The sequence below is a fragment of the Homarus americanus genome, unplaced genomic scaffold (assembly GCF_018991925.1).
Source record: "Homarus americanus isolate GMGI-L3 unplaced genomic scaffold, GMGI_Hamer_2.0 scaffold56333, whole genome shotgun sequence".
In the NCBI taxonomy this organism is placed as follows: domain Eukaryota; kingdom Metazoa; phylum Arthropoda; class Malacostraca; order Decapoda; family Nephropidae; genus Homarus; species Homarus americanus.
The window spans coordinates 11,541,839-11,613,927 of record NW_024734940.1 but is presented as its reverse complement, the minus strand read 5'-3'; the positions used below and the strand labels follow the sequence as shown (position 1 = coordinate 11,613,927).

Sequence of the window (72,089 nt, the reverse complement as noted above, 5' to 3'; positions counted from 1 at the left end):
GCATAATAGTGTTAACCCACTCCCTCCCTCCCCCCCTCCCTCCCCTCCCCTCCCTCTCTCCCCTCCTCCTCCCTCTCTCCCCTTTCCTTCCCCCTTCCTCCATCCTCCTCCTTTCTCCAATCACCTAAATAATCGTGTCATAATTGAGGTAAAATAATCGTGTCATAATTTATTGGTAAGACGACAGGTGAACGATGCGGTAATTACTGTGAGGGAGGTGAGCCAGACAGGTGAGCCAGGTAGGTGAGCCAGGTAGGTGAGCCAGGCAGGTGAGCCAGGCAGGTGAAACAGACAGGTGAGCCAGGTAGGTGGAGCCAGGGCAGGTGAGCCAGGCAGGTGAGACAGACAGGTGAGCCAGGTAGGTGAGCCAGGTAGGTGAGCCAGGCAGGTGAGACAGACAGGTGAGCCAGGTAGGTGAGCCAGGCAGGTGAGCCAGACAGGTAAGGTGACGCTGATAACCTCTCACGTGCCTCTATGACATACACTCATACATACATTAACCCGCACACATTAACACACACGTACAGACATAAACATACACACGTACATACATTAACATACACATATACATACACACATTCACATACACACATACATATACAATATCATACATACAGAGAGAGAGGAGAGAGAGAGAGAGAGAGAGAGAGAGAGAGAGAGAGAGGATGAGAGCAAGAGATAATTTGACACGAGAAAATTAATAAGGGGAGAGAGGAAGAGGGAAGGAGGAGGAAGAAGAGGAAGAGCGGTGGGCGGCAGGAGGAGGGCAGCAGCGGGAGGGAGAGTGGCAGTGGCGGCAGGAGGAGCAGCACGCTGCAGCAGGAGGAGCAGCAGGCTGCAGAGAGGAGCAGCAGGCTGCAGGGAGGAGCAGCATGCTGCAGCAGGAGGGGAGCGGCAGGCTGCGGCAGGAGGAGCGGCAGGCTGCGGCAGGAGGAGCGGCAGGGCGGCAGGAGGAGGGCAGTGGTGGCAGGAGGAGCAGCACGCTGCAGCAGGAGGAGCGCAGGCTGTGGCAGAGGAGCAGCAGGCTGCGGTGGGAGGGAGCAGCACGCTGCAGCAGGAGGAGCGGCAGGCTGCTGCGAGGAGGAGCGGGCTGCGGCAGGAGGAGCGGCAGGCTGCGGCAGGAGGAGCGGCACGCCGGCAGGAGGAGCAGCAGGCTGCAGGAGGAGCAGCAGGCTGCAGGAGGGAGCAGCAGGCTGCGGCAGGAGGAGCGGCAGGCTGCGGCAGGAGGAGCGGCAGGCTGCGGCAGGAGGAGCGGCAGGCTGCGGCAGGAGGAGCGGCAGGCTGCGGCAGGATCCTGGATCATGACCCTGGACGGTCCTCCGCTCTGAACGATAAAGCTTCCAGCACCTGGAGGACGCTGTTGGTCGGCCCGACTGACCGACTTGTAGCCGCCTTTGTGTCTCCCGCCGGTGCTGGACGAGCCTGCTGGGGCCGGCCTACAGGCTCTTACAGGCTCCTACAGGCTCTGACAGGCCAACTAGGGGCAGCCACGTAGAATGGCGACTCAAGTTGGGTCTAGGTTTTGTGCAAGTGAGCGATGCGCTGTGGGAGTGTGAGGGGGAGGAGGAGGAGGAGGAGGAGGAGGAGGAGGAGGAGGAGGAGGAGGAGGAGGAGGAGGAAGAGGAGGAGGAGGAGGAGGAAGAAGAGGAGGAGACAGGATAGCTTCGTCCAGTGATCGGTGATAGCGAGGTATCTGTGACCTCGCTCGTTCAGACATAACACCTCATGTGAATACCATCAAGGTGTTCACACGTACACACACATACACACGCACACACACACACACACACACACACACACACACACATTGATTGATATTATAATACCTTTTCTTATAATCTAATCTATATATATATATATATATATATATATATATATATATATATATATATATATATATATATATATATATATATATATATATATATATATATATATATATATATATACCTGTATATATATTCGCCTCAAGAATTAATGAAATAAATACCCCCCTTCAACACCTGGTTCAGGGCACGTGCTTCAAGACACCTCACCTCACCTCACCTCACCTCACCTCACCACCAGCCTTAACATATCTCTTCTCCTCTTATCGACGACATTTATTCCCTAAAACTCTCCAATTTAGGGGAAAAAATTAGTAAAATCTAGGGAATTTCTACTTATCTGGCCGTCGTTTTCCCCCACCCATAAGAGAAGGGATAGGAAGGTCCATATATCAGAGTGTAGCAACTGAGAGAAGGAGGTTAGGAAGGAGGAGGAGGAGGAGTGAGAGAGAGGAGAGAGGAGGAGTGTGAAGGAGTGGTGAGGGGGGGGCGGGGTGTTAGTTCATCCTGCCTGTAACATCCTGCCCTCTGGTGGCCAAACACAACAACTTTACCCCTGGACTCGTTCCCCGCCGACACCTCTTAATATTTTTACCAACGATTTATCCTGATTCTACCTAACATATATACATACATTGGTTCCTTATCTCCCTACCTACACGCACGGACCATCACAAACCATCACAAACAATCACAAACAATCACAAACCATCAGGAATCAACCGCAAATTACCACGAACCATCACAAACCAATCACGTAACATCACAAACCACCACACACCACCACGAACCACCACAAACAGAAAATTATCTCACGGGAACGAAGAAAGACAATCGTATGTGAGATAATTTATGAAGACAGCGAAAGGACGTGGATTACCTACACAGCCAACTTGATAATCTGCCCACACTATCATGTCTCAGGGATGGGGTTAGCGGCCCTGCCCACACTATCATGTCTCAGGGATGGGGTTAGCAGCCCTGCCCACACTATCATGTCTCAGGGATGGGGTTAGCGGCCCTGCCCATACTATCATGTCTCAGGGATGGGGTAAGCTGCCCTGCCCACACTATCATGTCTCAGGGATGGGGTTAGCGGCCCTGCCCATACTATCATGTCTCAGGGATGGGGTAAGCTGCCCTGCCCACACTATCATGTCTCAGGGATGGGGTTAGCGGCCCTGCCCACACTATCATGTCTCAGGGATGGGGTTAGCGGCCCTGCCCACACTATCATGTGTCTCAGGGATGGGGATAGCGGCCTGCCCACACTATCATCTCAGGATGGGATTGCGGCCCTGCCACACTATCATGTCTCAGGGATGAGGGGTTGGCCCTGCCCACACTATCATGTCTCAGGATGGGGTTAGCGGCCCTGCCCACACACTATCATGTCTCAGGGATGGGGGTTGCTGGCCCTGCCCACACTATCATGTCTCAGGGATGGGGTTAGCGGCCCTGCCCACACTATCATGTCTCAGGGGATGGGGATAGCTGGCCCCTGCCCACACTATCATGTGTCTCAGGGATGGGGTTAGCGGCCTGCCCACACTATCATGTCTCAGGGATGGGGTTAGCGGCCCTGCCCACACTATCATGTCTCAAGGATAGGGTTAGCGGCTGCCCACTATCATGTCTCAGGGGATGGGGTTAGCGGCCCTGCCCACACTATCATGTCTCGGGATGGGAAGTTAGCGGCCTGCCCACACTATCATGTCTCAGGGATGGGGATAGCGGCCCTGCCCACTATCATGTCTCAGGGATGGGGTTAGCGGCCTGCCCACACTATCATGTCTCAGGGATGGGGATAGCGGCCCACCCACACTATCATGTCTCAGGGATGGGTTGGCAGCCTGCCCACACTATCTGTCTCAGGGATGGGGTAGCTGCCCTGCCCACACTATCATGTCTCAGGGATGGGGTTAGCTTGGCCCTGCCCACTATCATGTCTCAGGGATGGGGTTAGCGGCCCTGCCCACACTATCATGTCTCAGGGATGGGGTTAGCGGCCCTGCCCACACTATCATGTCTCAGGGATGGGGTTAGCGGCCCTGCCCACACTATCATGTCTCAGGGATGGGGTTAACGGCCCTGACCCTCAATCATGTCAAGTATTTCCGTTCGAGTTTATTCACATCTGGTAAACAAAAACCAGATCTTTATTATTAACCTTAAACCATCCAACTGGGTTTAAAAATGTCTGAAAAATCCTAGTACCCGGAAAAGCTTATTAAACAAAGATTCGTAATGAAAATAAGCTTTGGACAGTTTTTGAGGGATATGTATGTATGTATGTATGTATGTATGTATGTATGTATGTATGTGTGAATCACCCCAGAAAAACTAAAAAAATATGCCTTGACTAAAATGCGAACAAAAATACAGAAAAAGATAAACTATAAATAAAATCGACTCAAATTATGACAAAATAAACAAAAATATTTCATTAAAAATCTAAAAAAAGAAATTGTTAAAAATTGTGACCCCCAAAAATGTCAACGAAGGAAAAAAAATCTCGAAAATTAACAAAAACGATCGAAATTAAAAAAAATAATCACAATCACTAGAAGTATATATAAAATAATTAACAGCAACGAAAAAAATCACAAGAAAAAAATTAAATCACGGACCAAAATCTTAACAGAAAAAATTATAATTCTATAAAAAATAATCGGAAAGAATAAACTTTTCTTCTGTTAAAATTTCAGTCGATTTTATTTATATTCTTAATATTTATGTAATTTTGTTGTTGATTTTGTGAGAAAATTAAGAATTTTTTTATGTCAGCCAAGTCATCGTACTCAAGGGGTTAAATAATCGTACTCAAGGGGTTAAATAATCGTACTCAAGGGGTTAAATAATCGTACTCAAGGGGTTAAGTTATCGTACTCAAGGGGTTAAATAATCGTACTCAAGGGTTAAGTTATCGTACTCGGGGGTTAAGCTATCGTACTCAAGGGGTTAAATCATCATACTCAAGGGGTTAAATCATCATACTCAAGGTGTTAAATCATCATACTCAAGGGGTTAAATCATCATACTCAAGGGGTTAAATCATCATACTCAAGGGGTTAAATCATCGTACTCAAGGGTTAAATCATCGTACTCAGGGTTAAATCATCATACTCAGGGGGTTAAATCATCGTACTCAAGGGGTTAAATCATCATACTCAAGGGGTTAAATCATGTACTCAAGGGGTTAAAATCATCATACTCAAGGGTTAAATCATCATACTCAAGGGGTTAAATCATCATACTCAAGGGGTTAAATCATCATACTCAAGGGGTTAAATCATCATACTCAAGGGGTTAAATCATCATACTCAAGGGGTTAAATCATCATACTCAAGGGGTTAAATCATCGTACTCCAATAACGTCATCCACCCCACTATCTTACGCACCCAACCCACACCACACCCAAGCCCACACCACACCCAAGCCCACACTCGCCCACGATAACAACCCCTTCCTTCAGTAAGCTTCAACTCAATTTACCCTCAGTAAATCTTCTCATGAGAGAGAGATTGAGCAGACTGTCAAGGGAGGCGTCTGATTGTGTGATTCTCGTAGGGAAGCCGTCTGATTGTGTGTCTATCGTAGGGAAGCCGTCTGATTGTGCGATTCTCGTAGGGAAGGCGTCTGATTGTGTGATTCTCGTAGGGAAGGCGTCTGATTGTGTGTCTATCGTAGGGAAGGCGTCTGATTGTGTGTATTGTAGAAGGCGTCTGATTGTGTGTCTATTGTATGAGGAAGGCGTCTGATTGTGTGTTTATCGTAGAGGCGTCTGATTGTGTGATTCTCGTAGGGAAGGCGTCTGATTGTGATTCTCGTAGGGAAGGCGTCTGATTGTGTGTCTATCGTAGGGAAGGCGTCTGATTGTGTGTCTATCGTAGGGAAGCCGTCTGATTGTGCGATTCTCGTAGGGAAGGCGTCTGATTGTGTGATTCTCGTAGGGAAGGCGTCTGATTGTGTGTCTATCGTAGGGAAGCCGTCTGATTGTGCGATTCTCGTAGGGAAGGCGTCTGATTGTGTGATTCTCGTAGGGAAGCCGTCTGATTGTGTGATTCTCGTAGGGAAGACGTCTGATTGTGTGATTCTCGTAGGGAAGGCGTCTGATTGTGCGATTCTCGCAGGGAAGGCGTCTGATTTTGTGTGTCTAAGGTGTATGATATTCACAGCTGGATGGCCCTATTTGTAAGCGTCGGTGGTAAGGTCTGTGTGTACTGTCGGAGTCACAGTACGGGGCCATGCCTTCGTCAGGGTGGTGTTGAGAGGAGAGGTGATGCAGGGAGAGAAACGGGGAGGGAAGTAAGAAGAGGGTGGGAGGGTGGGAGGGAGGAAGGGAGAAAGGGAGAGGAAAGAAGGAGACAAGAGAGAGAATGGGGAGAGGAAGGGAGAGAGGGAGGGAGGGAAAAGGGGAGAAGGAGGGGGAGGGAGAAGAGGAGAGAGAAGGAAGAAAGGGGAAAGAAAGGGCGGAGAGAGACAGAGAGAGGGAGAAAGTAGAGGTTATTGTGGAGGTAGAGGGTGGAGGAAGTCTGGCCTCAACCTAACCTCCGACCTCATGTTAGTTGCTCTGTGTCTGGGACCTCAGTTTTTTGGCCTCCTCGTGGGCGTGAAAGGTCGTGGACTTGAGACGTCATGGGCGTGAAATAGCGAGGTTTACGGGCGGCGTGGGTGAGATATCGTGTTTGTTGCGGCCAGCGTCCAGGGCCGCCCTCACGACTCATTCAACTTGACCAGGTGGGCGTGGGCGTGGCTTATAAGGGTGTATAGCGTATGGGGGGCGTGGCTTATGGGGTTGTAGCTTATGGAGGCGTGGTTTATTAGGATGTATAGTGTATGGGGGCGTGGCTTAATAGAGTGTATAGTGTATGGGGGCGTGGCTTATGGGGTTGTAGCTTATGGGGGCGTAGCTTAGGGAGGGTCATGGTTTATATGGGGGCGTTGCTATTAAGGGGCGTGGCTTAGGGGGGGTCGTGGTTTATGGAGGGGCGTGATTTATGGGGGAATGGCGTGGCTAAGGGGGCGTGGCTTACGGTGGGCGTGGCTTATAAATACGTGTATTATTAAGTTTCAATAACAAACACATAATCTTTATGTCGTTAAGCTTAAGACAAATAAAAATGTTTGTCTGTTTGTTTCTGTTAACGGACTTGAAGGAAACGGCTGTAAATATTCTCTCTCTCCTGTTGTTCAGTAAACGTCTATGATGATCTCTCCTGTTACCGTTGACTAACAGAAATCTATAACTATTATCTCTTCCTGTTGTTTACTGTTGTATGAGGTAGTGTAGGGTGTGTGGGTGGGAGGGTGTGTGGGTAGGTGGGTGGGTGGGTGTGTGGGTGGGTAGGTGTGTGTGTGTGGGTGGGAGGGTGGGTGTGTGGGTGGTGGGTGTGTGGGTGGGTGGGTGGGTGGGAGGTGGGAGAGTGGGTATGTGGGTGTGTGGGTGGTGGGATGGGTTGAGGTTGTGGGTGTATGATGGTAATAAGACGGGGTGGGAGGAATGGGGGTGTAAATATGGGTGGGGGTTAATGTGGGGTTAATGTCCACGAAACCATTAATAACCCTTAATAAACACCTTAACCCCTTGAGTACTACACCCCCCTGAGTACCAAGGCATCGTACTCAAGAGGTTGAAATTTCTGATTAACTGGGCTAATTCACCGTACTCATGAGGTTAGTACCGCATTAAGGGTTGGCACCATATTCCAGGGGTTGGCACCATATTCCAGGGGTTGGCACCATATTCCAGGGGTTGGCACCATATTCCAGGGGTTGGCACCATATTCCAGGGGTTGGCACCATATTCCAGGGATTTGCACCATAATCACAGACTACAGAGCCCTGGCGACCGTCTCCTGCCCAACGCACTACTTCAGGAGACTCAGGCCCATAGTTCTCGTATAATAAGGCGATCAAGACCCAACGTCAGGAGGAAAACCCGTAGATGATTTGTTAATGATAAAATGAATGAAGGATATTGAGGAATTTAGGTTAAAATGTATAAGGACAAAATATGGCGTTCTTACCGCTTGTTTTGATGTCCAATGGTGTCTATAGTTAACGAGCTGGCGGTGTGTGAGGTAATGTGAGGCGGTGTCAGGCGGTGTCAGGCGGTATCAGGCGGTGTCAGGCACAGACCAAACGTTCACAAACACTAACATAAACACACTGACACCTACTTCTCTAAACCTCGACCTATATACCTCGCAAACTAGGAACTGCACAATCCTTAACGACCCAACAGGTAGTTCGCCAGCACAAACCATCACACTAGCTTGTTAACACGAGAGACAAACACCACCACAGTGTGACTGTTTCAATAACAACATTTATACCCACTTGTTGATGTATGGGGTCTCCTACAGCCTCCTAGGAGACCTCATACGTCTCCTACAGCCTCCTAGGAGACCTCATACGTCTCCTACAGCCTCCTAGGAGACCTCATATGTCTTCTATAACCTCCTAGGAGACCTCACACGTCTCCTATAACCTCCTAGGAGACCTCACACGTCTCCTATAACCTCCTAGGAGACCTCATACGTCTCCTACAGCCTCCTAGGAGACCTCATATGTCTTCTATAACCTCCTAGGAGACCTCACACGTCTCCTATAACCTCCTAGGAGACCTCACACGTCTCCTATAACCTCCTAGGAGACCTCACACGTCTCCTATAGCCTCCTAGGAGACCTCACACGTCTCCTTTAGCCTCCTAGGAGACGTCATAATAAAAAAGTTGCTGATGTTACAGAGTCATTCACAAGGATCACCACAACATGTTTCTGAGACACCCTGTAGAAAGCCTTTATTTTTGTTTCCTCTTCCTCCTCTTCCTTCACTTCCTCCTTTTCCTCTTCCTCCTCTTCTTCTTCTTACTCTTCCTCCTCCTCTTCTTACTCCTCCTCCTCTTTTTCTTACTCCTCTTCCTCCTCTTCCTCCTCTTCTTACTCCTCCTCTTCCTCCTCTTCCTCTCTTCTTCTTACTCCTCTTCCTCCTCTTCCTCCTCTTCCTTCTCCTCCTCTTCCTCCTCTTCCTTCACTTCCTCCTTTCCTCCTCCTCCTCTTCTTCTTCTTACTCCTCCCTCCTGCTTTTCTTACTCTTCCTCCTCTTCCTCTTCTCCTTTCCTCCTCCTCCTCCTCTTTTCTTACTCTTCCTCCTCTTCCTCTTCCTCCTCTTCTTCTCCTCCTCCTCCTCTTCTCACTCCTCCTCCTCTTTTTCCTCCTCCTCCTCCTCCTCTTCTTACTCCTCCTCCTCCTCCTCTTCTTACTCCTCCTCCTCTTCCTCTTCTCACTCCTCTTCCTCCTCTTCCTCCTCTAAAGCTGTTTGTTTACCTTTGAGGAATTCGTCCAAAATTATTACGTCAATTTATCCATCTTGTCAAGCTCTCCTGGCTTCTGATTGGTCATTTGGTGTCTATGATCAACGCTAAAGGACCAATCACAGTCGCTTTGCCATTTTCCCTCCCAAGTTAGATCATTCCTGTTCTCTGATTGGTTGTTTAGTGTCTAAGATCAACGTTATAGGACCAATCACCATCGTTGTATCATTCCGCTGTGTTTACTTTAAAGGAATCTGTATAACGAAGGACTTTCTCAACCTTCGTTAATTTATTCACTTTTCTCTGCATTATCTGTCCATATTTATCGTATTATCTGTTTATTCCCCTCTCTCTCTCTCTCTCTCTCTCTCTCTCTCTCTCTCTCTCCTTTCTTTCACGTCCTATTCTTCTCTCACTCTCTCTCTCTCTCTCTCTCCCTCTCTCTCTCTCTCTCCTTTCTTTCACGTCTATTCTTCTCTCCCTTCTCCTCCCTTCTCTCTCTCTCCCTCTCTCTCTCTCTCTCTTTCTCTCTCTCTCTCTCCTTCCGCCCCCTCTCCCTCCTTCCCTCGTAGCCACTCCCTCCATTACTCCTGGCCACTTCCTGGCCATTCTCTGCTCACCCTTCCTTGGCCATTACCTCCCTGGCCACCCTCCCTGGCCACCCTCCCTGGCCACCCCACCCTGGCTACTCCACCACTCCTGGCCACCCCCCTGGCCGCCCGTGCTGGTGGGCGGGCCACGGGTCGGTCTGAGCCACCCAGATAACATCAGCATCACGACACCGCCCCGGGCGCCCACAACACCCGCGAAATTACCTCCAGCCCACCGTCACCCAGCCTGCGTGGGCGTCACAAGGCGTGGGCGTCTAAGGCGTGGACGTCACAAGGCGTGGGTGTCACAAGGCGTGGTTACGTCACAAGGCGTGGGCGTCACAAGGCGTGGTGTCACAAGGCGTGGACGTCACAAGGCGTGGGCGTCACAGGCGTGGACGTCTGGGGCGTGGGCGTCACAGGCGTGGGCGTCACAAGGCGTGGGTGCCACAAGGCGTGGGCGTCACAAGGCGTGGGCGTCACAAGGCGCGTGGACGTCACAAGGCGTGGGTGCCACAAGGCGTGGGCGTCTGAGGCATGGGCGTCACAAGGCGTGGGCGTCACAAGGCGTGGGTGTCACAAGGCGTGGGTGCCACAAGGCGTGGACGTCTGAGGCGTGGAGTTGCCACAAGGCGTGGGCGTCACAAGGCGTGGGCGGTGTCATCATCATCATCGATCCAGTAGAGTAGGCTGATAGCGGCTCTCCTGTGATCTTGGTCTCAAACGACAGTTGATGAAGAGGATGACAGCTGGTAGTGATGACTGGTGGTGGTGGTGGTGATGATAGTGGTGGTGGTGTGGTGGTGATGGTGGTGATGGTGGTGGTGATAGTGGTAGTGATGATGGATATGGTGGTGTTAATTGATGGTGGTGGTGGTGGTGGTGGTGATGATAGTTATGGTGGTGGTGATGGTGATGGTGGTGGTGGTGGTGGTGATGGTGGTGGTGATGGTGGTGGTGATGGTGTGGTGGTGATGGTGATGGTGGTGGTGGTGGTGGTGATGGTGGTGGTGATGGTGGTGGTGATGGTGGTGATGGTGGTGATGGTGATGGTAGTGGTGATAGTGGTAATGTTAGTAGTGTTAGTAGTGATGATAGTAGTAGTGGTTGTGTTGCTGGCCTCGCCTCGTCCTCGTGGAGATAAGAGTGGTGAGCTCAGGTTATCCGGCAAGCATGCAGGCAGTGTTAGCGAATGGGGTAACGTGTGTGGTGAGGAGGGCGGGAGGAGGAGGTGCGAGAGGAGGACGGCAAATGGGGCAATGCATGCGGTGAGGAGGGCGGAAGGAGGGCGAGAGGAGAGCGAGAGGAGAGGAGGATGGGAGGAGGTGCAAGAAGAGAGGTGGACGGGAGGAGGTGCGAGAGGAGAGGAGGGCGGGAGGAGGTCGGTGGAGCTCAGACTGTTAGCGACGATCTGATGGTATCGCACCTCACGATCTAGCTATACTGCACCTACAGAGGCTTGGAGGCCACGGGGCGTACCTCTCCTCCCGTCAACACACAGGTACTTCCTCCCGTCAACACAATCAGAGGGAGTACCTCTCCTCCCGTCAACACCGTCAGTCTCACACCAGCGGGATTTACATAAAAACATCGGGCAGCAGAAGGCGCTGTAGTAGGGTACCCTTGGGGCTGCGTCTTCCGTCAAAGGAATACAGTATGAGAGAGCGGTGGGTCTGATCCCCGTGTGGGCTGGCCTCTTGTGCCCCTGCCTAACCCACGCCTCACCAATCACCCACACACACACACACACACACACACACACACACACAATATACCGACACACATGAATTAAGATTAACTACCACAATATTATTCTAACCTAACACTAACTTAACCTAACCTAACCTAACACTAACCCAGCACTAACTGAGCCTAATCTAATCCGTGTACAGTTATATGATGTACAACTGTCCGTGTACAACCTTCCCTGTACAGTTATCATGTACAACTTGCCGTGTACAGCGTGATGATGTACATGGCCACAACAGGTGCAAGACACAACAGGTGGAGGACGTGAAGGATGTTCCTCTAATTAGCGACAGGTGCACAAGAGGTGGAGGGAGGGGGGCGTCCCGGGGCGTTCACACCTGCGCGGTGAGGATCTCTGGCGCAGGTGTATCGTGAACAGGTGTTGGTTCCTTACAGGTGTAGACAAAAAATATAATCTCGCTTACAGGTGTTATCATGGACAGGTGTGTTTCCTTACAGGTGTAGAAGAGAGAGAGAGATATATCAGGTGTCATGTATTCTCAGAGCTTAACTAGGAGAGTAATTAAGAGCGACAGGTGAGTGTGTTCGACCTGTTCTTGTGTTCACCTGAGTTATGCTGTTGATGAGAGAGAGAGAGCTAATTAGTCTTATTGTATTTCTTCTACCGTCTCTTTCTCTCTCTCTATCTCTATCTATCTTCTTGAACGGACTAACAAACGCATAGACAAACGCTTTAACGGACGCATACACGGACGCAATTAAGGACAGACGCATAAACGGACGCATGGATAACCACTTCAGGTCAAGGGAACATCAGGCAAGTCGGTAGAGCCCGTGGACGACCCTTCTGTCCCCTGCCCCTGTCCTACCCCTGCTTCTGTGTGCCTCTTCCCCTGCCCCTACTGTGCCTCTTCCCTGCCCTGTCCTACCCCTGCCCCTACTGTGCCTCTTCCTGCCCTGTCCTACCCCTGCCCCCTACTGTGCCTCTTCCCTGCCCCTGTCCCTGCCCCCTGCCCCTAGGGGTGCTTCTTCACCCCTGTCCTACCCCTGCCCCTACTGTGCACTCTTCCCCTGCCCCTGTGTCCTGCCCCTGCCCCTACTGTGCCCTTCCCCTGCCCCATGTCCTACCCCCACTCTTGCTGTGCCTCTTCCCCTGCCCCTGTCCTGCCTCATGCTCTACCCCTGCCCCACACCCTGCCCCTGCTCTACCCCCACCTTGACCCACCTCAAGCTAGAGACCTTAAGGGCATAGTAAGATCCCTCGATGCTCATTTGTCTGTTGTAGTGTAGAACAAGGCGCTGATGCATATAAGACCTGAGGAGACCTGGAGTAACCCCGAGAAACCTAGAGGAACCCTGAAAGCCCCCCGGAGAGCCCTGAAGAACCCTGGAGAACCCTAAGAAATCCTGAAGAAGCCCTAGAGAACCTTGAAGAACTCTGAAAAACCCTAACGAACCCCCAAGAGCCCTGAAGAGCCCTAGAGAGCCCCGAGGGACGCAATAAGAGCCCCCCGATGCTCATTTGTCTGGTGTAGTGTAAGACAAGGCAGTAATATATAAGAACAGGGTTGGCAGGCTGCTCAACATGGCCGGCCTCGAGGTGCTGACTTGAGGCTGATGAAGAACCCGGCCCTCTTGGTCTCTATTAAGTGGTGAGGGTGGTGAGGGTGGTGAGGGTGGTGAAGGTGGTGAGGGTGGTGAGGGGTGGTGATGGTGGTGATGGTGGTGGTGAGGGGGGTGAGGGTGGTGATGGTGAGGAAGGTGGAGGGGGTGGTGAGGGTGGTGAAGGTGAGGGTGGGGTGAGGGGTGAGGGGTGAAGGGTGAAGGAGAGGGAGTGGTGGTGGGAGAGGTGAGGGAGTGGGAGAGAGAGGTGTGATGGGGTGGTGAGGGTGTGGTGAGGGTAGTGAGGGAGGAGGGAGAGAGTGTGATGAGGGTAATGGTGAAGGTGATGAGGTAAAGGTGGTGAGGGTGATGGTAGTGGTGCTTGATCAGGGATTCTGAAGACTCCTCGGGATTTTCCAGGGTTCCTTATTGCTCAGAGAGAGAGAGAGAGAGAGAGAGAGAGAGAGAGAGAAGCTTGTGTACATAAGTGCGTTGGAGAAAATGGCTGCTGTGGTCTCTTGTCTCTTTATGTAATTTGGTCTCTCTGTCTCTCTCACTTCTCTCTACATTTCCACACACTCCGACACATCTCCACACTCACTCATCCCCTCCACACACACATACCTACATTCCCCAATACTTCCACATACGACCACCCCTTCCACCAACACCTCCACACTGACGCACCAACACGTACACCCACCCCTTCCACACCAACACGTACACCCACCCCTTCCACACCAACACGTACACCCACCCCTACACACACCCTGGGCGTCACACTTCAGTCACCCGTCACCGCACCACCACCGTCTCGTCTATACACTGTACAAAAACCATTTAGTCGCTCCAGCTGGCCTTTTAAGTCAATGTATCTGGCCTATAAGTCAATGTATCTGGCCTATAAGTCAATGTATCTGGCCTATAAGTCAATATATCTGGTCTATAAGTCAATATACCTGGCGATGATATTCCTGTGTAAACAAAGATGGCCGCTTCCCACACGATTTTAATGATTTATACCACAATATATATCGTAGTTCGTCTCTTATAATAATTATAAAATATTAAAAAAGAACCTTAGTGAATGAAAAATATCAATAAAATGCTTGAAATTATTTTAAAAAAGAGAAAGAACAGGGAGAGAAGCCGAGCGTGTAGCATGCGTGAGTTGATGACGGGGAGGGCGGATGTTGATGCTACGGTACACTGGGTGTGTCTGAACGATGCTGCAACTACACTGAGAGAGAGAGAGAGATGTGTTACTTGGCTCTATGCAACGTTGGGTACGCGTGAACATTGACGTACCATGAAAGGAAGAAGAGAGAGAGAGAGAGAGAGAGAGAGAGAGAGAGAGAGAGAGAGAGAGAGAGAGAGAGACATCACACAGACATTCCAAACATTAATAGACTCCCACACAACAATACAATCACACACACACACACAAAACATATCCTTCACATACACACACACACAAAACACTCCACACAAAAGCCTCTTCTCATCACACCAAGTGCTCACCCGGCCTCCCTTCACAACAAAAAAGTAAAGTACCTTTCTTTCATAAACAGCAAAAGGACTTTTTTTTTAACAATATAAATTCGTTTCCTTTCCTAAATAACTACAAATTCTTTCTACTATTTGGAGTTTTCATTTAAACTTGTATTAAATTTTTTTCATTATTTTTTTTTTCGTTTCCTTTTTAACACAAATGAAAAAAAATGTGTCAAGGATTATAAATTCCTTTTACAATACTGTAGATGGATTTTTTTTCCTTTTACTAACATGTAAATTATTTTTTGGGGGTAAAAATTTCACTATAAGAAATTATTTGTTATTATTTAACTTCATCTCAAAGTTTTTATTTATTTTTTTTATTAATTTCGTTTTAAATATAAGTAAAAATAAATCCCTCAAAACCCTTAATATATTTATGTTTGATTAATATTAAAAAAATTGACATTAATATTTTTTAAGTACAGATGAAATATTTCTTCAGGACACGTACAGCTAAAGGACACGTACAGCTAAAGGACACGTACAGCTAAAGGAGACGTACAGCTAAAGGACACGTACAGCTAAAGGACACGTACAGCTAAAGGACACGTACAGCTAAAGGACACGTACAGCTAAAGGACACGTACAGCTAAAGGACACGTACAGCTAAAGAACACGTACAGCTAAAGGACACGTACAGCTAAAGGACACGTACAGCTAAAGGACACGTACAGCTAATTATCCACATAACAAATTTAATATAAACAAACCAATTATTATATTACTTTAAACACAAGTAAAACAAACACCCCAATTACTTACACTTAAAGACTACTTATAAAACCTTAAGTAACCTCTAACAACTTTTTTCCATTAGGTTTATAAAGAAAAAAATACAAAAGTTTTATTATTGTATTTTAAGTCCAGGTGAATTATGGCTCAGTGCTTACGGTGTGGACTGTTCAATGATTATTTTTATTTTTATTTTTTTACAGCTAAGACCACTCAAGGAGCTACGTGTTCCTTGTAAGACCACTCCAGTAAAGACCTAGTATTCCCTACAAGACCACTCAAGGAGCTACGTGTTCCTTGTAAGACCACTCCAGTAAAGACCTCGTATCCCCTACAAGACCACTCAAGGAGCTACGTGTTCCTTGTAAGACCACTCCAGTAAAGACCTCTCCGTGTTTTCTATAAGACCGCCGCCCTCTTTTTTTTATGAATGCTCAAGATTAAGAAAATGTCGGCGCGTCTTGAAATTGGTGTAATCCTCTTCTGTACCTCGGCCGACACCCCCCATGCCCCCATCCCGACATCCCGATAGTCCGATAGTCCGATAGACCGATAGACAGATACCCTGACCCCCCCCACACCCTGACCCGCCAACACACGATCCCCAACACACCCCAACACACCCCAACACACTCTCCAAGGCTTTCTACACACTTTCTTAGGGCCGTCTTGACCAACGCCTCACAAGACACTCACAAAGGCTTCTCGGTAAGTCCTGGCCACATGGTCTGATTTTAAGTGGTTGGCGGAGACGGTAAGGCGTTGGGGTGTGTACTGGGTGTAGAGGTGTGTACTGGGTGTAGAGGTGTGTACTGGGTGTAGAGGTGTGTACTGGGTGTAGAGGTGTGTACTGGGTGTAGAGGTGTGTACTGGGTGTAGAGGTGTGTACTGGGTGTAGAGGTGTGTATACTGGGTGTAGAGGTGTGTACTGGATGTAGAGATGTGTACTGGGTGTAGAAATGTGCACTGGAGTGTTTTAAAGACAGGGAAAGTAAACATGAAAATGCACACATACTAACCACCTCGTCTACAAGCTCACATAATAAACATCAACACCTTTCTACGACACATACCTCACCTACAACACTAATATTAAACATTAACAAACTTCTACATCAAATACCTTACCTACGAGATGAGATGATGAAGCTGTCACCTGTAGAACTGTGTGGGTTAAGAAAAAACACCTCTGGAATGAGTCTATGTAAACACAAGGTCGGTTACTTCTACAGCACTATGGTTACTTCTACAGCACTATGGTTACTTCTACAGCACTATGGTTACTTCTACAGCACTATGGTTACTTCTACAGCACTATGGTTACTTCTACAGCACTATGGTTACTTCTACAGCACTATGGTTACTTCTACAGCACTAGCACTATGGTGGTTACTTCTACAGCACTATGGTTACTTCTACAGCACTATGGTTACTTCTACAGCACTATGGTTACTTCTACAGCACTATGGTTACTTCTACAGCACTATGGTTACTTCTACAGCACTATGGTTACTTCTACAGCACTATGGTTACTTCTACAGCACTATGGTTACTTCTACAGCACTATGGTTACTTCTACAGCACTATGGTTACTTCTACAGCACTATGGTTACTTCTATAGCACTAGGTCGGTTACTCTTACAACACCTAACGTGAGATCCACCAACGACAAACGAAGTGAATGTTGGTGAAAAAAAAATCGTTCTGTTTGTGAGAAGTTGAATGTTTGTGTTTATAAAATAATATATAGTATTATTATAGAGTTTTGATTAGATTATAGAGATTGACGTTGTTATAGATATAATGAATAAGGTGTTAGGAGAGAGGCTTTTAATATAATGTCCCTGTGTCCCTAAAATCTATATAATTCTCCTATAATAAAGAGAAAGATCCTTAATATGTAAAGGATATATAATGCGGAAGAAAACACACCATGTGGACCTTCAGGAGTATGGAGAGGCATGCCAACCAGGAAACACCAATCAGTAAATTGCAATCAGAAAACTCCAATCAGGAAACACCAATAAAGTAACCCCAATCTGGAACACCAATCAGATAACCTCAATCTGGACCACCAAACCACCAATCAGGACGACCAATCAGGACCACCAAACCACCAATCAGGACGACCAATCAGGACCACCAATTAAAGGGTCTAGGGGCCCGGGACAGGACAGAACCAGGAACAAGAATCAGGGGATAACCATCAAATCTCTCCCGTGGCCGCAAGTTTTCCTCTCCGTCAGGTCCTTGAACTAAGCTCCCTCTCTTGGCGAAGAAGGGAGGAGGAGGAGGGGTGAGAGGGGAAGGAGGGGTGAGGGGGGAGGGAGGGGTGAGGGGGGAGGGAGGGGTGAGGGAGAGGGGGGGAGACTAAAGCACGCCATCACCGCCTTTGGAACGCCCCAATTTCTGTATGTAATAGCCCCCTCCCACACACACACCATCCCAGCCCCCTTCCTTTCCACTCTCTTCTCTCGCCCCCCTTTCTAACACCCTCCCTCTTCCACAAAGCCCTCCTCTTCTTCCCTACCCTCCTCTTCTTCCTCAGTCCCCTCCTCTCCCCTTCTCTACCCCTCTCCCCTTTCTCAGTCACCCCTCCTTCCCCCTCCCTAACCCCCTACCCCTCTCCCCCCTGCTTCCCTCACCTAATGTTTACACCAAAGACACTTGACATAATGTACTCGGGGCGCAACACTTTATGAATCGCTTCACCACTTAATACAATCCAGAAGAATGAAATAAGAGTCAGTTGGACCCGGAGCTCCTATAAGCATCCATCTTACATGTGGCAGAGATGAATCAGCTCTCGGGGTGGTTACTAAACTGTCAAGAACCGAAGAGATAAGAGAATAGGTCGAGTTGAGAAGGTGAAGAGTGACCCCATGCATTCCCTGTGTTCACTCGTCCCGATCCATGACAATAACCTTGACTTGGTCTTCGTTAAACTACCAAAACAAACAGATTTTTACTTCATATTCCTATAACAACCTTTTATAATCCTCTATAATTAATTCCTCTCTAGAAATAATTAAATTAGGATCACTCTAATGACTATAATTGAAGTTAATGGTTTGTTTACACGAATTTAAGCCTCTAGAGAGGGTTTCGGACGAAGTGTTTTGAGTGTGTGGGAGGCAATTTCGGGACAGTGTTGAGGTCTCCATAACACAGAGAGGCGAAGGATCACAAAGGATTCAACCACAGGACTCCTCATGGACGCATCCTACGTAATTCTCTGCCTTTCATCCTCAGCGCCACTGCTCTCGTCTGCCACACCTTCCTTCTATCTGCTCCTTGTCTGCCATTTTAGTCCTTCACCCTTCTCTTAAATCGTGCTTTATCCTGTCTGCCACTCCTACTCCTTACGTCTGCCATGATTCCATTCCTTCTGCATCTCCTGTCTGTCATTCTTATCCTGTCTGCCACTCTTACTATTTATGTCTGCCACTTCTACTCGTTATCTTGTCTGCCCTTATTAATCCCGTCTACCTCTCTTTCTCACTTCACCTGTCTGCCACTCTCACTCTTCCTGTCTGCCACCTTACTCTTGACTGTCTGCCACTCTCACTCCTCCTGTCTGCCACCTTACTCTTGACTGTCTGCCACTCTCACTCCTCCTGTCTGCCACCTTACTCTTTACTGTCTGCCACTAATAAAACTCCCAATATATAAACATTTTCCTTCCTAATTAAAAATAAATAAATACCAAAATAAAATTCTCTTGTTGGGATTTTCTTGATTTTAATTATTTTTTCTGATGTAAAATTAATTTGACATACATACATATATAAATACATAACATACATACATACATACATACATACATACATACATACATACATACATACATACATACATACATAAAATACATATATACATACATACATAAAATACATACATACATACATACATACATAACATACAGTACATACATACATACATAAACTACATACATACATACACCTGCGCCCTTCACCTTGCATGTCCATTCACATTTCTTAGTATCCACGTGTCCAGGGTAAGGGGGGTGTTGGGGCGGGGCGGGGCGGGGCGGGGCGGGGCGGGGTGGCCACATCTCCATTAACCCCTCTCACCCCTTCCATCTCGTTCTATCTCGTCATATCTCGTTCCTATCCCTTTCTATCCAGTTCCTATCCCGCCCCATCTCGTGGTAGCTCCTCCTTCTCTCCACCACGTGAAGACACCCGTCACTACACGAGGCTTCACGCTGCTTCACGCTCACCAAGAAGATCCCGCTGGTGATAATAAGACAGTCAAGCCTCACCAAGCGCTACACAGCCTTCCCTTGGTGACATGAGGGCCCAGGACCGTCACCATTCACCAAAACAAACTTCTATTGTCTTATTTCCAGTTGTCTTGGTGCTTCAAACTCTCGTGGTGAAGCTTCGAACTGACGACCCCAACTGTGGCAGCTCAACCGGTCACTGAGGCAATAGGATTTACATGTTCGTCAGTGCTGGCAGAGGAGGATTTATCTGTTCGTCAGTGCTGGCAGAAGAAGGCTGGATGGTGGATTATTGTCGGGGTAATGGTAAACGCCAGGTGATGTTAATTGCTTGTGGTGACGCTATCATGCAGAGGATGTTGAGGTGTGGGGGGAGGGAGGTGGGAGGTGGTGGGAGGGTGGGGGAGAGGGAGGTGGAGAGGGGAGGGAGGAAGGTGTGAGAGAGGGGGAGGTGAGAGGGAGGGGGGAGGTGAGAGAGAGGTGAGAGGAGGGAAGAGGGTGGGAGGTGAGGAGGGGAGGTGAGAGAGGGGTGAGAGGTGAGGGAGGTGAGAGGGAGGTAAGAGAGGGAGGAGATGAGGGAGGGTGAGAGGGGGGGGAGAGGAGGTGAGAGGGAAGGAGGAGATGACAGAGGGGAGGTGAGAGAGGGAGAGAGGGGGAGAGGAGAGGTGAGAGAGGAGGGAGAGAGGGGAGGTGGGGGGGCGAGAGAGGGGGTGAGAGGGAGGTGAGAGGGGAAGGGTGAGGAGGAGGAAGTGAGAGAGGAGGTGAGAGAGGGGGTGAGAGGGGAGGTGAGAGAGGGAGGTTGAGAGGTGAGAGGGGAGAGAGGGAGGGAGAGCTGTGAGACATGAGCAATTAAGCTTCAAGGACGCAGGGAGTGGCAGCCTTCATGCTCCGACCCTTCCCGGGGAGGAGAGGAGAGGGAGAGGGAGAGGGAGAGAGGAAGAAGAGAGGGAGAAGAAGAGACGGAGAGGGAGGAAGAGGGACAAGAGTGAGGGAGAGAGGTGATTGAGAGAGTGGGAGAGAGAGAGAGAGTCCAACCCTTACTCTCTCTCTGTCTCTCTCTCTCTTTCCCACCTTTCACATGGAGACGGTGGAAGGGTTAGGCAGGAACACACCACACACCCTGGAACAGTATCTCCCCGTCTCGTGTTTTATGTTCCATTGAAGTGCCCGAGAAAACTACTGTGTTTGTTGAGTCACCACCCACGGCGCAGCCCATTACCACGTGTGGGTGAGAGAGAGAGAGAGAGAGAGAGAGAGAGAGAGAGAGAGAGAGAGCAACAACTGAGACACACCTTGGCCACAACTATAAGAAATACTTTGGCCACAGTCACTAACACCGTGGCTACAACTGAGAGAACACCCTGGCCACAGTCACTAACACCTTGGCCACAGTTACCTTACACCCTGGACATGGCCACACACACACACACACAATGGCCGCTTGGGTTACACTGGACCACCAAGACTCACGGTAGCAAAAAACAAACAAACACACACAGACAGATACTGAGAAACGTAATAGATACTCTGTCTATCTATCTATCTATCTATCTATCTATCTATCTATCTATCTATCTGTTTGTCCCCTCTCCTGCCGTCCCTCCTCCACCCCTTCCCACCTTCCCTCCCACCCTCCCTCACCAAGCACACTTCACCACTAACAATCACTTTAACAGGATCCTTTCACCAATGACAAGTTTATCGGCACACACAATATACTTGAGCCATTATACGGGATCCTTCGTGCCTTTAAACCTCCTAAGTTGCTTTTAGATAAATAAGAAGCAGCGGGAAGTGCTTTTACGGCCCATCAAAGATAATAGGAACAGGTGGGTTAATAGGAGGGAGGGAGAGGGAGGGAGGGGAGGAGGAGAGAGGAGGGAGGGAGGGAGGAGGGGAGGGAGGGAGAGAGGGGAACGTTTACATGATATGTAAACAAAGGCACGTGACTAAACGTTTGTGGTCTGCTGATGTGATGGAGGGAGTGAGGGAGTGAGGGAGGGAAGGAGGGAGGGAGGGAGGGAAGGAGGGAAGGAGGGAAGGAAGGAGGGAAGGAGGGAGGAATAACCGCCATTAATGGTTTATGATCTTAGTGTTCGCGCAATATGATTGTTTCCTTTACCTCACTCTTCACCTGTCTTTCCTCACTCCTCACCTCTCCTCACTCTTCACCCACCTCTCCTCACCTCACCCACCTGTACGTGGGTAAGCTCAGGTAAGTCTCAATGATCACTTCCTGGAGGTCAGGGGAGGAGGGGCGTGCCTGGTGACCCCTGGAGGTTGACCCTTACACACACACACACACACACACACACACACACACACACACACACACACACACACAACACACACACACACACACACACACACACACACACACATCTTCCACTCAAACAACCAACTCAAATCACATTAAAAACACCCCCCCCCCTCTTCCTCTTACAAAAAATACCATGTGAAATTACAGACACTTGGTCTCTACCGGTCACTATGGTCTCGTAGTGGTCTTAAATTGGTCCCTGTGGTCAAGGTGGTGGTCCGGTGGTCAGTCTTAGGGTCATGCCCCCAATTGGTCAGTTTTCTTAATGGACTGACTTGATGGGTGTGTGTGTGTGTGTGTGTGTGTGTGTGTGTGTGTTTATGGCGAGAGAGAGAGAGAGAGAGAGAGAGAGAGAGAGAGGTGACTAGTCATTGATTAAGGCAACAAATCAATAAAATTTTCTTCGATTTTACAGATGTGTCTTTGCATGTCTGTCTGTCTGTCTGTCTGTCTGTCTGTCTGTCTGTTTCCTCACCATCACCAAAGACAGACACTCCCAGCGCCGTACATTAACTTAGAGAAACACATAAGCGAGAATCTTAATCCCAGACACAAAAATGTTCCTGTCACCCACTAGTGTTATCCCTGACGAGCCGAGGACAGCCACACATTACACCATCCTACACTGCCTTAGGATGTCCCACGGGCACCCCACAGTGTCCCGAGAGATCCCACGGGCTCCCCATAGTGTCCAGATTATCCCAGCACCACTCCATAACACTCTTGCGGCCACGATAATAAATATTTTGGTCAGGGAGAGGAAGAGACTGGCGGGCAGGCTTGTGTTAACATGTGTGGGAACCATTTTCACCTCATACCCGTGTGGGGCCTCGGCTGTCTCCCGGAGTTTACTGCTTCACTAACTGACAACTTTGGCTGATAGATTACTAACTGACAGACGACTGACAGTTGTGTGTGTGTCTCTGTCTCGTGTCTGTCTGTCTTGTCTGTCAGTTGTACAGTAGTGACGAGTGTTGGATTCAATCACTGAACATCAATTTGGAGACAAAATTACTCCGATATTCTCACAAAAACTAACAAAAACTCACAAAAACCCACAAATACCCATACAATCTCACAAAAAAATCACAAAAAACTAACAAACTCACAAATACTCAGAAAAACTCACACATACTCAGAAAAACACACATATACTCACACAAATACTCAGAAATACTCAGACATACTCACAAAACCCCACAAATACTCACAAAAAATCACACAAAAACAAACAAAAACTCACAATAAACTCACAAAACTCACACAAAAACCAACAAATCCTCACAAAAACTCAGAAAAACCAACAAACTCACACAAAAACCTACAAATACTCACAAAAAGTCACAAATACTCACAAAAAATGTTCCATGTCTTATGTAAATACAGAGGAAATAAATTACTATTATTGAAGGAAAAATTGATGAGTCATGGCGGCTGGTGGACTGACTCACGAACATTTGTATTATTCATGACAACTTCTGACATCATGACCCGCCAGGTGACTCCCCCCCCCACTCTCACACAGGTAACCCAACCCCCCCAACCAGGTGACCCCCCACCCTCACACAGGTAACCCAACCCCCCTAGCCAGGTAACCCCCCACAGGTGACCCCCGCCAGGTGCTACAGCAATGGGTGATGTCATTACCAATCTGTATACTTCTTTGTATTACATATGCTATTTTTCTGTCCGTATGTATGTATGTATGTATGTATGTATGTATGTATGTATTGTTACGACCGTGTCGTATTTTTTCTTTTTTTATATATATAACATGCTCCCATGTTGTTCCATATTATTCCTGTAATGATGTGTTAAATTTACTATTATATATTCTAGTCACCTTACCCTGTGCTGTTAAGGTTTTAACTGTCATTATTTGTTCAAGTCCATCTTATTTATAGGACCCACCAACTGACTTGAGTTAGTTCAGTCCTCTTGTCATACAGTTCACATCCTTTGTGTGTCACTTGTTACTTAAACTTAATTTATTTGTGTTGTTCCTGTCGCCACCAATGTGGTATATCTATGTGAGTACCTATTTATGTCTCTGTTTGTGTCCATCAGTATTTGCTTAGTTGTATTCAAGTAATTCAGTGTTGTTTCACGTTAGTTAATTTCAGTGATAGTTTTTACATGTTTATGCAGTGTTAACGTAATCCAATGCTTTATTTTTATTCTTTCGATGTTTAGTATCATTTGTGTCTTAAAAGTTTCGATGGTGAATCAATTTGTTGTGACAGCCTACGAGGCTCTTTATTGTGTTAATATTTAATTAATTAAATTCTTAAAGGTTTACTTTATTTTTATTCTCTTTTAATTTACTTCACTTTTTGTTTGGTTACGTCTAGAACCTGGATATTTAAGTAAATTAAGAGACGGCGTAACAGTATGTATGTGTATTCAGCAATGGGGTTGTTACGTGGAAAGCGTAGTTTCATAACGAAGAGGAGAAACAGAGGGCCTCACAAACTTGTTGACTAAGTTGAGTTTCTTTAATTAATAACGTTTCGGAAAATCGTGTTCCACCATCAGAGCCAACTGTAGATAACAGACCTAAAGTTTAACAAAAATTTACAGGTAATATACAATAAAAACGGAACATTATTCTAAAATTTACCTTCGGCCAATTTCTTAAAAAGAGCATTATAAATTAAAACCAATAATAATGATGGGAGACCTACAGGTTCATACAAAACTGAAAAAATAAATATATACAGAGGATTATTACCTTGAGTTGAGCCTTAGTGAGTAAGACAACAGTTCACAGGAAGTTATAACACAAATGGATGACTTTACTTTATACTGACGCAAGGTTTCCATAATGAGGAGGTCCGTCTCACAGTTGCTCCTGCCAAGAACTGAGAAAACAGACTGCAAAACGGATGGTCATGTTGGTGGTAGTGGTTAAAAAAAGCTGAATGAGGTCGTTGTGTGATTAATTGAACTGTTCGAACTAAACGACCCAAGTGGTTATCAATTGTCTTTGTGTTTGACCTATATGAGTCCTGCCGCCCTGCAACTACCTCACGTAAATTGGTAAACATCTGAGGACTGTGGATGTGGTGTCTTTAGTTTTATTGAATTCTTTAACTGAACTTTGAGCTTTGAAGAGAAATTTGTGGATAGAATTCATAGATAAGTTACTTAAGTTTTTTTCTTAGGGTGAAACTGAGTGGACCTGTGTACGGGATGGTGAAACAGAGAGAATATAAGGAACGGTGTGGGTTTGAGGCTGTGTGAGTTCTGCCTATATGGATGTAAAACTGGTGGTAGCGAGCCCTGTTCACACGCAGAGGTCCAGGGTTCGATTCCCGACTAGTGAGGTATTTTTTGTTTGGAAGTCCGTCTGCTATATGGACTGATGAGATGTATGTATGTATGTATGTATGTTATGAGTACCTATTTGTACAAGATGTGTAATTTTTGTGTAATCTCATGTGTACCATGTACGTAGAATCTATGTTCACTGTATGTAAGTTAATTTTATGTACACATCTTGTACATTTTGTGATTTAATTTATGTGTGCACCTCATGTACACCCACAACACATTAACTAAACCTTGTATACACTTATTAGTACATTAGCTCTACTTAGTACACATCTGATGTACATATTTTCCATTGATGAGTAGAATTAGAGCTAAAACACACACAGGGAGTAGGGGTCACCTCATCAGTCAGGTACAGTGGTTAAGTGAGACGGTGGTTAAAACTGTGTGTGTGTGTGTGCGTGTGTGTGTGTGTGTGTGTGTGTGTGTGTGCGTGTGTGTGTGTGGACTCATTTGTCCTCATGTGACTTACAGTGAGTCAGTATTTAACTTCAAGTGACTCATCTGACTCAAGAAACCTTCCATTACCCCAACTGATTCTCTCTGACTCTAGCAGCTCCTTCGGGAAACCTGATGACTCATTATGGCTCAGTAACCTACCCACCGTCTCCAGATGACTCGCACTGACTCAGGCAGTTGACTTGGGATTCCAGGTGATTCAGGCAGACTCAGGTGACTCATAATGACCTCACGTGATTCATTCTGATTCAAATATCTCCTGAATGACCCAAATATGACTCATTGTGACTCAGATACTCACATCACAGGTAAGTTAGATCATAACAGGTAAGTTAATTAAGGAACTCAGGTGAATAAATCAGTGTATTTTCTTTATTGGAACTTGTTTATATAGAAATTTGTATACCTGTGTGTGTGTGTGTGTGCGTGTGCGTGTGTGTGTGTGTGCGTGTGTGTGTGTGTGTGTGTGTGCGTGTGTGTGTGTATGGTGTCACACTTTATATAACAAACAGATAAATTTAAGGACAGGAATGAAAATATGGTGAATAAGCCAAGCAATTTATTCAATATAAGATCAATATAAAGGAGTGTGAACAGAGGTACTGGCACACTAAAGAACTCCGCCTACACACACCTTGGCACTGTAAGAGTTCACGATAGCCCAGCCTACACACACGTACTTAACCATACTACTATATAGTCTACTTACACTATATAATTTTATAATATAAATCATTATAAAGCTTTACTGGGATTTTCCAATATAACAGAGGCAGACAAAGTGCTATAGGAGTTATAATGTATTTTTGTTAATGGTTTTTTGGGGGGGCGAAATGATTTTTTGTGACGTAAAGGGATTAATTTATTTATTAATGTTTGTTTATGGTGATTTATGGTGCCTTGTCTGCCCCTCATCTTAAACAATAAACACTATATACTTATAACATATAACGCAAGCTATTACAACCGCTGACGTCAGGAGGAGCAAGTATGACATCATTCCACAAGTGTTTTGACATCAGCCAATCATAACACTCGGATTTACACAACTACAGTTACTATTGGTTGATTGGCTGGTTGGGTATGTTGGAGATTGTTCTGAAAGTTGATGAAATTTCGACCTAATGGGTATTACACTTGTGGTGGGATGTCACTGTCTTGCTCCCTCATGCTTCCATCTTGGTAACCCTCCTGACCACATATTTCTCCATCACATAAATTTTATCTTAATTCATAATAAAAAAAAATAAAAATTTACAATCAAGGTAAAAAAAATCTTAATTAATTCTCTATCATAAAACTTTCAACTTAATTCTTAAAAAAAAAAAAACTAAAATTTACAATCAAATTAAAAGTCTCACAAAACTCAAATTTCAATAAAATAAATTAAAATCAAATAAAAAATTCTTGATTAAATCTCTATCACAAATTTCAACTTAAATCACAAAATAAAAAAAATATAAATTTTTATCACATTACACTGAAGTGATTTTCTCGTCTCATGACTAAAATAATAACAAGAGTGAGTGTTTTATTTGTTGTTTACACCACTCAGGCAATGTTGGGGGTCTATACACATCACATGGTTGGTTGGTTTACTCCAGGCGAGGGGTGGGGGGGGGAGGAAGAGGAAGAGAGGAGGGGGATGGAGGAGAACTGTGAGGGGGGGATGGGGGAGGGAGGGGGGGTAGATGGTGAATAAATGGAGGGAATGTGGAGGTAAGGGAGGAAGGCGTGATGCAAGCTTGGGGAAGACAATGGGGAGTAACTCAACGAGGCAGCGAAGCATCATCAGCAGCTTTAGAAGAATGGAAGAATGACAACAAAACCTCGTACTAACACCAGACACTTTCCATACACAATAAAAACGAAGAAAAAACACAAAAAAACAAGAAAAAACACAGAAACTAGTGCAGAAGGAGAGACAGCTGCTGGAGGAGGAGGAGGTGGCGGCAGTAGTAGGAAGTTCTTGTGATGGTGGGCTAGGACGAGGAGACTTTATCGATGACTGGAGATCTTGTAGGTGTTGGGAGGGGCGGGCGGGCGGGCGGGCGGTCAGAGAGCTTCAGTACACAGCCTCTTCACCACAGTTTATAAGTCAGCGTTGCATAGTTGTAATTTTTTAATTCCTGTCGAGATAAAGAAAAAAATAAATTAAGTCAAATTTCTCTGCCAAAGTTAATGATATAAATGTTAGCTCTTTGTTTTTGTCGCATCAGAACAGAATAATGATGATTTTATAAACAAACAAACATTTGAGAGCGTCGCAGCAAAAGCGTTGGCCATTTTGCTAAGTCACACCATAACAAGAACACAAAAGCAACATTAATAAGCCAGCCAGCCATTGCCCGTAAAGCGCTGTAATCGTAGTCATAATAACAAAAGCATTCAGAAGCCACTATAGAGAAAGGTATCGGTGTTTACCTGCATCTACATATTAGTGCTTCATGACATTCCATACACCTGCAAGAAGAAACTACTATAAGAAAATATGATGAATGCTACTCAGGAGGAGGTGCCGACAACAACTGTGACGTCATGCTACACAGGGATGACGTAGAGTTGGTCAACAAGACGCACACACACACACAACGTGACGCAACGTGACGTAACGTGACCACAACAGCTGATCGCTTAAGTTCTTAGTATTAACTTATATAATATCAATATAACATGACAACAATTATATAACATTAATAACTAATATAATAATTAATTCATATTATACACATGAAATAAAATATATAAACAAACAAACACATAAATGTCAAAAAAGTTATGAAACACAACAAAGAAACAAGTAAAAACAACAACAACAATAACACAAGAGAGGCGTAAGCCACAGTGTATGACGTCATCAACACTACGGGTTAGAGTAGCACCGACCCCACCTGAGTCTCATTGTTTCTGGTTGTTATTGTTAGATAATCAATTAGGTAATAATAAATTATTCGTTGTTATTTAAGATCATGAGGTTCTAAATATTAGTATATTTGTTTAAATAATGAAGAAAATTTGGTCTGAGACTCTTGTGGCAGTCCTCATTCCTGGTTGTAGTTGAGCTGCCAATTCATTAATATATTTTCTTCATTATTTAAACAAATATACTAATATTTAGAAACTTCTCATGATCTTAAATAACAACGAATAGTTTATTATTATAACAATTCTACCTTTGGATTGTTTAATATTTATCCTAACAGTAATACAGCCGGAAACAGACCCACTAATGACCTGTACTTCACCAGGTATTGCCAGGTAAGAGACTCAGGTGGGGTCGGTGGCTGACTGTACACTGTTGGCACTGGTCAAGGGTCATGTAGTGTATGTATGTATGTATGTATGTATGTATGTATGTATGTATGTATGTATGTATGTATGTATGTATGTACCAAATATTACAAATAACTCAAATAACTATTAATTTACTCATTAATTATCTCTTATGTTTTATTCTTCACGTTTATGTTTTTCTATAAATTTTTATTTTTTGTGAGTATTTTTATTGTTGATTCTTACGCTTCTCTCTGTTATTATTCTGACTTTATTTCCCCCCCCCTCTCTCTCTCTCTCTCTCTTCCCCATCTCTCTCTCTCTCTCTCTCACCTTCTAACACAACCATCTCTCTCTCCCCACACACACCCCATCAACACACACAACACATCCCCTACACACCCTCACCCACACGCACATCCCCACACCCCACCACCTCACACACCCCACACACACCCCACATCCCCACACACCCCACCACACATACCCCACACCCCAACACACACCCCACACCCACACAAACACACACCCCACACACCCCACACCCACACACACACACACCCCACACACCCACACATCCCCAACACACCCCACCCACTCACACACCCCACACACCCCACACCCACACAAACACACCTCACACACCCCACACCCACACAACACACACACCCCCACACACCCACACATCCCCAACACACACCCTCACCCACTCTCACACACCCCACACACCCCACACCCACACACACACATCACACACCCCACACCCACACACACACACACCACACACCCACACATCCCCAACACACCCCACACCACTCACACACACCCCACACACCCCACACCCACACAACACACACCTCACACACCCCACACCACACAACACACACCCCACACACCCACACATCCCCAACACACACCCCACACCCACTCTCACACACTCACACACCCCACAACACACCACACACCCCACAACACACACCACACACACCCCACAACACAAACTGAACTCTCACCTGCAGACTTGATCGAACTCGGAACACATCGTAGTGACACTTGGCGTGGTCCTCGTGTGAACGTTCGTGGATGAGCAGATTGTAACTCTTGCGGAAGACCCTCTGGCAGTAGCGGCACACGAAGGAGTTCTCTGTGCCTGACTTCCTGCCCTCACACAGCACCTGGGACTTGCCATTCTCCCAATCTCCTTCAGGCATCTTGATGGTGTGCTGAAGGTAATCAAACAGGTGTGGATTAGGTTAATGAGTGTTTTACGGGGATTATGGGATTTAATACGTTTTGTTGTGTTGTTACTGTTGTTGTTGTGTTGATTGTTGTTGTTTTATTATTATTATTATTAAATATTTTTACTGTGACGTTAGTATCATTAAAATTATAACTAAGATCTTCATTAAGACAAAAACGACTTCTAACAACCAACAACAACAACAACAACAACTACAACAATAATTCATCAACAAGAAAAAAACAACAGTAATACTAATAATAAAAAAAATAACAACAACAGCGATAATAACGACAACACCAACAACCTGGGTAATACAGCCTCCACAACTTCATTAATTAGAGAACATCACAACAGGTATGTCCACCTGGCCTAAATCCCCCCAAATATTTATCCCTCACACGAGAACCCTGACCCACCCCTGACCCACCCACGACCCACCGAGGGCATCACAACACTCTTGACTCCAACAGACTGTCGTAAGGAATCCCTAATGTATCATAGGACCCCAAACAACCATAATAGGAACCTTAAAGTATCGTAGGACCCAAGGAGAACAAAAGTCCTATGACAGTTCCCCACCAGGTAACTGAGGCGATGTGACGTCACCATTACCACCATGAGTGACGTAGGAGACGATGGAGGTATGTACATTCCATCCGTGTTATCTGGAGGTGATGAGCCGATGGTCATGAGTACTGCTATCTGTAGGCATCTGTCCACGGGGGAGGAGGAGGAGGAAGAGAAGGAGGTGGGGAGGAGGGCGAGGAAGAGGAAGAACCAAAAAGAAGAATAGGGGAGCACAAGACGCCCACCAGCCCTCCCACACGCCCACCAACCCACACGCCCACAAGACCTCCACCAAACCTCCCACACGCCCATAAAACCTTCACCATGTCCACAAACCCCCCCACGCCCACCAAACCCCACCACGCCCACAGCACCTCCAGGAGTCAAACTCGACCACCTCCCAGTCCTTAAATCTATTATAATCGAGGGCTGAGGAATCCTACGGCAGGATTCTTCTCCCGCTGTGTTCTGACGGCGGCACTGCTGGGGACCTGCTCTTGACGGCCCCGCCCCCAGAGCTCAGGTGAGAACACAAGTAAGGTGATCATTATCAGTGTGTGTATTAACCATTGTTTACAGTCAGGTTAATGTACACAAGAGAGAGAGAGAGAGAGAAGAGAGAGAGAGAGAGAGAGAGAGAGAGAGAGAGAGAGAGAGAGAGAGAGAGAGACACCCTCGCCGTCCTCTACACACAGCAGCTTAACCCAACCATTTAGCCTACCAGTCAATTGATACCAGGTAGCTATTATCAACTCCTCCCCACTCCTTCCTCCTCCTCCTCCTTCGTCCCCCTTTACTCCCTTTAACCCAACATCTCTCTTCTCCCAACAACACAACAAAGGGATTCTCTCTCTCTCTCTCTCTCTCTCTCTCAACACTAGACTATTAATCAAACACAAACCAGCGAACACAAATCCATCTTAGAGTGATGAAATATGAGCCAGCCTCCTGACGTCTGGTAACTACGCCCTCACCTAAACAAACCCCAGTTAAAATAATGCTCTTGGAATTTCAAATAAGGTGCAGAGGAGGAAGAGGAGGAGGAGGAGGAGGAGGGGGAGGGAGAGGAAGAGGAGGAGAGGAAGAGGAGGAGGAGAGGAGGAAAAGGAAGAGGAGAGGAAGAGAAGGAGGAGGTAAGAATGAGGAGGAAGGAGGAATAAGAAGGAAGGAGGAAGAAGAAGATTGAGGAGGAGGAGATAAAAGAAGGAGGAGGGAGGAGGAGGAGGAGGAGGAGGAGGAGGAGGAGGAGGAGTAGAGAGGACGTGTAGTAATAAGGTGACAGACTTCACTATTTTAGATTGGTGGGACTCCTGTGGGGCCACTACTGCTGCCTCTTCTCTCTCATTTCTCCCTACTCTCTCTCCTCTTCTCCTCTCATCCCTACTCCACTACAATTCTCTCTCCTCCTCTAAATGACGACCGCCACAGCTCAAGTGGCGTCCGTGATTGAAGAAAAACGCAGCTGTCAGTAACTCTTGACGCGGCGCCGATTGTGGCTACATGGGGAGGGAGAGAGAGGGGAGGAGGAGAGAGGAAGGGGGGGAGAGACAGAAGGGGAAGGGAGGAAGTGAAGGGAGATAGAGCGGCAGGCAGGTAATGGAGGGTGAGAAGGAAGGAAAGGAAGGAGTGAGGGAGAGAAGGAAGGGAAGGAAGGAGTGAGGGAGAGAAGGAGGAGGCTGTCAGCTCCGGTTACCGTGTGTGGTTTATCGCTAATTGGCACAATAGTTTATCTGAAGTGAATGTTAACTGGACGTTATAATCGGTTCCTGACGAGCTACCGGTGTGTGTGTGTGTGTTGGACCACCTGAAGATTAGACACCCTAATGTTAACCAAACCCACATAACGTCTCCAACGTAACCTACCTAAGCGATATAAGGAAGGCATGGTGGTGAGGCATGGTGAGGCATGTGTGGAGGCATGGTGGGAGGCATGTGGTGGAGGCGGTGGTGAGGCATGGTGTGTGAGGGCGGTGGTGAGGCATGGTGTGGTGGAGGCATGGTGGTGGAGGCATGGTGGTGAGGCATGGTGTGAGGCATGTGGTGGAGGCATGTGCAGAGATGGCCTAATAACAGAGGAGGAGAAAAGACCACCTTATACCAGGCCTACTGCCTCACCTGCCACCCACCTCACCTCCTGCCCACCTACTTCCTGCCCACTCACTGCCACCCACTGTCACCACCCACCTCACCTCCTGCCCACCTCACCTCCTGCCCACCTCACTCCCACTCCACTCACCTGCTCACTCCATCACCACACTCCACCACCACTACCTTCTCCCACTACCACCTCACTCTTTCCTACCCACCTCACACTCCAGCCACTTCTACCCACCTCAACACCCACATGCTGCCACTCACCACCTCTCATCTGCCGCCCACCTCACCATGGTGGTCCAGTGGCCATTGTTTATCAACTTACGCTAAACATACTTTAATTGAATCATGGGCAGGTGAGCACCTGAGTGGCTGAGGGTCTAGTGGTGGTGGTGGTGGTGGGTGGTGGTGGGAGGGGTAGTGAGTGGTGGTGAGGGGTGGTGGGAGGGTGGTGAGGGGTGTGGTGAGGGTGGTGAGGGGTGGTAGTAGGATGGTGGTGGTGGTGTGGGTGTGGTGTGGATGGTGGTGGTGGGTGAGGTGGTGGTAGTGATGGTGGTGGTGGTGGTGAGGGTGGTGAGGGTGATGGTGAGGGTGGTGGTGGTGGTGGTGGTGTGATGGTGGTTGGTGGTGGTGGTGATGGTGGGAGGTGGGTGGTAGTGATGGTGGTGGTGGTGAGGGTAGGTAGTAGTGATTGGTGGTGGTGGTGGTGGTGGTGGTGATGGTGGTGGTGGTGAGGTGGTGAGTAGTGATGTGGTGGGTGGTGAGGGTGGTGAGGGTGATGGGTGGATGGGTGGTGGTGGTGGTGGGAGGGTGATGGTGGGAGGGTGGTGGTGGGGGGGGTGTGGTGGTGGTGGTGGTATGGTGTGGTGGATGGTGAGGGTGGTGGTGGTGGGGGTGGTAGTGGTGGTGGTGGTGGTGGTGGTGGGTGAGGGTGGTGGTGGTGGGGTGATGGTGAGGGTGATGGTGGTGAGGTGATGGTGAGGGGGGGGTGGTGGTGAGGGTGATGGGTGAGGTGGTGGTGGTGGTGGTATTGGTGGTGATAGTGGGAGTAGTGTAAGTGTGGGGTGGGTGGAGGTGGGGGTGTGTGGGGTAATTATTTACATTCACTCTACACCTAGCTTAGATGCAGGCTAGTGCCACATTCTACCTTGTCTACCACCCCACCTGTCTGCCACCTACCCTCTGCACCTTAACTTGTCTGCCACCCCTTACTCCTGTCTGCCACCCTCACCTTGTCTGCCACCCCACCTTGTTCACCCCTTACCCCGTGCCACCCCTTAACTTGTCTGCCACCCCTACCCTGTCTGCCACCCTCACCCTTGTCTGCCACCCCTACCTTGTTGCCACCCCCACCTGTCTGCCACCCCTTCTTGTCTGCCACCCTACCAAGTCTGCCACCTTACCTTGTGTGCCACCTCTTACCCTGTCTGCCACTGCCTAACTTGTCTCACCCCACTCTCAGCTACCCCCACCTTGCCAGCCACCTTAACTTGTCTGCCACCCCTACCTTGTCTGCCACCCCCAACTTGTTCATACCCTAACTTGTCTGCCACCCCTTACCTTGTCTGCCACCCCTACCCTGTCTGCCACCCCCTAACTTGTCTGCCACCCTCACTACGTCTGCCACCCTTATCTTGTTCACACCCCTTACCTTGTCTGCCACCCCTTACCCTGTCTGCCACCCCTTAACTTGTTCTAGCCATTTCACTCCTGTCTGCCACCCCTTAACTTGTCCGCCACCTCTACCCTGTCTGCCACCCCCTTAACTTGTCTGCCACCCCTACCCTTGTCTGCCACCCCTTAACTTGTCTGCTACCTCTTAACTTGTCTGCCACCCTTAACTTGTCTGCTACTTCCCCACTCTGTCTGCCACCCCTAACTTGTCTGCCACCCCCTTACCCCCTGTCTGCCACCCCTACCCTGTTCACACTCCTTAACTTGTCTGCCACCCCTTACCCTGTTCACACTCTTAACTTGTCTGCCACCCCACCCTGTTCAACCCTTTAACTTGTCTGCCACCCCTTACCCTGTCTGCCACCCCTTAACTTGTCTGCTACCCCTTAACTTGTCTGCCAACTTTAACTTGTTCCCACCCCTTACCCTGTCTGCCACCCCTTAACTTGTTCAAGCACTTACCCTGTCTGCCACCTCTACCCTGTCTGCCACCCTTTCTAACTTGTCTGCCACCCCCCACCCTGTCTGCCACCCTAACTTGTCTGCCACCCCTTACCCTGTCTGCCACCCCTAACTTGTCTGCCACCCTGTCTGCCACCCCTTAACTTGTCTGCCACCCCATTCTGTCTGCCACCTCTACCTTGTCAGCCATCCTTGCCTGCCTGACACCCTTTCTTCATTATCACAATTATTCAACTTCTTCATTTCAGGAGAATGGAAAGTAAAAATAGTGTGATAATTGAGAGAGAGAGAGAGAGAGAGAGAGAGAGAGAGAGAAAATACACCTGGTTAAGAGGTATGTCCTTGTAGCCTGGAGACACCTGGACAGGTAATTATCATATTATGACTCGTGACACCTGGGTAATGACACCCTCCCTCCTCCCTTTACCTTGACCCTCTCCCTCCTCTTAACTCCCTTCTCTCCCATCTGTCCCTCATCCCTCATCCCTCCCTCCCTTACCTCATTCACCCTCCCTCCGCCTATCCGACCTGCCCATCATCCCTCCTCCCACCTATCCATCACTCTACCCCACCACCCCGCCCTCATCACCACCAGAGAAGTGAGTAAAAATGCATATATTCATTCGTAATCCAGATGTTTAACTCTACTCACACTTCCCAACAGCTGTCACCACTACACAAAAAACGTGCTGTATGAAGTTAATAATGGAAGGACAATTTGGTTAGGTTAGGTTAGGTTAGGTTAGGTTAGGTAATAAATCACATCAGAAAAAACAAAAATCAATGTATACCCAACAGATATACAGATCCATATGTATAATCACTGTATGTATGATGTATATATACCTAAAAATAACAAGAATATGTAAAAAAAATATATATGAAATGAAGAAATAAGTTGACGGACGATGATAAATGACGGACAAACACAATAATTAGTGGACAGCGGAACAGACGGTAATAATAATAACTGATGATGAGAGAGACAGAGAGAGAGAGAGAGAGAGGTTGTTTAGTTTCGCTTGTTCCTGACAAACACAGTATCTCGGCTCTCTCTCTCTCTCTCTTCATTTTCTGACTCACTCGCTTTGTTTCAATCTTTCTCTCTCTCTCCTCTGTTTTTCCCTCACTCATTAAGCGTGTGTGTGTGTGTGTGTGTGTGTGTGTGTGTCAACAGGAACATCCCGTCAGTGTGTATCAAACAAGTGCAACTTCAAACCTTGTGTGTTCCTTGTCACCCCCCACCCCCCACATGAGAGCGTCACATTCGGTAGATGATGCAAATCTGCTGTCAGAGGTGTGTTGGCCGTCACACACACACACACACACACACCACCACAACTACCACTATCACCAGAGACACACACACTACCACAACTACCACCCCTACCCACACTACCACCACAACTACCACCCCTACCCAACCACCACCACCACAATACCAATTCACCCACACACCACCACCACAACTACTACCCCTACCCACACCACCACCACACACCACACCCCTACCCACACCACCACCACAACTACCACCCCACCCACACCACCACCACACCACAATACACCACCAAACCCACAACTACCACCCCTACCCACACCACCACTACACCACCACCATCACTACCACCACCACAACTACCACCCCACCCACACCACCACAACTACCACCCCCCCCACACCACCACCACAACTACCACCCCTCACCACGTATATTAAGATAATGCCACATCTCTATAGCATTATCTTCACCAAAACCAATGTTTCATCGTCTGAGGGGCGTAATTACTATATTTATACCATCAGATGACCACCTTGATCTACTCCCCCTGCTCCATTTTCCTCTACCCTCCTACCTGCTTCTTCTCACCATTTCCCTCTTAATCAAATGCAGGTAACAAAATGGTGTGGGGGAGGGAGGGGGAGAATGGTGGGGGTGGTGAGGAAGGAAGGGGGATTGTTCAGGGTACGGGAGGAGGAGGTAGGGGTTAGCGGGTAGGGGAAGGTCAGGGATGGAGGGGGGAGGGAGAGGGAGGAGAGAGGAGAGGGAGAGAGAGGGAGGGGTGTACCAGGATTCATATGTCTCTCTGACTTAACACCAGCATATGTAAACAAATCCCTGACGTCATGCGGTCGGGATTCATCATTTAATATCATCAAATATAAACAAGTTTATTATAGTTTTATTTACTCAGTGAATTAAAGACGGTGCCTTAAACCTTCTTAGGTGCTTATCGTCCTCAGGAGGTTAAACTGTAATTTAAGGGGTTTAAACCATCGTCCTTAAAACCATCGTCCTGAAGGGTAACACCATTGTACTCAGGGAATGTGTTTAGGTATGCAAATGTGATGTGTGTGTGTGTATGTGGGTGTGTGTGTGTGGGTGTGTGTGTGTGTGTGTGTGTGTGTGTGTATGTGGGTGTGTGTGTGTGTGTGTGTGTGTGTGTGTACAATATGTATGTGTACTTTTGGTGTATCATGCATGTGTGTACATGCTCACGGTGGTCCAGTCATCTAGATCCACCAATCAGGAGGCTGCAGGTGACTCCCATCAGCCTATTAGAACGTAAAGGTTACGGGCCAATTAGAACCCTGAGTCGAGAGCCGTAACACACAACAATTCCTTAACAAACTTATAACTCATTTCTTAATTAGATATTATTCGGTCTTCTCAACCAGACCTTCAACGATAACTCTTACGGCAGCCTGGAGAGTTAACTGTTAAATTATGCTAAATTAACGTGGTTTAATTTATATTATACTTGTCTAATCTAACCTAACCTAACCTGACCTATCAACCTAATCTAGCCTAACCTAACCTAACCTAACCTCACATAACCTAACCTCACCAAACTAAGTAACCCAACTAATCTCACTAACTTAACTAATCCAACCTGACCTAACCTAATCTAACCTAACCTAACCTCACATAACCTAACCTCACCAAACTTAAGTTAACCTAACCTAACCTAACCTAACCTAACTTAACCTAACCTAACATAAGATAACTTTACTTTCACCGAAGTTAAAATAATTATCACTGATTACGATAATCGGCCGATAAATTAGGAATAAATCGGTATATTCCATTTTCTGACTAGACAAATTGGTAATATAATTAGGTCATAGTCACTCAATTATCATGACAAAACCACCTATTTTCACCTATTTTTATTGGTGTAATTGGTGTAGTAATTCACCCAAATAAACGATTGATTTCACCTATATTGGGTCAGGTAATTTGTCCACTAATTAAAGGTATGGGCAGCTCTTGAAGAGTTGTAAGGGACATTATATATACCAACCACAGCCCTGACCATACCCACCCCCCGATTCCAGCGAGCATACCACCCCCTGACCCAGCTATGCCTCCTCTGACCCAGCATACCTACTTCCCCGATCCACATATTCCACCTGTTCATCTATGAATACTCACCTTCCCTGACTATGTTATACCCATCTATCCAGCCATACCAATTACCCCTGACCCAGCCATATTCATTCGTCTGACCCAGCTACCCCCCCTGACCATACCCACCCACCCCCTGGCTCAAGCCATACCCCCTGACCCAGCGATACCCACCCACCCCTGACTAGAGCCCACCCCTTACCCACATACCCACCCACCCCCTGACCCAGCCATACCCCCCCCTGACCCAGCCATACCCACCCCTGACTCCAGCATACCCACCCCTGACCCAGCCACCAAAAAGAGGAGAAGGTGGAGGAAGAAGAAGGGGGGGGAGGAGGAGGAGGAGGGAGGAGGAGGAGGAGGAGGAGGAGGAGGAAGGGGTATACATGTCTAGAGGAGAAGGAAGAAGAATAAGAGGAGTCGGGTACAGATGGAGGAGGAAGAAGAGGAGGAAGAAGAGGGGCAGGAGGAGGAGGGGAGGGGGGAGGAGGAGGGGGAGGGGGAGGAGAAGGGGGAGGGGAGGAGGAGGGGGGAGGAGGAGGAGGAGGAGGAGGAGGAGAGGAACACCACACACAGTCAGTAAGTCACCTGGGCTGAGGTTGGCAGGGCGCCTGACCACCCAGCCCAGGTATCTCGCCTTGGGGCTGATTTAGAGATAACCAGGTAAATGTCTCGCTCAGGTGAGACATATAGCGTTAGAGAGATATTTCACATTAATTAAGAACTAGTGTATTCGTTAGGTTAGGTTAGATTAAATTAATTAGATAAATAAGAAACCTAAAAAAAGTAAAATAAAGACAAATAAGCAAAATTAAAATCAATAAAATAATTAAATAAGAAAAAAAAAACATGAAAATAAGTAAATAAGAAAATGAAAAAAAAAACCGTATATATTTGAGGAAATTTCATAAGATAACATAAGTCTGCGGCGCCTCCTGTAGTTAGGGTGGGTGAGGTAGGAGGCCAGGACGGAGAAGGTAGGTAGAGGTAGAGGCCAGGGACGGAGGAGGTAGGTAGAGGCCAGGGACGGAGGAGGTAGGTGAGGCCAGGGACGGAGGAGGAGGTAGAGGTGAGGCCAGGGACGGAGGAGGTAGGGTAGAGGTAGAGGCCAGGGACGGAGGAGGTAGGTAGAGGTAGAGGCCAGGGACGGAGGAGGGAGGTAGAGGTAGAGGCCAGGACGGAGGAGGTAGAGGCTAGGGACGGAGGAGGTAGGTAGAGGTAGAGGCCAGGGACGGAGGAGGGAGGTAGAGTAGGGGCCAGGACGGAGGAGGTAGGTAGAGGCCAGGGACGGAGGGAGGTGGTAGAGGCCAGGACGGAGGAGGGAGGTAGAGGGAGAGGCCAGGGACGGAGGAGGTAGGTAGAGGTAGAGGCCAGGGACGGAGGAGGTAGGTAGAGGAGAGGCCAGGGACGGAGGAGGGAGGTAGGGGAGGTAGAGGCCAGGGACGGAGGAGGTAGGTAGAGGTAGAGGCCAGGGACGGAGGAGGGAGGTAGAGGTAGAGGCCAGGGACGGAGGAGGTAGGTGGAGGTAGAGGCCAGGGACGGAGGAGGTAGGTAGAGGTAGAGGCCGGGGACGGAGGAGGTAGGTAGAGGTAGAGGCCAGGACGGAGGAGGGAGGTAGAGGGAGAGGCCAGGGACGGAGGAGGTAGGAGAGGCCAGGGACGGAGGAGGGGAGGAGAGGCCAGGGACGGAGGAGGGAGGTAGGAGGTAGAGGCCAGACGGAGGAGGTAGGTAGAGGCCAGGGACGGAGGAGGTAGGAGGCAGGGACGGAGGAGGGAGGTAGAGGTAGAGGCCAGGACGGAGGGAGGTAGGGTAGAGGGGTAGAGGCCAGGGACGGAGGAGAGTAGGGTAGAGGTAGAGGCCGGGACGGAGGGGGGAGGTAGAGGTAGAGGCCAGGGACGGAGGAGGTAGAGGTAGAGGCCAGGACGGAGGAGGAGGAGGTAGAGGTAGCCAGGACGGAGGAGGTAGGTAGAGGTAGAGGCCAGGGACGGGAGGAGGTAGGTAGAGGTAGAGGCCAGGGACGGAGGGAGGTGAGGTAGAGGTAGAGGCCAGGGACGGAGGAGGGAGGTAGAGGTAGAGGCCAGGGACGGAGGAGGTAGGTAGAGGTAGAGGCCAGGGACGGAGGAGGGGAGGTAGAGGTAGAGGCCAGACGGAGGAGGTAAGAGAGAGGCCAGGGACGGAGGAGGGGAGGTAGAGGTAGAGGCCAGGGACGGAGGAGGTAGGTAGAGGTAGAGGCCAGGGACGGAGGAGGTAGGTGGAGGGAAGAGGAGGTAGAAGGGGAGAAAGAGAGAGGAAGGAAGAGGTAGATGCAAGGGTAGGGAAGGAAGGTAGGAAGGAAGAGGAGGTAGGTAGATAGGGTAGAATAGGTCGAGAAATAGATAGGTAGGTAGGGCAAATGAGGACAGAAGAAGAAGAAGAAGAAGGAACGGTTTCTGAAACACATTTGGCCAGGCAGTGGAGGTAAGTGGGGGAAGGGAGGTGAGGGGAGGGGAGGGAAGGTAGGGAGAGGTGAGAGGAGTGAGGGGGCGGGGTGTTGGGGGTCGCTCTCTCATACGATAATTTGTTTTACGTTCTTATCAGAAGAGTTTAGTTAACACACCATCCTCCTGTGGCAGCCTCCACTACCTTGACCAACACCACGATAACTATCCTCTCTGTCCACCTGCAACAATACACATGCGCCCACGCCCACACGCCCTTCTCCTATGAGTCTCTCTCTCTGTTTGCTTGTCTCTCTGTGATCTCAATCTGTCTCTCTCTCTCTGTCTCTCTTATCCGTATTAGTTCTTCTTCTCCCCCATTTTCTTAAAGCAGCCCTCCCTCCCTCACCCCCACCAACAGCCCTCCCACACCAACCCCCCACACCAGCCCTCTCCTCACACTCCCTACATTAGTCTTTTTCACCTCTACACTCACCTTCTCCTCACCCCCATCCTTACCTTTTCCGCCTCTCACACTGGTACACGATCTTACATGAGTGTTGTAAAAGCCGCGGCGTTGGGCTGGAACAAAGAGACCAATCCTCCCACTGTCAACTTATCAACATCCGCTAGCCTGACCAGACCTCCTCCCTCTCCTTTACCTCCTCACCTTCACCTCTCACCCTTATCACATCTTCACCCTTTTTGATACTGAGGGAGGTTAGTTCTTCACCCTAATTTGTTACTTGTGTGGATGACAACTTTTATCTCTTCACCCTATCGGATGCTGAGGTGTTCAAACGTCTCTCTCTCTCTCTGTTAGGTTGAGATAGGGAAACAGGAGGGAAGGAGGGAGGGAACAGGGAGGGAAGGAGGGGTGGGGAACAGGAGGGAAGGAGGGAGGGAACAGGAGGGAAGGAGGAGGGAACAGGAAGAAGAATTGTGTCTGGAAGGGAGGAAAGGACGGACAAGGTAGGTAGAGAAGGAAGGTTGTGTGGCAGGGAGGGAAGGTTGTGGCAGGGAGAAGGAAGGTTGTGTGGCAGGGAGAAGGAAGGTTGGTGGGCAGGGAGTGTAGTGTAGGGAAGGACTAGGAGTGGAGTGGGTTACCAAGGCTGCCTGGCTCTGTGTTCCCTGTATAGACGAGCATTACTTAGGAACCCGCTGGCTGGCTGGCTGGCTGGCCCATGGATAGCGAAGGTCGGCCGCGCCTCCTCCACCACCAGCAGCGTGTGTGTGTGTGTGTGTGTGTGTGTGTGTGTGTGTGTGTGTGTGTGTGTGTGTGTGTGTATGGTTAAGCGTTACGAGTAATTGAATCTTTATTTCAACATTTTTCGCCCCTAACTTAATTATACCGTAGTAAATTTATTATTAGAATTATTCATTATGTAAAATTAAACCCCATCTGAAGGTTAAGTGAGAGTAAAAGAATTTAAGGAAGGTGTTTTTGTGGCCAGAGCTCAGGTGTGTTATTGGGGTTAGTGGCAATTATGAGGCTGGACAGGTGAATGGGGGCTAGACTTTTAAAGTGGGTGGGTAAGTTTTAGCACTCAACCCTTACTCACCCAAAGGTTCCCCACGAATAGGTACACACACACACACACACAACACACACACTACAATACTTTCACTATACAATACAACACCATAACTAAATACAACCCCACAAATACAGTACCATACACTATACATTTAATACAACCTTCCCATCTTCAGAATACAACACGTAATCGATTACTATTATTTCTATACAACTAATACAACGATCACACAAACCAGGTAAAACACTAATACAACACTATACATCAAAATACAACAAAAACAGAATAATACTCAATACAAGATTCATACACAATTAATACAACGAAGCCAGATGATGCTCAAGTACTGTAGCTTAACTCTTGAAATACAATGATTTGAGTCACCTGAACCTAACCTAACCTAACCTAACCAAACCTAACCTAACCTAACTAAACCTAACCTAACCTAACCTAGTTTAATTTAATGTAATCTCACCTGAATTAACTTAATCTATCCTAGCCTATTCTAACTTAACTCAAGGGGTTAAGACAACACACTCAAGGGGTTAAATAATCGTACTCAAGGGGTTAAATCATCGTACTCAAGGGGTTAAATAATCGTACTCAAGGGGTTAAATAATCGTACTCAAGGGGTTAAAAATTATCCAATTGAAATAAAATTCTTAACAAAATTAGACAAAAATTGAATAAGTTAAGAATTTTGTGGTGATAATTTTTGTAATATTTCTGTACCTGTTGATAATTAAGGTACATATTATTACCTGTATTATTAGTATGTAACTTAAATATGTAGCCAAATACATTATGTTCTGTATCGTGTGTGTCTGGTCGAGTTGTTCATTTAGTAATTAAAAGGTGGGTTTATCATTATTATTATTATTATTATTATTATTATTTTGTTATTATTATTTTTATTATTATTATTTTTATTATTATTATTATTATTTTATTATTATTATTATTATTATTATTATTATTATATATTATTTTTATTATTATTATTATTATTATTATTATTATTATTGTAAACTTTATTAAAATTAGGTTAGTTTAGATAATGTTAAGTTAGGTTAGGGTTATTCACCATAACACCTGTACCGTTCACCATAACACCTGTACCGTTCACCATAACACCTGTACCGTTCACCATAACACCTGTACCGTTCACCATAACACCTGTACCGTTCACCATAACACCTGTACCTGTTCACCATAACACCTGTACCGTTCACCATAACACCTGTACCGTTCAATCATAACACCTGTACCGTTCACCATAACACCTGTACCGTTCACCATAACACCTGCACCGTTCACTAGTACACGTGCACGGGCTGGTGAACGCAGTACCGCCCAGTTTACAATTATAAACGATCAACCGCTAGTCATCCATCACACGCCCACACGCCCATACACCCTGACCACGCCCACACGCCATAAAGAAGACATATAGAAGGTATGGGTCGCTACCTGGACGCAGTATCGGGCGGGCGGGCGGGCGGGTGTAGGGGACGTGGGCGCCGCTCCTCGCCTTCACTGTTTAGGCCCCTCCCCCCCCTCTATCCTCCTAGCCCCCCTTCTCTCCTACCCCTCACTCACTTGTTGGGATGGACGGCGGGCGTGAGATGGTACACAGTGCAGGCAGGAGGTGAGGGCGTGCTTGTGGTGGCCACACTGGCGTGGAGAAGGTGCGTAGTAGCTGAGAATTCACAGTATAATGTATGTACAGGAGACAACGGCCACACGGCGCCCCACCTTCCCTCATGACTCCTCCCTTCACCGCAGCTCATTGGCCGGGAGCGTGCACTAGGCCCGCCCCTACGCACCCTGCACGCCCCTTGATTGGTTCAGATGAATGACGTCGTTGAACAGTAGCTGCTATTGGTAGCTCATTGAGCAATCACCGTCATGATGGTGTAATGAATCCCCCCCCTCCCATGATGGCAAACCAGGGGTAGCTGCCCCTGTGTCACCGCAGGCTGCCGCAAGCAACCCTTCCAGCCCCCCGCCTCAGGCGACCACCGCAGCTCCCGCACTCTGCACCTCCCCGACCGTCTCTTCCCGTGACGAGAGACACAGGTGCCCCACCTGTCATGAGACAGGTGTATATGTCATGAAACAGGTGTATCTGTCATGAGGCAGGTGTATCTGTCATGAGGCAGGTGTACCAGTCATGAGGCAGGTGTATCTGTCATGAGACAGGTGTATCTGTCATGAGGCAGGTGTATCTGTCATGAGGCAGGTGTATCTGTCATGAGACAGGTGTATCTGTCATGAGGCAGGTGTACCTGTTATGAGACAGGTGTATCTGTCATGAGGCAGGTGTATCTGTCATGAGGCAGGTGTATCTGTCATGAGACAGGTGTATCTGTCATGAGGCAGGTGTATCTGTCTATGAGGCAGGTGTATCTGTCATGAGACAGGTGTATTCAGTAAGTGAGGCAGATGTATCTGTCATGAGACAGGTGTATCTGTCATGAGGCAGGTGTATCTGTCATGAGACAGGTGTATCTGTCATGAGACAGGTGTATCTGTCATGAGACAGGTGTATCTGTCATGAGACAGGTGTATCTGTCATGAGACAGGTGTATCTGTCATGAGGCAGGTGTATCTGTCATGAGGCAGGTGTACCTGTCATGAGGCAGGTGTACCAGTCATGAGGCAGGTGTATCTGTCATGAGGCAGGTGTACCTGTCATGAGGCAGGTGTACCAGTCATGAGACAGGTGTATCTGTCATGAGACAGGTGTACCTGTCATGAGGCAGGTGTATCTGTCATGAGGCAGGTGTACCTGTCATGAGGCAGGTGTTCTGTCATGAGGCAGGTGTACCTGTCATGAGGCAGGTGTACCTGTCATGAGGCAGGTGTACCTGTCATGAGGCAGGTGTACCTGTCATGAGACAGGTTTACCTAGTGACCCAACACCAGGGTAACCTAACAACCTGGTGAACCTAACAACCTGGTGACCTAACAACCTGGTGACCTAACAACCTGGTGACCTAACAACCTGGTGACCTAACAACCGTGACCAACAACAACCTGGTGACCTAACACCAGGGTGACCTAACAACCTGGTGACCTAACAACCTGGTGACCCAACACCAGGGTGACCTAACAACCTGGTGACCTAACAACCTGGTGACCTAACAACCTGGTGACCTAACAACCTGGTGGACTCTAACAACCTGGTGACCTAACAACCTGGTGACCTAACAACCTGGTGACCCATCAACCCAGACCTAACACCAGGGTGACCCATCAACCTAGACCTAACACTAGGGTAACCTAACAACCTGGTGACCCAACAACCTGGTGACCTAACAACCTGGTGACCTAACAACCTGGTGACCTAACAACAACCTGGTGACCTAACAACCTGGTGACCCAACAACCTGGTGACCTAACAACCTGGTGACCAACCGCTAACAACCTGGTGACTAACAACCTGGTGACCTAACAACCTGGCGACCTAACATCCTGGTGACCTAACACCAGGGTGACCTAACAACCTGGTGACCCAACAACCTGGTGACCCAACAACCTGGTGACCCAACAACCTGGTGACCCAACAACCTGGTGACCTAACACTAGGGTAACCTAACAACCTGGTGACCTAACAACCTGGTGACCCAACAACCTGGTGACCTAACAACCTGGTGACCTAACAACCTGGTGACCTAACAACCTGGTGACCTAACAACCTGGTGACCTAACAACCTGGTGACCCAACACTAGGGTACTCAACAACCTGGTGACCTAACAACCTGGTGACCTAACAACCTGGTGACCTAACAACCTGGTGACCTAACAACCTAGTACCTAACAACCTGGTGACCTAACAACCTGGTGACCTAACAACCTGGTGACCTAACAACCTGGGAGACCTAACAACCTGGTGACCTAACAACCTGGTGACCTAACAACCTGGGACCCAACACCAGGTGACCTAACAACCTGGTGACCTAACAACCTGGTGACCTAACATCCTGGTGACCTAACACCAGGGTGACCTAACAACCTGGTGACCTAACACCAGGGTGACCTAACACCAGGTCACCTAACAACCTGGTGACCTAACAACCTGGTGACCTAACAACCTGGTGACCTAACAACCTGGTAACCAACATCCTGGTGACCAACACCAGGGTGACCTAACAACCTGGTGACCCAACAACCTGGTAACCTAACACCAGGGTCACCTAACAACCTGGTGACCTAACAACCCGGTGACCTATCACCTGACCTAACCACCTGGTAACCTAACACCATGGGACCTAACCACCTGGTGACCTAACAACCTGGTGACCTAACAACCTGGAGACCCAACAACCTGGTGACCCAACAACCTGGTGACCTAACAACCTGGTGACCTAACCACCTGGTAACCTAACACCAGGGTGACCTAACAACCTGGTGACCTAACAACCTGGTGACCTATCAACCCAGTGACCTAACAACCTGGTGACCTAACAACCTGGTGACCTAACAACCCTGGTGACCTAACCACCTGGTAACCTAACACCATGGTGACCCAACACCCTGGTGACCTAACAACCTGGTGACCTAACAACCTGGTGACCTAACCACCTGGTAACCTAACACCATGGTGACCTAACAACCTGGTGACTCCCCGTGTTTTCCGGGTACCAGGTATGACCCCCATAAGAGACGTCACCAGGTAAGGACCGCATGCGGCTCGCCCCTCACCGCGTGCGGTCTGGCCAGGGCTCGTGGGAACGGCCGCTGTCAATAGGTAATTTACTCCCACGACTCATACATTTATGTATGATTAATATGACTTTTGTATGATATGTATGATGACGGAGGTCACTATATCAGGGTTAACAGTGCCAGAGGTCACTATATCAGGGTTAACAGTGCCAGAGGTCACTATATCAGGGTTAACAGTGCCAGAGGTCACTATATCAGGGTTAACAGTGCTAGAGGTCACTATATCAGGGTTAACAGTGCCAGAGGTCACTCTATCAGGGTTAACAGTGCCAGAGGTCACTCTATCAGGGTTAACAGTGCCAGAGGTCACTATATCAGGGTTAACAGTGCCAGTGGTCATTATATCAGGGCTAACAGTGCCAGAGGTCACTATACTAGGGTTAACAGTGCTAATTGGTTAGACAGGTAGAGGCAGGTATTGAGGTAGACAGGTAGAGGCAGGTAGAGAGGTAGACAGGTAGAGGCAGGTATTGAGGGTAGACAGGCTAGGAGGCAGGTAGAGGTAGACAGGTAGAGGCAGGTAGAGAGGTAGACAGGTAGAGGCAGGTATTGAGGTAGACAGGTAGAGGCAGGTAGACGGACCTCACACACCTGGCTGAGCAACATGGACGGCGCCTCCTCTCACACCTTCCACCTCATCTACCTACCTGCTGCTCTTTACCTCTGCTGTCCCCTATCTACCTACCTGCTGTCTACTCATCTACCTGCTGTCTACCTCATCTATCTACCTGCTGTCTCCTCATCTACCTGCTGTCACTCTCGACCTACCTGCTGTCTACTCTCATCTACCTGCTGTCTACCTCATCTACAAGCCTGTTGTTTTGTCTACTTTAACGAGAAAGTCAACCTTTCGTTACATCAAGAGTCAATATTTCGTTAATCCAAGCCAGTATTTCGTAAACTAATCAGCCTTTCCTAAGTCAGCATTTCGTTAAGTTAAGGGTCAGCCTTTCGTTAGGTTAGGGGTCAGCATTTCGTTGTTAGGTTCAGCATTTCGTTAAGTTAGGGTCAGCATTTCGTTAAGTTAAGGGTCAGCATTTCGTTAAGTTAAGGGTCAGCATTTCGTAAAGTTAGGGTCAGCATTTCGTTAAGTTAGGGTCAGCATTTCGTTAAGTTAGGGTCAGCATTTCATTGCTAAGGGTCAGCATTTCGTTAAGTTAGGGTCAGCATTTCGTTGTTAGGGTCAGCATTTCGTTGTTAAGGGTCAGTATTTCGTTGTTAGGGTCAGCATTTCGTTGTTAGGGGTCAGCATTTCGTTGTTAGGGGTCAGCATTTCGTTAAGTTAGGGGTCAGCATTTCATTAAGTTAAGGGTCAGCATTTCGTTAAGTTAGGGTCAGCATTTCATTGTTAAGGGTCAGCATTTCGTTAAGTTAGGGGTCAGCATTTCGTTAAGTTAGGGGTCAGCATTTCGTTAAGTTAGGGGTCAGCATTTCGTTAAGTTAGGGGTCAGCATTTCGTTAAGTTAGGGTCAGCATTTCGTTAAGTTAGGGTCAGCATTTCGTTAAGTTAGGGTCAGCATTTCGTTAAGTTAGGGTCAGCATTTCGTTAAGTTAGGGGTCAGCATTTCGTTAAGTTAGGGTCAGCATTTCGTTGTTGGTCAGCATTTCGTAAAACTAAAAGTTGTCTGAAAATCCTCACAGAAACACAAGAATAAAATGATTCACATACACGATAAAATACTCAGAGAGACACTATGGTTATCCAGGCAAATTATTATACAAGGATAATCGATTATTGTGGACGACGCTGCGATTATTGGCCGACTCACACGTGATTATAGTACAAGGCGCAGTGATTGGCCGACTCACACGTGATTATAGTACAAGGCGCAGTGATTGGCCGACTCACACGTGATTATAGTACAAGGCGCAGTGATTGGCCGACTCACACGTGATTATAGTACAAGGCGCAGTGATTGGCCGACTCATAAGAACATAAGAACATAAGAAAGTGGGATACTGCAGGAGGCCGACTGGCCCATGCAGGGCAGATCCCTTTCACACCCATCCCAGCACTTCCATGTGCCTATCCAACTTCGTCTTGAAGCTCCCTAGCGTCCCCGATCCTACTATAGCACTCGGTAGCCTATTCCACATATCCACAACTCTATTACCAAACCAGTGCTTGCCTATATCCTTTCTGAATCGGAATTTATCTAATTTAAAGCCATTTGTTCTAGTTATTTCGTTATTACTGAGCTTCAGAACATCTTCCATTTTACCCTTGTTAATCCCACTTACCCACTTGTACACCTCTATCATATCTCCCCTAACTCTACGCCTCTCTAATGAATGTAAGCTTTTCAGTCTTTCTTCATATGGAAGGTTTCTAATATTATGGATCATTTTTGTCATTCTTAACTCACACGTGATTATAGTACAAGGGGCAGTGATTGGCCGACTCACACGTGATTATAGTACAAGGGGCAGTGATTGCAGTGAGAGGCACTGTGTTTATTGACAGTGATTTGGACAGTTTGCCAATATACAGTACTTGTTACAAGGTATATACAGGTATACATGGACGTGTATACATAGTTGTCATCTAGTACACACACACACACACACACACACACACACACACACACACACACACACACACTGCAACAACACTTAATATACAACACTCGCTACAACAACAACAGTAATAACACTTAATATTTATAAACACTACAACAACAACACTTATGTATGGAACAACTACAATCAAAAGCACGTAATATATATATATACAACACTTTTCACAACACAAACAGCTATTCCGTCACCTCCAACACCCACAACACCCACAACACCCACAACACCCACAACACGATTCAGTAAAACCAACTTAAATTACAACAACCCGGTTATATATAGACAGCTACAACCAGATAACGCTAATTACAACACACACACACAAAACAAACAGTTACAAAGCAAACACATCACAACATAACACACCACAACACAACACAACACAACACACTTACTTTCTTTTGCCTGACCTGTTTCTGGCTCATGGTTTGGAGGAGGGACGTCGGTGCGACAGGTGTGTATGTGTGCGACAGGTGTGGATGTGTGCGACAGGTGTGGATGCTGCGACACAAGAGGTGAGTGCTGGTGGTAAGGTGTGCGGGTCTGCGCTCAACACACTCTGCCGTCTGACCGGCCCACAGCCATCCACCTCCAAGCTGCACTGCCGAGGCGGATGTAGCTCCTCGCTGACTTCATATGGAAATAATTTACGCGATTTACTGCATGCCTGAAGGCTGAGTTTCCTTGTTTCGTGATAAAGCAAACTGGCAGGTGTGATAGTGGGTAACGGCTGTGCTCCCCCACCTGGTGTAAGGAGGGTGAGGGTAGGTGACCACCCATGCACTACCTTTCTGGTCGCCGTCAACACTCCCCACCAGCCGCCATCATCACCACCATCCTCCTGCCTCCTGCACAACTTTTGGCCAATGATACATCTCCTACAAACAAGTTTTAAGTCTCATATTAAAGTCTAATTCTTGTTTTGTTTTGCTTCACCGTCGCCTCCCAACACCTAGTTAACAATTCTGCTTTTCATAGTCTAGCTTTGTGATGTTGTCTTGAATATTGTAGATTTTACTGTTGTTGTTTTATGTGTAGTAACTCTCTATATAAGTATTTACTCCATACTTAGACTGAATACTGAACGAGGTACTCATCTGTAACACCTTACATTCAAGACTCTATCCCTACACACCACACAACACAACATAATACTTTACCCACCTGCAAACACTATTACCCATGAAATACCTATACATACACACACACACAACACCCACACAACACCCACACACCCACACAACACCCACACACCCACACAACACCCGCAACATCCAGCAGGTGATCTGAACTCCTGACTTGCTGAAAAGAAGCAAGACATTACCGGCCTGGCATAAGCGACCTCCTCCATCGTCCACTGATAAGATGACAGAGCAACAAACACAATCATCACAAACACCGCCTTCTTGTCCCACACCCTTCACACCTGTAACAAACACAACAAACACATCAACACTACCTGGTCTCCTTGCCTTCACACAACTACACAGACACACACAAACACACATACAACAAACACATCTCCCCTTCACATACAATAAACATCATCACGCTAATGCTCCTTCCTTAGTTCCCCGTTTCTTCAAGGTGTTGGACGAGGGACAGAGGGGCTGGCTAGTGGATGATGGCTCGTGGCTAGGCGCGTGCACCCCCGATAAGGACACTATCCAAGGGGTGTTTACTGGTCCAACTTTGCTTTAAATAGAAACATGGAAGAGAAGGCTTGGGGAGAACTCAGAGTCAGCATTACATATGATGAAAAAAACCCGGATGTTGAAGATGTTTTTACCATATATAGAAAGAGGAGGAAGGTGCCAGTGTGCAGACAAATACACACACAGACACGTACACATACATACATACATACACACATCAAGAGGAACAATACATGGGGTGTACATTAGCCCATATCAGTCTATGTACACGTAACTTCTCACCCCTGTGTGCGTGTGTGTGTGTGTGTGTGTGTGTGTGTGTGTGTGTGGCTGGCCCATATATGAAGTTATTATCCCCTAAACTCATCACTCACTCTTACTAACCATCATCACTTCACTGTCATCACTAACAAATATTTATGATCAGAGACGAAGATTTAATGAAATTGATCTAACCAACAGAAACAACAAAAGAAAACAAAAGAAAACAAAAAGAAAACAAAAGAAAACAAAAGAACTTCTCGACAACTGGAAATTATTCAGAGACTTGCCACAGAGGAATAGTTAAATGCTGAGTCATCTTTTTTCTTAGGTAAGGTTGGCGGTGGACAGCCACCGTGCCCCTGCCGCCCCCACGACCCCCACGAACCCCCTCACCGCCCCCTCCACACACTCGCCAGCCCCCGTGACACCCCTTTCTGCCCCCCCTGTGGCCCCCAGACCCTCACCTCTTTTTCCCCTCTCGCCCCTCCAAACACAAACACATACACACATATACACAAATCCACCCCATGTGACACCCCTCTTGCCCCTCACGCCCCCCACGACTCTATAACCCCTTCTACCCCATGGCCCCCTGTGACCCCTACCCTTCGCCCCTCCAAACACCCACACACACACCAGCCCCCGTGACACACCTCCTGCACCTCATCACCCCCTTATAACCCTCCTAACCCCCACGCCCCTCAATGCCCCCCTGACCCATGACCCCGCCCCGTGGTGGTGTGGGTTTTCCTTGTATCGTCGTCATGATTGTATTTTTCCTCTTATCTTTTCAGACGACAAATATGGCGGCGCTGAGAGACGCGAGGTGAGGACTGACTCTATACTCTTGACTCGAGTCTTACTGAGTCTATAATACCTAACCTAACCTAACCTAACCTAACCTAACCTAACCTAACCTAACCTAACCTAACCTAACCTAACCTAACCTAACCTAACCTAAAAGCAAAAGTAAACAAACAGTTGAAAAGTAGAAAAGTTGAAGAATTTATTTTGAGTAGGGTATGTATGTATGTATGTATGTATGTATGTATGTATGTATGTATGTATGTATGTATGTATACTTCTATTTTGGTCTAATTAACCTACAATTTCCTTCATTCATTAAATTCATTGATAACTTCATGACTCACCTGTAATAATTCACCAGGTGTATATTTCTTTAATTTCTTTCAATTCCTTTCTCTTGATTTTCCTTGAGTTTAATCTTTCATACATTTTACATTCATTTAAAAAATCATTCATAAATACCTCATTCACCTATACCCACCTCTACACCCACCTCACCTATACCACCCTCTCCACTCACCTACACCCACCTCTACACCCCACTACACCCACCTCTCCATCCACCTCACCTACACCCACGTCTACACCCACCACTACACCCACCTCTCCACCCACCACCTACACCCCACCTCTCCACCCACCTCACCTACACCCACCTCTGCACCCACGTCTACACCCACCTTCACACCTCCTCACCTACACCCACCCACCCACCACTACACCCACCTCTCCACCCACCTCCCCACCTACCCACCCCACCTACACCCACCTCTACACCCACCACTACACCCACCTCTCCACTCACCTCACCTACACCCACGTCTACACCCACCTCCACCCACCTCACCTACACCCCACCTCTACACCCACGTCTACACCCACCTCACCTTGACTAATAAATACTGCATACTTAACTACGTCATTAAATAAAACTCAAGAAACAATATTCGATTCTATGTGTAAATACCGACTGAACTCCACTAGAATTACCACCTTGGAATGATTCAATAGACGAGAGGAAAATATGAATAATAATGATTCAATAGACGAGAAGAAAATATAAATAATAATGATTCAATAGACGAGAGGAAAATATGAATAATAATGATTCAATAGACGAGGAAAATATGAATAATAATGATTCAATAGACGAGAGAAAATATAAATAATAATGATTCAATAGACGAGAGAAATATGAATAATAATGATTCAATAGACGAAAATATGAATAATAATGATTCAATAGACGAGAGGAAATAATAAAATGATTCAATAGACGAGGAAAATATGAATAATAATGATTCAATAGACGAGAAGAAAATATGAATAATAATGATTCAATAGACAGAGGAAAATATGAATAATAATGATTCAATAGACGAGGAAAATATGAATAATAATGATTCAATAGACGAAAGAAAATATGAATAATAATGATTCAATAGACGAGAGGAAAATATGAATAATAATATTCAATAGACGAGAGGAAAATATGAATAATAATGATTCAATAGACGAGAAGAAAATATAAATAATAATGATTCAATAGACGAGAAGAAAATTATCAATAATAAAGGTTTAGAGATGTACCTTCACCTGTCCTTGGAACCACACACAATATTCTCAAGTTTTGTGCAAAAATCAGGAGAAATTATTATAATGGTTTGGTGTGACCCCCGTGAGGAGAGCCCCTAGACCCAGTGAGGAGAGCCCCTAGACCCCTCAGAGCCCCCAAGACCTCATAAGCCTCCCCCAGACCATGAGTCCCCAGAACACCCCACAGCCCCCAACACTCACCACCACCACAACAAATTCATTTTTTTTGTGGCTTAGACAAGAAAAGTATTATCTTATTTCTTCTTCTCTTGCTTTAGCTGAGACAATCATGACCTCTTTCCCTCCTCCTCCACACCCAAGATCATTATTGAATCAAGGTTGTTGTCAGGTGCTCGAGGAATAACTTGAAGTGTTTAGTGTTGAAATGTTTGAGGATAATGTTGTTGAAACTCTTGGGATTTATTAGAGAATATATGAGAGGAATAACCCGAAGATGAACACCACTAACCTAAAAGATGAACACCACTAACCTAACCTAACCTAACCTAACCTAACCTAACCTAACCTAACCTAACCTAACTTAACTTTGAAGTACCACCATAAAATTTGTCATCTTCGTAGTGTCACCTAGGAGAACGTGTCACCTTGGTAGTGTCACCTAGGAGAACGTATCACCTTGGTAGTGTCACCTAGGAGAACGTATCACCTTGGTAGTGTCACCTAGGAGAACGTATTGGTAGTGTCACCAGGGAGAACGTATCACCTGGTAGTGTCACCTAGGAAACGTGTATCACCTTGTAGTGTCACCTAGGAGAACGTGTCACCTTGGTAGTGTCACCTAGAGAACGTATCACCTTGGTAGTGTCACCTAGGAGAACGTATCACCTTGGTAGTGTCACCTAGAGAACGTGTCACCTTGGTAGTGTCACCTTGGTAGTGTCACCTAGAGAACGTGTCACCTTGGTAGTGTCACCCAGGAGAACGTGTCACCTTGGTAGTGTCACCTAGGAGAACGTGTCACCTTGGTAGTGTCACCTAGAGAACGTATGTCACCTTGGTAGTGTCACCTAGGAGAACGTGTCACCTTGGTAGTGTCACCTGGAGAACGTGTCACCTTGGAGTGTCACCTAGGAGAACGTGTCACCTTGGTAGTGTGACCTAGGAGAACGTGTCACCTTGGCAGAGTGACCTGGGAGCATGACACAGCCGAATGTTATCAAATGTTTCCTGGTTTATGGAGAGTCGAGACGTCTTGCAGTTTATTGCAAGATCAACCGAGACCTCCTGTGTCCATAGTGACGATGTTTAGTGCATTGTGACGATGTTTAGTGCATTGTGACGATGTGTAGTGCATTGTGACGATGTGTAGTGCATTGTGACGATGTTTAGTGCATTGTGACGATGTTTAGTGCATTGTGACGTGTAGTGCACTGTGACGATGTAGTGCATTGTGACGATGTGCAGTGCATTGTGACTTTGTGCATAGACAAACGATATGTGAGTGCGACGATATGTAGTGCAGTGACGATGTGTAGTGCATTGTGACGATGTTTAGTGCATTGTGACGATGTGCAATGCATTGTGACGATGTTTAGTGCATGTGACGATGGGTACTGCACGATGTTTAGTGCATTGACGATGTTTAGTGGTGCATTGATGTAGTGCAGACGATGTGCAGTGCATTGTGATGATGTTTAGTGCATTGTGACGATGTTTAGTGCATTGTGACGATGTTTATGCAGACGATGTGCAGTGCATTGTGACGATGTGCAGTGCAGACTTTGTGCAGTACATTAACGATATGTAGTGCATTGTGACGATATGTAGTGCATTGTGACGATGTGTAGTGCATTGTGACGATGTTTAGTGCATTGTGACGATGTTTAGTGCATTGTGACGATGTGCAGTGCATTGTGACTTTGTGCAGTACATTGTGACGATGTTTAGTGCATTGTGACGATGTTTAGTGCATTGTGACGATGTTTAGTGCATTGTGACGATGTTTAGTGCAATGTATATGTGTATGACATTGTGACGATGTTTAGTGCATTGTGACGATGTTTAGTGCATTGTGACGATGCAGTGCATTGTGACTTGTGCAGTACATTGTAACGATGTTTAGTGCATTGTGACGATGTGTAGTGCATTGTGACGATGTTTAGTGCATGTGACGATGTGTAGTGCATTGTGACGATGTTTAGTGCATTGTGACGATGTTTAGTGCACATGTTAGTGCATTGTGACGATGTGTAGTGCATTGTGACTTTGTGTAGTACATTGTGACGATGTTTAGTGCATTGTGACGATGTAGTGCATTATGACGATGTTTAGTGGATTGTGACGATGTTTAGTGCATTGTGACGATGTTTAGTGCATTGTGACGATGTGTAGTGCATTGTGACTTTGTGTTGTACATTGTGACGATGTTTAGTGCATTGTGACGATGTGTAGTGCATTGTGACTTTGTGTAGTACATTGTGACGATGTTTAGTGCATTGTGATGATGTGTAGTGCATTGTGACGATGTTTAGTGCATTGTGATGATGTGTAGTGCATTGTGACGATGTTTAGTGCATTGTGATGATGTGTAGTGCATTGTGACGATGTTTCGTGCATTGTGACGATGTTTAGTGCATTGGGACGATGTTTAGTGCATTGGGACGAGGTAAAGTAATTTGTGTAATTGTTTTCTGAATCACCCTGTATATACATCAATATAAATTAATACATCTATACAAACTATACACACAGGTCCTCATCACTACTTAACACTACAAAAATATACACTGCAATTACTTAACAATTTTAAAAAATACTTGAGCAATTTCTTTACATATATAAGTGTTACTTTTCGTTATGTAAGTGCTTAAGAAATTATGTTAAGTATATTATGTTAATTTATCGTCGTAAAGTAAATGTTTAAATGTATAAGTAACGAGACACTTAATTTGTTGACGTTAAGTAAGAATTTAAGTACAACAGAACCAATGTAAGTGACTTATTACTTAATTTGTCGACGCACACTTAACAGAGAAGGTAGTGGGGATTTTTTTTACTTAGAAACTGATTTACGGCTGAGTTTTATGAGGCAAGATTTGTGAGTTAATGAAGACCTCTCGCTCTCTCTCTCTCTCTCTCTCTCTCTCTCTCTGTCTGTCTGTCTGTTCTTCTGTCTGTCTGTTCCTGTCTGTCTAACTCTGATCTCTCTTTCATTATTTCGCTCTATCTCTAACTTTGTCTGTCTGTCTGTCTGTCTGTCTGTCTGTCTGTTTGTCTGTCTGTCTCTGCTGTTGGTAACGCTAAATAACATCACATAACATCATTAAAAACAATATCTTGGTGACATCAATTGAACCACACTTGATGATAACTTTCAAAACACCAACTTTAAACCTGACGGAAAATAAGTCCTGTTAACATCATGATTACTGATGGTGACAGCGAGAGACATCTTGGTGATTTAGTGGTTCGTGTACTTGGTGCAGTGTGTGTGTGTGTGTATGTTAGCTGCTTGCTGCCGGTGACGTTAATTTGGTGAAGAGGCGGACAATGCATTTATCCTCTCTCTCTCAAAAGGTGTTGGGTGGGGGAGGAGGGGGGGAGTTTTGGGGCTGTGACACAGGACGACTCTGGTGTACGTGTGGCCAGAGAGAGAGAGAGAGAGAGAGAGAGAGAGAGAGAGAGAGAGAGAGAGAGAGAGAGAGAGAGCTGTATGTACCACGTCCTGTCAATTGCGATCAGAGAAAGATATATTATCCAGCACATATATATACAGACATACAGACAGATAGACAGACAGAGAGAGCTATCGCTGTCTGTCTGTCTCTCTGTAACGATATGTTGTGGCTTGTTCAATATCTTTCAATAGCTATCACACTTGTTGCAATATATTACAAGAGTTAGCAATAAAATATCCCTTTACAGTCACCAATCTCACCAAGCAAACGAATAATTGTAGTCACTACAGACCCCTTAGATCACCACAGTCCCCTTGTTGACCACAGTCCCTTTAGATCACCACAGACCCCTTAGATCACCACAGTCCCTAGATCACAGTCCCCTTAGATCACCACACCCCTTAGATCACCACAAGCCTCTTAGATCACCACAGACCCCTTAGATCACCACAGTCCCTTAGATCACCACAGTCCTCTAGATCACCACAGTCCCCTTTAGATCACCACAGTCCCTTAGATCACCAGACCCCTTAGATCACCACAGACCCCTTAGATCACCACAGTCCCCTAGATCACCACAGACCCCTTTAGATCACCACAGACCCCTTAGATCACCACAGTCCCCTTAGATCACCACAGTCCCTTAGATCACCACAGTCCCTTAGATCACCACAGTCCCCTTAGATCACCCTCCAAAACAGATGCAGTCAACAATCAGTCTGTCAGTTAACCAGTCCAACACCTGTGATGACCCAGACAGGTGTTGGACTGTAGTGCCTTGTGACAGGTGTTATGGTGAGCTGTGAGGCAGAGTAAGGGAGAGTAAGGGAGAGTGAGAGTAAGGAGAGAGGGAGAGTAAGGGAGAGTAAGGAGAGGAGGGAGAGTAAGGGAGAGTGAGGAGAGTAAGGAGAGTAAGGAGAGTAAGGGAGAGTAAGGGAGAGTGAGGGAGAGTAAGGAGAGTGAGGGAGAGTAAGGGAGAGTAAGGGAGAGAGTGAAGGAGAGGAGGGAGAGTGAGGGAGGGAGTAGGAGAGGAGGGAGAGGAGAGCCAATACAGGAGAGCGGAGAGCCATGAGTCACAGAGCCAATTAGGTAAAGAAGACGAGAAGATGCGTGTGTGTGTGTGTGTGTGTGTGTGTGTGTGTGTGTGTGTGTGTGTGTGTGTGTGTGTGTGTGTGTGTGTGTGTGTGTGTGTGTGTGTCACTTTCTTCACCTCCCTATCTCCTCTCTTCCCCTTTCTCTCTCGTTTCATCCTCCTCTCTATCTTCACTTTCTCACCCTTCTGCCCCTTACTCTCTCATCCCAATTCCTCACTCCTTCCCCCTCTCTCTCTCTCTCTCTCTCTCTCACCCTCCCTCTTCACTCTCCCCTCTCTCTCTCTCTCTCTCTCTCTCTCTCTCTCTTCACCCTCCCCCTCTCTCTCTCTCTCTCTCTCTCTCTCCCTTCACCCTCCTCTCTTCTCTCTCTCCTCTCTCCCTCTCTCTCTTCTCTCTCCCTCCACACCTTCACCAGGTACAATAAGTGCGGCCGTCTCAGCTACAACATCCAGATAAAACAATAACATCATCCTATTGTTCTATAGTTCCGGGTTAACCATGAGAGAATGACGAGACTTCCCATGGAATTCCTGAAGAAGTTCCTGAAGGTGAAGACTAAGAGGAAGTTACACCACAGGATATGTCACAAGACTGAGGGAGGGTGGTGGGCGGTGGGTGGTGGGCGGTGGGCGGGAAATACTTAAAGACGGGGTCAGACAGGGTCACGGGGAGGCTTGAGAAAGTTCTGGGGAATGGCAGACGGGGAGTAGCAGACGGGGGAGTGGCAGACGGGGAGTAGCAGACGGGGAGTGGCGACGGAGTCTCCAAACGGGGAGTGGCAGATAGGGAGTAGCAGACGGGGAGTGGCAGACGGGGAGTCTCAAACGGGGAGTGGCAGATGGGGAGTGGCAGATGGGACGTGGCTGCCGGGGGAGTGGCAGCTGGGAGTGGCAGACGGGGAGTGGCAGACGGGGAGACAACGGGGGAGGGCAGATGGGGAGTAGCAGACGGGGAGTGGCAGATGGAAGAGTGGCAGACGGGGACGTGGCTGCCGGAGGAGTGGCAGCTGGGGAGTGGCAGCCGGGGAGTGGCAGACGGGGAGTCTCAAACGGGAGTGGCAGATGGGGAGTAGCAGGCGGGGGAGTGGCAGACGGGAGTGGCAGACGGGGCGTGGGTGCCAGGAGTGGCAGACGGGGAATGGCAGATGGGGAGGCAGACGGGGAGTGGCAGACGGGGGAGGGCAGCCGAGGGAGTGGCAGCTGGGGAGTGGCAGCTGGGGAGTGGCAGCCGGGGACTGGCAGACAGGGAGGCAGACGGGAATGGGGAAGGCCTGGCAAGACGCAGTTATATCCGTGAGTCCTTGAGGATGCTCAGGGCAAAGGGGAGGCGAGGAGGAAGGGCCCTGAGAGATCTGTGGGATGAGGAAGAAAGAGTTAAGGGCTCTGAGAAAAACCTGATAAGGGGCAGAGAGAGCCAAGGGGCTGTAGAGAGGGGCAGACAGGGTCACGGGGCCCTAGAGAAGTCCTGGAGAGGAGCAGGCAGGATGGGCTGGCCCTTGATGGTGCGGGTGGGAGGGTGGGCGGCTGTGGGCGGTGCTGGGTGGCGGGTGAGACGTCAGCACGCATTATGCTAATACATTGAGCACTCCGTCGACCCTTACTAACATATGGCATGGTAATGTTCCTCTCTCCTCGTGCCTCTCCCACCTACACCCGCCTACACCCATCTACATCCAGCAAGTATATTCCTACACCCATCTACACCCTGAAAGTACACCCACACCACAATACACCCAGCAGGTACACTTCACCACCCTCATACACCGTCATACACCCAGCAGGTACACTTCTACACCCTCATACACCGTCATACACCCAGCAGGTACACTTCACCACCTCAAACACCGCCATACACCCAGCAGGTACGCTTGCACCCGCCTACACCCACCTACACCCACTTACACCCTCCTCTACCCGCCTACCCCAATAAAAGTAATAATTAAAACACTCATAATACGAACATACCAAAATATAAATAATAGTAAAAATTATAATAAGGAAAAATAACAAAATAAAATAAAATAAAATACAAGAAAAATAAAAATACTAATAAAAAAAAATTATTTAGTTTATAGAAAAAAAATAACTAAAATAAATAAAATTAAAATAAAATAGAGAAAAAATACAACTATTTAATACAATACAAAATAAAATAAAATACCCAACGTTCGCTCACTTGTATTATTATTGTAGTATTTTATTAGTAGTAGTGTAGTTCCTATTGTAGTTAATGTATTATTGTTGTATTCTTGTCTATTGTATATCTGTTGTATTAACATTATTGGTGTATTGTCATTATTGTATTATTATCATTGTATATTTTTGAATTATTTGTTAATCTGTATATAATTTCTGGCTATAATTCATATATAATTACCAGACATAATTTCCTATAACAGATTATAGTTGTTACATGGAATAAAAATTAATTATATAATTGTTTTATTAAAGGAACAGTAGCGTCATGTTCCGTGCGACTTAATCAGCGCTATGTTACGTAGTGTGTGTGTGTGTGTGTGTGTGTGTGTGTGTAGAGGTGAATGTTATATACAATTTGTCAGACGATTATTCTAAAACTTTATAATATTAACATTTAACAAAACCTGCAACATTTACACTCTCCAAAGTTGCAATATTTAAAACATTTGCAACATTGAAAAATCTCTTGAAAGTTGCAACCAAACCACAAACATCTTGAGTCAGATTATAATTCATGTTTATAATGGCGAGAAAAACACTTAAGGAAATTATTAGTTGACGAAGAAATTTGATTTATTTACGAACATTAAATTTTTCTTGGAAATTTCTGGAAAAATTTTGTGAAATAATTTATTCTCTTGTGTTGTATTTTATGTTGAATTTGTTTTTGTCTTCGCTGTATTTTTATTTAATTTATTTATATATTTTGTTTTGTTTAAATTTTAAGATTTTTTATAATTTTTTCAATTATTTTGTATTTTTATTCTAATTATTTTTATTTTCAGTTAATATTTGTTTAATTATGGTAAATAATTTATTTTAGTGTATGTATATATGTATGTATGTATGTATGTATGTATGTATGTATGTATGTATGTATGTATGTATGTATGTATGTATGTATGTATGTATATGTATGTATGTATGTATGTATATGATCATCATTTTCTTATTTTTCTATTTTATTTTACTCACAATTTTTTTTATTAATATTGTTTTAATTTATTTTTTTATGTTTATTTTTTACGATATTATTTCTCTTCCCGATGAAACTGTTAGTAACCCGATAACATGTGCCTTCCCGATAATAAACATCTTCCCGATAACAAGCATCATCCCGATAAGACATCTTCCCGATATAGGAAACTTCCCGATACAGGCCGGTTCCCTTTCATATTTACCGCACCGATTGACCCTTACCATTCCGATAATCCACTTTTCCGATAACACACTTCCCGATAAACAAGCATCTTTCCGATAAATAACAGGCTTATCTTTTTAATAACACCAACCTTCTCGATAACACCCAGTTTCCCGATAACGTCTCCCTTTCCGATAACATCCATGATTTGGTGGACACACACACACAGTACATGTACACACAAACGCACATATAAAAACAGACACATGTTCACACTCCTTAATTTACACTAAAGGTAACTTAATTTACATATATGATAGATATCTTTATTTACACATAAGATAACTTTATTAACAGCTGTGTTTACAATCTGTCACCAACATCAAGTCGCCAAGTTTAGCAGCTGTTGGGATCCCTTCAACAACTTTTATTTGGATCGATTTAAGTGAACTTGAGTGAGTTTGAGCGAGCCCTTAGGATAATGTGAGTTAATTTAAGTGAACTTGAGTGAGTTTGAGCGAGCCCTTAGGATAATGTGAGTTAATTTAAGTGAACTTGAGTGAGTTTGAGCGAGCCCTTAGGATAATGTGAGTTAATTTAAGTGAACTTGAGTGAGTTTGAGCGAGCCCTTAGGATAATGTGAGTTAATTTAAGTGAACTTGAGTGAGTTTGAGCGAGCCCTTAGGATAATGTGAGTTAATTTAAGTGAGTTTTGGAGATAAATAATTAATGTTGAGGGATTTGTAGGATAATTTTTATGAATTTTAGCGACTTTGGGATTAATTTTAGCGAAATTTGCGACGTTATAAAATTTAAGCGAATATTTGCTTAATGTTAACGAACTTTACGTTTATTAGGGAAGATATTACTGAATAAAAGTAATTTTTTAAATGTTTTTAGCAAATGTTATCGATTCTCAGTTTATTTTAGCGAGTTTAAGTGACTACCCAGCGACTCTTGAAGGTGGTGACAGTGATCGTCGCCCTGGTTACAAGTTATCGTATCGTAAATTGTAAAAATCCCAAGAAATCATTTGTCTTTCTCCCAGCCAATCACAGCTCAAGGGGTCTCCAAGCAGCCAGTCACGATTCACTGTGATATTCCATCAACCAATGACAGAGCCGCGTGGGTTCCCTGCGTGACTGCCCTGCGTTGAGAAGTCATGAATTTATAATCCAAACAGTTCATGACCAAACTTGATGCATCAACCAATGAGAGACAAGACTTCATGACCAGACCAGATGTATCAACCAATGAGAGACGAGACTTCATGACCAGACCTGATGTATCAACCAATGAGAGACGAGATACGTGATACTTGACGCAAAACAAAAAACACACAAGAAAATGATGCAAAACAACAAAAACAAGAAAATGACGCAAACAACAAAAACAAGAAATTGACGCAAAACAAAGAAAAGGGCTAAAACTTGACGCAAAAGAGAAAAAAAAAACAATACGCAAAGATGCAAAGTCCAAACGAAAAGCTATACTCTCTTGACCATCATACTTGATAAATGAGATTGTAACACGGAAATAGCGAGTACCACATGGGTCTGACTGGCTGGCTGGCTAACTGGTTGACTGACTGGCTAACTGACTGACTGAATAACTGGGAGACTGACTGGCTAACTGGCTGGCTGGCTGGCTCGCGTGTGTAATGGCTATGGTCCGTGAAAATAGCGGCTAATACAACTTATGATTTATATAATGTAAATGGCCAGTAAACTGACTCGTACATTAAAAGGTGATTTACAGTGACACAAATGCGCCATTAAAATACAGTGAATGTGAGGGATGATGGCGCGCTCTGATAGGCTGAAGGTTGTGTTGACATCAGCTAGAAACGTTGGTGCTGCGCTCTGATAGGCTGAAGACTGTGTTGACATCAGCTAGAAACGTTGGTGCTGCGCTCTGATAGGCTGAAGACTGTGTTGACATCAGCTAGAAACGTTGGTGCTGCGCTCTGATAGGCTGAAGACTGTGTTGACATCAGCTAGAAACGTTGGTGCTGCGCTCTGATAGGCTGAAGGCAGTGTTGACATCAGCTAGAAACGTTGATATATAATATGGTCGCTTTATTAGAGGAAATAAACACGTTATTACACCATATAAACGTTTAATTAAAAGTATAAACATCGCATCGTCATAATAAAACGTTTTACTATTACATTAAAAACGTCCATATGAATGCAAACGTTTTATATCAAAGGCAAAGATGTTGATAAGCGGTATAAACGTTCATGTGTGACCTAAACTCATCAAAACTTAATCAAATCCGTTTAATTCTTTAAGCTAAACACAGAGACATTAAAAGCTTCTAATACCATATATTTTATTCTATATCAATCTAATTCTATATATCTATATCTTTCTAATAATATATCATCTGGTTGTCTGTCTGTCTGTCTGTCTGTCTGTCTGTCTGTCTGTCTGTCTGTCTGTCTGTCTGTCTGTTACTATTATTTATCAGTTTATGTAATTATATGAATAAATGAATATATAAATAGATAGATATATAGATAAATGATATAATAAACAATAAAGAAGGATATATCTTGTTGTATAGAAGATTACCTCTCACTTGTCTTCTCCTCCTCCTCCCTCCTCCTACCCCTGTCTCTCACCCCTTCTCTTCCTACCCTCGTCCCTCCACCTCCTCGTCCTCCTATTCTTGTGTCCACCTCCTCCTCCTCCTCCTCCTCACCTTGTCTCCACCTTCACCTCCTCCACCCCCTCCTACCCCCTAACCAACATTCCTACATTGCTCTCCTCTCTGCAATCAAGTGTACAGGCGTGGGCGTCCGAGCTGGCAATCCATATCAATTTGTGGGCGTAGTATCTCACCTAGGCCCGCCCACCCTCCCTGGAGGTCGACCTCGACTTCCTTACACGTCTTGAAGGGTTAAGGTCTCTCTCTCTCTCGCTTGGAATGTTTTCACCTTTTTGGACATAGTGGAGACCAGCCCAGCTCACCGAATTCTTAACCCTTTGAGGACGATTAAGGGCGAGGGTTTAGGTTTAATAACCCTTTGAGGACGATTAAGGGCGAGAATTTAAGTTTAATAACCCTTTGAGGACGATTAAGGGCGAGGGTTTAGGTTTAATAACCCTTTGAGGACGATTAAGGGCGAGGGTTTAAGTTTAATAACCCTTTGAGGACGATTAAGGGCGAGGGTTTAAGTTTAATAACCCTTTGAGGACGATTAAGGACAAGGGATCAGTTTGCTAGTTGAAGGTGCTAGTTCGGGCCATATGGGCCATATGGTCGGCTGGGCCATGGCCGAAATTTAGGATGTATGGAGAGAACGAGACGTAACCCTTAATATAATTATACTGGTCAATGTTAACCATCAATACTACACACCATACACCACCATACACCACCATACACCACCATACACCATACACCACGATACATCACCATACACCACCATACACCACCATACATCACCATACACCACGATACATCACCATACACCACCATACACCACCATACATCACCATACACCATTCACCACCACCACCACTCGTGTCTACGGGAAGGTAGGGTTGAAGTCTGGCTACTCTCTCTCTCTCTCATACACCCCGTTTATTCTCTCTCTTTAAGCCTTGTTTATCCACACTATTTATTCTTCCCATTATTCCTCCTCTAGTTATTTACATTTCTCTATCTAATTTACATACATTATCAGGTACAGCGGAAAGGTTGTCGACAAGGTAAATTGTTTGGCTAAATTTTAACAACAATATGATTTTTTCTCCAGTTTTTGGGATCGTAAAGATGATTTTCATTTTGCAACGATAAGTAATTTTTCCAGAGTGTTTAATAAGTAAGTATTGTTAAATGTTAAAATTATTGTTGTTTATTCATTCAAAGTGAAAATTGCTGTAGTTTTTTGTTAAAAGATTAAATTTATGTGTATTAGTAATTTAAAGGTTAATTATTTCTGTATATTATTCATTAAAAAGTTAAATTTAAATATAATTTTCTTTTAAAGTTCAAATTTATGTATAATATTCGATTAAAAGTTCAAACTCTTGTATAGTTTCATTTAAAACTTCAAATTTTTCTTCCCATTATTCATAAAAATTCACAAACTTCAATATTTACTTCAATAATAAAATTAATTCAGGATAACCACAACATTTACCCTAAAAGAACGAACATAAACAAAATCCGGGCGGAGAAAATCCTAAAAGCATGAAGGTGAAGACATAAACAACAACACGAAAACCCACAACAGTTGTAAGTTAAAATTTTACTTAAAGTGACTGTCAGAATATTATTTATAAAGCTGTTTTATCTAATCTTATCTTATCTAGTGGAGAGGCGGTGCTGCATATGAGTCGTGTGCGTGTGTGTGTTGCTCATTAACGTGGCCAGGTAAGCGGCTCTGTCTGTTAGTGAGGTAAGGTTCTTTCTCCCTCACCTCAGTACCTCACCTCACCAGCTTAAACACGAGAAGTAAATTATTCTATGTTAAGTGTTTTCAGTATCTAATGAACCCAAGTTATTATTATACATACATACATACATACATACATACATACATACATACATATTTATCACGAGACTGTACTATGACTGCAGGTAGACTGGGTGGGACTGGGCGGGACTAGACGGGGTTGGGCGGGGTAACTCACAGTTAAATATTGGGTGTGGTCAATTGAAAACACGATCTTCCCTGGTTACATCACCACCCACCCACCCACCCACCCACCCACTCCTTGTTCCGTGTACCATCCCACCCATTTACCCCCAGTGTCTTTCCACTTCCACCCCCCACACACACACACACACTGCGCGCGCCACATCAACGTTAAGTAGCGGTATCATTTAGAGCGACACGTGCTAGTGAACACCTGTACCTGAGATCAATCATTACGGCGACACACCTGAGAGTGAACCACACACACACACACACACACACACACACACACACACATATAATATGGAGGAGGTTTATAGTAATTTAATGGACAATTTCTGCAATTGAGGTAATCTTTCCTCACTTTTCACCCCTTTCACACCCTCATCTATCCCTTCACCCCCCTTACACACCCCTTCACCCCTACACACACCCCTCACCCTCCACACACCCTTCACCCTCACACACACCCCCTTCACCCCTTACACACACACCCTTTCACCCTCCACACACCCCTTCACCCTCACACCCTTCACCCCTTACACACACCCCTTCACCCTCCACACCCCTTCACCCTCACACACACCCCTTCACCCCCTTTACACACACACCCTTTCATCCCACCCCTTCACCCTCCAACACCCCTTCACCCCTTACACACCCCTTCACCTCCACACGCCCCTTTACCTCCACATACCCTTCACCCTCACACACCCCTCTTCACCCCCACACCCCTTCACCCCTTACACACACCCCTTCACCTCCACACACCCCTTCACCCCCCACACCCTTCACCCTCCACACACCCCCTTCACCCCTTACACCCTCTTCACCCTCCACACCCTTCACCCCTTACACACCCCCTTCACCCTCCACAACCCCTTTCACTTCACACACACCCCTTCACCTCCACACACCTTCACCTCCACACCCTCACCACCTTCACCTCCACACACCCCTTCACCCTCCACACACCCTTCACCCTCCACACCTCCACACACCCCTCACCCCCTACACACCCCTCACCTCCACACACCCCTTCACCCTCCAACCCCTTCACCCTCCACACACCCCTTCACCTCCACACACCTTCCCCTACACACACCCTTCACCCACACACCCCTTCACCCTCACCTCTCTCACCCCTCTAGTTCACTCAGAGTCACAGGAGGTGTACCGACAATAATCGTCGCTAATAACCCAGTGTACACAAGTAAGCACTACAATTACTGTCATTTATCCTGTGGGTGTCATGCCCTGTCACGGCTGACCCTTTGGCATGAACCGACGCTATAATCATGACAAAGCGACTAGAGGGCAGCGATTGGTATATCCCCACCTCACCTCACCCACCACACATCTACCCACTCTGGCCTACCCACCAGGCCTACCCACCCAGGCCTACCACGACACCGTCCCCGGCCTACCTACCCTATTTTATTGGGTGGGGGGTATTTGAGGGTGTTCTTTTAGGGGTGTACTGGTGGGTGGTGGTGGATATGGGTGGTGGTAATGGTGGCAAGTGGGTGGTGGTAATGGTGGTGAGTGGGTGGGCGGTTGTTGTGGTAGTGAATATGGGTGTGATACTTGGTAGTGGGTGGGTAGTGGGTGGGTAGTGGGTGGGTAGTGGGTGGATGAGTGTAAGGTGTACGAGGATAACACGTCATAGCCCCTTGAATGAAAGAACATCGTACTCAAAGGGTTAAATATTAAATCTGGTTTACATATCAAATTTGTGTACGTGTGTGTGTGTGTGTGTGTGTGTGTGTGTGTGTGTGTGTGTGTGTGTGTGCGGGTAACACTATAGTATATGATTGTTATTATACCAAACTACAGTACCTATATTCTGTCTGTCTGTCTGTCTGTTTGTCTGTCTGTCTGTCTGTCTGTCTGTCTGTCTCCTCCCAAACACCTGCACTAAATGATCTCTTAACTCAAATTACGCAGCTCACATTCACTAATTTACTCATTTTGACGGTAAATGAACCTACCTCCCTCCCCTTCACATCTGTCGCAGCTGTGTGGAGGGGCAGAGAGGGAGGAAACACGTGAACTTCAGCAACACCTGTTTAGTTTATCACAGGTGTTCACTTCATGTTAGAGCCACCGCCACCACACGTCAGTTATTATGGTAATCTCAGTAGCGAACGGAAAAAGAGGCATTTAAAGTTAATTAGCGTTCTCATACACCTGGGTAAAATTTATCTTAACATACCAAAATTCGTTAAAAAATAAAATAAATAATATTTTTTATTTGTCGTGTATATATGTACTGTATGTTGAGGGCGATAACTCACCAGGGTGCAGTATGCAATATTGCAATGGGTACTGAGGCAAGGGTGGTTTATGGTCCACGGGAGAAAGATGCACAAGGTTGATACCGTTCATGATTTGTTCCTGTGTGTGTGTGTGTGTGTGTGTGTGTGTGTGTGTGTGTGTGTGTGTGTGTGTGTGTGTGTGTGTGTGTAGACTGTCTTCCACACCCACACCCCCAAGACTACACACATTCTTACAATGTCATTATTCACCCCAAAACTCCCCTGACTCCTTCACTGTCGTATCCACCCACTTCTGTCCTCTACCCATGCTCTGTACCCACCTCTATCCCTGCCCATATACAGTCCCCACCACCCATGCCCCACACCCACTCCCCGTATTTACCCACCTCTTACTACTGCCACATACCCACACCACCTCCACCCATACCCACTACCCACCATCATACCCCGAGTCTGTCTGGGCGAGGGTAAGGGAAAAGTGGATTCTGCGCCGCGCGTGGTGGTAGGATGCGCCGCTGTACTGGGCCGGCGCTGCTCAGAGAAACTGCGCACTGATTCACCTTAATCTATGGGAAGGATAGTGTGTGTGTGTGTGTGTGTGTGTGTGTGTGTGTGTGTGTGTGTGTGTGTGTGTGTGTGTGTGTGTGTGTGGTGTGTGTGTTGTGAGTGTGTGTGGTGAGGTGTGTGTGTGTGTGTGTGTGTGTGTGTGTGTGTGTGTGGTAGCCACACACACACACACACACAATATACTTCTCCTCAAAGCTTTCTAACACAACTGAGTTAAGAATCACGACCCAGTTTTCTTTTCTCACTTAACGAGGCAATGAAATGGTGGTTAATGGCCATGGCCTTGTGAAGGTGAGAGAGAGAGAGACTTTAGTATGACCGCTTGAACACAGAACAGCTCTCTCTCTCTCTCTCTCTTTTTCTATTTTCGTGTGTGTGTGTGTGTGTGTGTGTGTGTGTGTGTGTGTGTGTGTGTGTGTGAGTGTGTGTGTGTGTGTGTGTGTGTGTGAGTGTGTGTGTGTGTGTGTGTGTGTGTGTGTGTGTGTGTGTGTGTGTGTGTGTGTGTGTGTGTGTGTGTGTGGTGTGTGTGTGTGTGTGTGTGTGTGTGTGTGTGTTGGATCTATATTTGTGTTTAGTAATGTGGCGGGCAGTAACAGCGTCACACCTTGAGGACAGTAACAGTCACACCTTGAGGACAGTAACAGCGTCACACCTTGAGGACAGTAACAGCGTCACACCTGAGGACAGTACAGCGTCACACCTTGAGGACAGCAACAGCGTCACACCTGAGACAGTAACAGCGTCACACCTTGAGGACAGTAACAGCGTCACACCTTGAGGACAGTAACAGCGTCACACCTTGAGGACAGTAACAGCGTCACACCTGAGGACAGTAACAGCGTCACACCTTGAGGATAGTAACAGCGTCACACCTTGAGAACAGTAACAGCGTCACACCTTGAGGACAGTAACAGCGTCACACCTTGAGGACAGTAACAGCGTCACACCTTGAGGACAGTAACAGCGTCACACTAACAATTATTGTAAGTGGGGCGGGAGTGGAGGTGATGTGGTCATGGCGGGGTGGAGGTGTTGTGGGCGGCACGTGGCGAGGGTGAAGGTGTTGTGGGCGGCACGTGGCGGGGGTGGAGGTGTTGTGGGCGGCACGTGGCGAGGGTGAAGGGTTGGGCGGCACGGCCAGGGTGAAGGTGTTGTGGGCGGCACGTGGCGGGGTGGAGGTGTTGTGGGCGGCACGGCGAGGGTGAAGGTGTTGTGGGCGGCACGTGGCGAGGGTGAAGGTGGTGGGCGGCACGTGGCCAGGGTGAAGGTGTTGTGGGCGGCACGTGGCGGGGTGGAGGTGTTGTGGGCGGCACGTTGCGAGGGTGAACGTTGTGGGCGGCACGTGGCGGGGGTGGAGGTGTTGTGGGCGGCACGTGGCGGGGGCGGATGTGTTGTGGCGGGGGTGGAGATGTTGTGGCGGCACGTGGCGGGGTGGGGGTATGGGCGGACGTGGCGGGGGTGGTGGTGGCAGTGGTAGGGTGGCCGGGGCTGGGTGGCGGGGCGGGCGGCATGGCTACCAGTCTTCACGCGTAACACAGCAGCAGTTAGTGTGGGCGGCTGGACCTACCTGCACGTTGCCCATGGCGGTGGCGGCTGGACCTACCTGCACGTTGCCCATGTGGCGGCTGCGGCAACGTGTTATAACCTCGACGAAGACACAAACGATCCTGCGGCAGACAGCGGAGGTGGCAGACACAGTAGCGGCAGACAGAGTGGAGGACGAGGGTGGCGAGGGTGAGCGGACGGCCACAAGGCAAGAAGTGTGGTGGAGACGAGGTGCTGTTGGACTGTAAGGGGCAGAGGGCCTCTCTCTCCCACGGTACCTTTACCTCCCCCACCGACCCTTAACTCCCTCCCTTCCTCCCTTCATAGTCCTTCTTCCTTCCCTCCCCAACCCTCCCTGGTTTCTCTCTTCTCCCTCCTCCTAACCAGGCCCCGCCCCCGCGACCTCTGACCCCTGTAGGCTCTTCGCCACCCCTCCACCAGGCCTGCGGGCTCTACGCTCACCCTGGCACGAGAAATACCCACCACGCCACCACCACCACCATGCACGCCTCTCCTACATACCACACGCCCAGCACACGCCCAGCACACGCCCAGCACACGCCCTCACATGATATAAGACACACACACGTCGCACGATGCATAACCCAAACCATTTAACAGTCGAACGTCAAATTTTCCCCCAGAAATCTTGAAACAATAACAACCCAAAACACATTTAGTCAGAGTAAAGTCTTAACACAATCAAGACGCCATTTTATAAGGAATATTTGAAGTCAGAAGAAAAGAGAATCTGGCACGAGTAAATTTCATGTCAAATCTTAGGCCTATTATGTCTCTGGGGGTAAGTGGTGAGGGGAGAGCCAGGAGAAGGGGCGGTAGAGGTAAGTAGGTAAAAGGGGGGGAGAAGACATGTGGGAGGCGGAGTTGAGGTAAGGTAGGCGTATGGAGGGGCGTGGGAGGAGTGTGGGAGGGGCGTGGGGAGGGGGTGTTCTCCTTACTTTGAGCCACG

The 72,089-nt window shown here is 46.8% G+C and overlaps 1 protein-coding gene across 10 annotated transcripts; it reads right to left on the bottom strand.

The window, feature by feature from the left end:
- Nucleotides 1-27,380: 27,380 nt before the first annotated feature.
- On the bottom strand, nt 27,381-71,363 carry LOC121870654 (protein odd-skipped-related 2-like). Of its 10 annotated transcripts, none has more exons than XR_006089744.1 (4): nt 43,975-44,105; nt 29,982-30,191; nt 28,120-28,174; nt 27,381-27,824 (listed from the first exon to the last, which is right to left on the bottom strand). XR_006089744.1 is itself a non-coding variant. In XM_042372533.1 (4 exons), the coding sequence occupies exons 2-4, from the start codon at nt 71,154-71,156 to the stop codon at nt 27,777-27,779; spliced, it is 273 nt and encodes a 90-aa protein (XP_042228467.1). In that variant the 5' UTR covers nt 71,157-71,160; nt 71,193-71,363; the 3' UTR covers nt 27,381-27,776. The 10 variants fall into 10 exon arrangements, 9 of the variants coding, with proteins under 9 accessions (XP_042228467.1, XP_042228465.1, XP_042228468.1 ...); XM_042372533.1 differs by lacking the exons at nt 28,120-28,174; nt 43,975-44,105 and adding exons at nt 71,142-71,160; nt 71,193-71,363; XM_042372531.1 differs by lacking the exons at nt 28,120-28,174; nt 43,975-44,105 and adding exons at nt 71,142-71,170; nt 71,203-71,363.
- Between the last annotated feature and the right edge of the window lie 726 nt (nt 71,364-72,089).

What these genes read in the sequence shown, in the direction of transcription:
- LOC121870654 (XM_042372529.1), bottom strand. Translation starts at nt 44,165, where the DNA reads ATGAGCTGCGGTGAAGGGAGGAGTCATGAGGGAAGGTGGGGCGCCGTG. An exon ending in CCCGCCGTCCATCCCAACAA is followed by an intron (nt 30,192 to 43,974) that starts GTGAGTGAGGGG and finishes GATTACCTTCAG; the next exon opens with CACACCATCAAGATGCCTGA. An exon ending in GAGTTCGATCAAGTCTGCAG is followed by an intron (nt 28,159 to 29,981) that starts GTGAGAGTTCAG and finishes TTCTTCTTGCAG; the next exon opens with GTGTATGGAATGTCATGAAG.